We start from the raw sequence: 72,089 nt of genomic DNA, 5'->3' as shown, positions 1-72,089 counted from the left end.
GTGTAAACAAAAGAGAAGAGGGATGATCTACCTTGCTGGTAGAGGTAACATCCTTCATGGGAGCCGCTCTTGAAAGTCTGGTTGACAAGGTAGTTAGATTACCCACTATCATTCGTTGACAACAACAAACACTTCTCAAAACAATTTTACTTCTGTTTTAAAAGTGAAAAGCTCTAGCACATGTTAATCCCTGCTTCCCTCCGCGAAGGGTCAATCTTTTACTTTTATGTTGAGTCACCATCCTTTCTTTGAGCACCTTGTTGAGAGCATAATTGTCATTCTTAGTGTAATATGTTTGTCCCAGAATATGGTTAACTGTGGTATAACTTTGATGCTTTTATCTTTGATAATCTTTACTTCTAGTCTTCCCATGAACTTCAGAGGTGCCTGGGTATTTATGTTTTGCTGTACAAATACGGGCAAGCGAGATACCACTTTATCATATCTTTTTATGAGCATTACAATCCTGTTGATAGATATGTTTCATGATGCTTACTATTAGTTTGTTGGTATCTTTTTCATGATTGACACAACTATTAGATGACTTTATTTGCATTTATCTTATCATGAATTGCTTAAGTATTCGTCCATATAATGAGAATATTTACATCATATGAGCAAATGTGTTCATGAAAGTTCTTTTATCGCACTCAGTTGTTAGCTGAATTGCTTGAGGACAAGCAATAAGCTAAGCTTGGGGGGAGTTGATACGTCCAAAACGTATCTACTTTCCCGTACACTTTTGCTATTGTTTTGCCTCTAATTTGTGTATTTTGGATACAACTAACGCGGACTAACGCTGTTTTCAGTAGAATTGCCCTGGTATCTTATTTTTGTGCAGAAAATCAACTTTCAGGATAATCCCCGGAAATAATTGCAATGGGCCTATTTTTTACAGAAGACCCACGGAGCCAGAAGGTGTGACGGAGGGGGCAACGAGGCGCGCACACCACGTGGCGGCGCGGTGGGCCCATGGCCGCGCCGCCATATGGTGAGGCCGCCTCGGCCAGCCCCCGACGCTCCCCTCTGGACTACTTAAAGCCCTTGACCTAAAAACGCACAGGGGGGTCGACCAATTTTCCAGAAGACATCCAGAACTCCGCCGCCATCGCGAAACCCAATCTCGGGATCAGAAACTCCGTTCTGGCACCCTGCCGGGACGGGGAATTGGAGGAGATCATCGCCATCATCACCACCGACGCCTCTCCATCGACCATCCATGCTTTCCCCATCCATGTGTGAGTAAATCCCCCGCTGTAGGCTGAAGGGGATGGTAGGGATTGGATGAGATTGTTCATGTAATAGCCATAAGATTGTTAGGGCATAGTGCCTAGTATCCGTTGTTGGTACTTTTATGATATTGTTGCAACTTGTTATGCTTAATGCTTGTCACTAGGGACCGAGTGCCATGATTTCAGATCTGAACATGTTATTGATTCATGATGATATTCATTGTTTTATGATCTTACCTGCAAGTTGTATGCACATATTGCTATCCGGAACCCGAGGCCCCGAAGTGACAGAAATTGGGACAACCGGAGGGGAAGGATGTGATATGAGGATCACATGTGTTCACGGAGTGTTAATGCTTTGCTCCGGTACTCTATTAAAAGGAGTACCTGAATTACCAGTAGTTTCCCTAGAGGCCCGGCTGCCACCGGCTGGTAGGACAAAAGATGTTGTGCAAGTTTCTCATTGCAAGCACGTACGACTATATACGGAACACATGCCTATGGTTATTTAGTACTTGGATACTGTTTTATTATTATCTGCAAATGCCTAGTCTTGATTATTACATGAGTTATCTTATCCATGCAGCGCCCGTTCATCCATCCCTATGCCTACAGTATTTTAATCCTGTTGTTTACTATAATCACTCTATTTGTCTTTATTACACTGCTGCTTATATTTCACTACTGCTACTGCTATAAAACTGTTGCTACTGATAAACTATTGCGAGCAAGTCTGTTTCCAGGTGCAGCTGAATTGACAACTCCGCTGTTAAGGCTTACAAATATTCTTTGGCTCCCCTTGTGTCGAATCAATAAATTGGGTTTTACTTCCCTCGAAGACTGTTGCGATCCCCTATACTTGTGGATCATCAATCATAAACCCTAAGAATCTAGACGAATGTGATGAGAGGAATAATAAAGAGAGATTAGTGAGGAATAAGTTGATCATGTCTAATGCATGACCATGCCTTGTAGATTTAGATGATAAGATAAACCTATGTGATAATCAGATATCCTCCATCACATGAAATGATAAGTAGATCATTAGTAGTCAACCCTAGATCATTTCTCATATCTTGAGTGGAGGAGTAATGGCATTACACTTAAAACCTTGCTTATCCAAATACTTGAGACAACCATAGTATTGTATTAATACAAGAATCCTATCAAGGTGAGGAAGAGTAACCTAGTCAATAAAACATAACCATACCTATGCCCATATCCCAATCCTAGTTTGTGCATCACTTGGGTGATCAAAACTAAAACCCTAGACCACATTTGAATTCCAATGCATGTATCACTTGGGATCATAAGTAGAACCCTACCACACCTAATGCCCACTTATGTGTCAATTATTGAAACTTATGCAAAACCCTAAACCATTTCACATGAGATCCACTCCACATAAAATAATATTTCCTAACTTGTGTATCATGGATCACAAGTATAAACCTAAGCTAGAAATACCTTAAGCTTATATACCATTTAGGTGATTAGAGTTAAACCAATATCCAATTCTACTTTGCCTTCCAAGTACATTGCTTAGTTGACCAAATGGAACACTACGTTATATTTTGGACCATCATCTTAGCAAGTGCATTAACCATGATGAGCATAGGATCTATCCTAAATAATTCAAGCTAAAGTTTGCTAAATAAGATTAGTAATTGTAGAGTTTATCTCACCATTTTTTCTAAACTTTTAGAAATAACTTTACACATGAAATCATGACCCTAACACCATCTTCATGAACACCTTATTTTAAATTCTAGCCATATTTAAAATACATATGGACAACCAATATTGTTAAGCACATTAACAAAAACTAATAATATGTTTACCATGAAAATGTCATAAATTTTAAATCACTTAAACAGATTTGGTTCCTAAATAAAAAGGAACTAAAATGAACACATAAATTCATATCTATTTTAAATTTGGAATGGCCCTCACAAAAAATACTAATTTAATCAAACATTAAATATTTGTTTGAACAAAAACATTATGCAGTAATCATTGTTATCAAGTTCTATTGAGATTCAAATATTTAGAAACCTGCAAAAATAAAAGAGAATTCAAATTGGAAATTCAAACATAAAATAAAAAGAAAACAAGAAACAGAAATTGAAAAGGAGAGGAGGCTTACCTGTCCACCACAGCAGGCCTCAGCAGCCCAAGAGCGTAGCCCAGCCCACGAACTAAACCAACCCAACCCACTTACCGTTTTAGTGTCAAAACACAGAGGAGAAGCGTCTTCTTCTTCCTCTGTGAGGTCGACACCGCGGCGAGCCTCGTCACTGCCATCCTCGTCAACGATAAGCATGCCCCAGATGCCGCAGACAAACTCAGAACCTCGTACAAACATCTCCGCGTCCGTCTTATCCTGTTCGCATCAAGATTCGCGCCCAAATGCATTTCATTGTCGCCATTGCATCCTGGCCAGTCGACGCCGTCGTGCCGACGCTCCAAGCCTCGCCTTGAGCTATGAATTGGAGATAAAGGGCCACCATGATCTCCTTGATCTTCCCTGTCAACTCTCGGTCTCTATCGTGTCCTTAATCGCTCAAAATCAATCGATGAGCCTCGCCGGAGTTCATCACGAATCCGACGATAGAGGCCACCCCAGGCCAACTGAGCAGTCCAGGTGACGCGCACCATCACTAGGAACATCTAGGAGGAATCACGCATCGAGGGACGCTCTGAATCAGGCTAATTTCCTCGTTCCCTTTCTCCGGTCATCGTCGGGAAAGGCGAAATAGAGCTCGCCCTCGTCCACAATCAGCGACATCGAGCATCCCATTAGCACCAGGGTAACCTTGCGCATCTTTAGCACCTCTTTTTGTATCTTAGGATCAATCGTAGGCAATTTTGAGGATTTGGCCGGAGTTGCTGCCGCCATAGCCCTCGCCGGAGCTAGCTCCGGTGACCTTTTCGTAGCAGCGCCACCACCATCGTTCTCAGCATGTTGTGGCCGTTCGAATGGTATCATCCGCGCACCCGTGGGATGGCCAGAACGTCATCGCCGTCATTCACCGGCGTGTCCTCCGGCAAGATGACGTGGCTGGTGGGACCCGTTGACCACATTGACTCGGTCAACTTCCAACAGGGCAGCTGACCTGGATCAGACCCCACGAGTCAGTAGCAGTGGCTAGGGTTAGCCCGGTACGTTTAGTATTTACACTTAAATTCAAATTCCAGAAAATTGCCGAGACTGCCAAAAATATATAAAATTCGTTTCAACTCAAAAAAATACAAATAAGATATCAAAATGCTCACACAAATAAACTCTACTTAATAAAAATATAATGTGAAAATGTTTGTCAAAATAAAATTCAATTATTTTAACCTTCATTAATTATGTCTTTTCTTTTATCCAAAATACAATTTGAATTCAATAATTAGTTATGTTTCAAAAATAAATAATAGTTAATTAGTAAGTAAAGTAAATATTAAGATTAATTTTATTTATTATGTTTTCATTAACTTAAATATTAGTGGTATTTAAAAAAACCTAATTTGCAAATTACCATTTACCATTTTCTTTAAATAATAATAAAGCAAGAAAATGTTAAAAACTAATATTATTTTTGGTTGTCAAAAGTTATTTATTTACTTAAACCTATTGAGTCAACAATTTATCATTTTAAGATTTAATAACAACCATAGAATCCTAATTCTTGAAATTAAACCCTAACTAGTATTTATCTTAATTAGTAAATCTTTTAAAATTAGTAAAATGTTAAATACATTATTAATTTTATTTCAAAGTAGTTAATAACTTCAACTTCAACTCCATTACCAATTATTATTTTAAGAGTTGTATCACAATTTAGAAACCCTAGTTCTAATATGAGTGGGAACCTTGATCTTATTATTTTATGTGAAAATCCTAAAATTATTTTCAACTCGAAAACCCTAGGGGTTTATGAAATTTGATCATATTGACTTCACCTTTCCCTATAGATCCTTATCATGCAACCTATAAATGCAAGCTCATGATCTACTAAAAATAAAACAAAACCAATTCACATGAAGTCATCATTTCATGTCTTCATTTTTTGAATAAACCTTATATGACCAACTAGTACCACCTATGTGTAAACCCTAACTTGTTACCCTCATGGTAGCACCATTGAGCATCATTACTTAATACCACACCATTAGCATCAACATTAAGTAGAAAAACTTATGTAGTACTTCACTTTAGATGCTAATGCTACACTAAATCATGTGACTCCTAGATAATTAATGAACCACCTAATTTAGGAACACATTATTGATTACTTAGTGAAACAAATAGGAAGGCATAGTAAAGGTTAACTCATGGAACCACCTTCATAACCATCCTTTGATATGATACCTTATGGTCAACCATAGTAGTAACCATGCATAGTAATTTACTTTGTTATTCATGTTTAGCTAAAACATGCCAATTCTTGCTGCATATGGGCCCATTCTACTTAGTAACCAACTAGTCCTTAATTGGCGAATTAAATGAACCTAATAGCGAATTCTATTAAACCCTAGAAGCACATAGCTCCTATTTGTAGTAATTCGTGTTCTTATTTAAACATGTTTTTTAAAAGTTGTTCTTTTAAAGTAAATATCAAGCAAACCATCGAAACAAATAATTCTTACTTGAAATACTGATTATTTCTTAATTAATATGTTCTTCAAAAGTTATTCTTTTGAAATATAATAAGTAATCATCAACCATGCACTGTAGGACTTAAAATTGACAACTGATATTTACATGTTATGCAACCACTATTCCTTTGTGTGTATGATTGTATGATGCCTTATATCACTTGTTTATGATATTAGTATAACCAAACCCTAATAAGAACCTTGTTTGAGAAACCACTCTAAAAGTGCAACACACCTTAAAGAAATCTTTACAACTCACCAATCCTAAATCATCGGGGTTAGGTTACGCTTGGGGCGATTGCAGCACATACTATGCATTATAGCATTTTTGCCATTTCTTTAAACATTGTCCTTACCGGACAATGATGGTATTTGAGAATTTGGAGTTATCACGTATCGAAGCTTTTGCCTGCATAATCTTGCAGTCAAGAAAGGCAAGTTCATCGCTTGCTCATGTTATTTGATTATTTTTATCAAACTATATGCAAAGTACTATACTTATCACTCTTGCATTTAGAAGCAAAATATTATTTTACAAGTATGAATATAACTATGTGATGAGCAATGGAACCATGGTATGTGTTGATGGTGGAGATTCCATTGCAAGGGTACTACTCATCTAGGACTAATCACAAATACCGTCTAGTGATTCTAGCGCCGTACATATCGCGTTAACCATGAGATCTATAATGGCTCTAGGGAAGTCAGTTGCATATTTTTCCTCTCGCATATCAACGGATCAGTAACAAGGGTTGCCTAGATCAGTCTATCTATTTGTTAGGTGAGGACATCGGTCCGTAATAGTTTACCAATAGATACATGAGAGGGCAGACTTGTTAAATGTCTATGATGGATTGTAAGGGTTGTCTGGATTAGTCTATCTATAGTGTACATGACAGGGCATGTAAATTATTCGGAAAAGTCTAGCTTAATGGTAAAGGTGAGAACAAATGCCTTGGTCAGTCTACCTATAGATAAAGGACATGACAGACTTACAAAAGGATGGGTATGTGAGGTCACAGAGAAGGCAGTGATTGACTTGGTTCTTATACTGGGCCTCACACCAAGGAAGTGTGGACGAGAAAGTACGTACGGTTGGAAACAAGGATAAGTTATCTTATGGGAAAAGTAATGCGCCTCTGTAGAGTGTATTGAATTGTGACTGTCACTCCCTGTTCCGGAAAGGGAACTACGAACGCGGCAGGAAATGAACTCCATGAAGTTTTGATCAACCTGTGAAGACTAACGAGCAAAGTTTTCAGAATAAAATCAACCTTTTTAAGAAATGATTACGAAAACTTGCATTCGCCTATGATTTTCTGGTCTGTGGCTGTAGCTAGTGCATGATACACCTATTTCCTATAATGAACTTGCTGAGTACGCTCGTACTCATCCCTCTTTGAATCCCCTGCTTAGTTAAGGAGTCACCGAAGGAGAAACTACTGTGGAATTCGAAGACAAAGGAGAAAAACTACAACAAGATGGAGAACCCAATCAATGAAGTCAATGGAGTCAACTTCTGCATCAGCTAGGGTGAAAACTTAGACTAGTAATAGAAGGGAAGGGAAATGCACTTTGGCTCATAGGAGCATATACTCTCATTACGTGAATCCACATTTTAAAGTGTTAAAAAATTCTAAACTAAATTTTTACATGTACATCTAGACATTTTATGTTGGTACACAAGTTTTCAAAAGAAAAAACATTTTTCTGTGGCTCATGTAAAAAAGACAAATTTTGATGCTGTAACACGATTACGTACAAGGCATTTTTTTGTCTTTTTTGTACACACCACACAAAATGTTGTTTTTTCACGAAAACTTGTGAACGAACATAGGATGTCACGATGTATACCAAAAAATTTATGTCAGATTTTTTTGACATTTTTAAAATTATTTTTTTATTATTTTCTATAATGGGTGCATATGCACGCGTGTGCCAAAATGCCACCTCCTAGAAGGGAACCATTTCCCTAATCCAGTACCTAAATAGTTAGAGTTTTATAGCAAGCCTATTAAATCTAGAGCCAGAGTTAGCAATAAGATAGACTACGAGTTATTCTTTTGGAGCTTTATTTGTGTTTTACCTCACTGTAAACAGTTCGTGTATCCTTCTATAGACATACCTTGGACTCGCATATGTTTCTGTTGTACCACTCTGAGGGATGTAATACGAGTGGAATGATGTTTCACTTGTGTTATGTCAACGACTTGCGTACTATACCATGCAGTGGTATGCTGGATCACCGCATCCGTATAGGTCTCCGAAAGTGGAAAATACAGAAAACAAGGTTTTCCTGTTCTGCAGTGTTATAACCTAAATAAAGAGGATCATTAGTAAATCCTCATAAATCAATGTAAAACATGGTATTTCATCATATATGTCGCAAATATGTCGGAATTTATTATGATAAAAGACAGAGTTTATGTATGCATTTTACATGCATTAGTAATACTATGCATTTAGTTTGTGTTATATTTAGTTGCATGTTTTTATGTGTTTTGAATTTTAAATGGATTTTTTCCATTAGTGGGATTATTGGTGGATTATGAAAACTAAATTCATTGAATAATTGTGATAACTATTTTAAATGAAATATTTACTTATTAAAAAACCAAAAATATTTCGGATGTGTTTTAGATTATCCAAATAATCTAGGAAAAATATCTTGAGAAACTGATATGAAAAAATAATTTAGATTTTAAGCATTATTTACTTTTATAAAAATCCCCAAAATATTATTTTGGATTTGTTTTAGATTATCCTAATATTTTCATAATTTAGGGGAAAACATTGAAAAGTGGTATTCCAAAATAATTTGGATTTTAAGTAATAATACTTAAAATATATCAAAAATCACAATCTTCTCTTTTATAACTTTATTCTTATAGAAAATAATGTTTGGTTATTTTTTCTCTATTTATTCTAGGGTTTTTGGTATTTGTGGATTAAAAGGAATTTAAGAAATAATAGAAATACCCCTAGCCCCACCGGTTGGACCAACCCCTAATGGGTTAGGTTGAACTGACCGACTACAGGGTACATCGACAGTCTCCCTTCTCCACACCTTCTCTGTCACGACACACACGACCCTCGCATCATCGTTGTCGTCGCGCGCTGATTCCGATCATATTTGGCCTCCTCCGCCACCGCCATGAGTAGCAATCGATCGATGCGCTTTGCTTCAGTCATTCTTCCTATCCAATTCGTTTTACTTCTCCCTATGTGTCGCACGACCATATGTAACCCTCTCTGAAACCCTAAGGACCAATGTGCAGATAAACGGCAACTTCATTTACAACAGGTAGGTTTGCTCTAATGAAAATCTGGTGGCTGAAACAATTTAGAAGGCTGTTTCAGATGACAGGGTTTCCATCGGTCTCTTCACATAAAAGTAAGGCAAAGGCTGCCTAAAAATTTCTTTTTCAGATCACACGATGTGGGGAGCTTTTGACACTAGATGTTTTAATGATCCGATATATATAGCTACCCACACTGATCAACTGGTTAAAATATGTCCTGCTACCTGTCTGAAATTTATTTACTTGTGTACACGGAAGACTTGTAATATCTTGTCTACAGAATAGCCATAAAAGACTATGAAAAATGACAGTCTAACAATTAAAGGTGAAATAAGCAATTTGAGTTGGACAGATGGGACTATCACCTGCTCAAAGAGCCAAAAGAAAATTTCTGGTGATTTTGTACTAGTACGAAATGACGGTGGTGAGACTACTTTGATTTGTTGCACAAAGAAAGAGACGCCTTGCTATGGGGCCCACTTGCCCTTCCACGTATCTTCGTCCCCGCAACATTTTGCCACTTTGGCCAGCGCAATCTAAGTACTCCCTCCATCCATGAAATGACGCCGAAGATTTGTCTAAAAAGTATCTAGATACATCTAAATTTAGATAAACTTGTGAGATTCTTTTATGAACAGAGGTATTGCTAGGTCAGGTGGTGCCCTTCCCATCCACATACTACACAGCCCCGTCGATGGCCACGATCGAAGAGATCGACCGATCAGGGCCCCAAATTGTAGGGCCCCCCGATTTTTTGCAGCCTATATATTTCCCCTTTGCTGTTTACGAGCGGTCCAGGCCCATTAGGCCACGATCGATCAATTGGCTGAAAGAAACCAGTCCCGATCAGTTCCGTTCCCGATCGAGAGATCGTTTAGTTGTTCTATCGTCTTTCGCATCGCGACTCGCGTGGGCGTGCCCGCTCCGTCCTCCGCAGCAGCGCTGCTGAGAGCTGATCCGATCCTTGCCGGTCGGGCCTTGATTTACAGTCCATTGTCCAATCCTTGCCGGTGTGCGCGTGTCCCCCCGAGAAGGTAAAATCTAGTGTTAACTGTTAAGATCGCTGCATGTATACTGTAGCAACAAGTAGTGATGATGCCTACATCAGACGACCCTGGACGTCTCTCCTCTCCCGCCACTGTAGCTGAGAGGGGCGATTTTTAGATCTCCCAGCCGATCCACCGCCTCGCCATCGATCCGTTGGATCCCTTGCCCTCCGGCGGCCGCTCCGGCGGCGGGAGGGTGGGGGATCCCCGTTTCACAGCTGTAGATAAGTTAGGTTCTGTAGGGGCTTCAGCCGGCGGCGCCGCGGAGGAGGTGAGGTCGCCGGTGTTGGTTTTGCTGCAGGTGTGCGTCTTCTCCGACGACGGCACTCGGTGGGGCTCCGTGGTGGCGCGCCTGCCTATCCCGCACCCACGGATCGGTGGATCTGTGCTGTGCTCTGCTCCCTGGCCAGATCCCGTGCGGCGGCGGATCTGGATCGAACCTGAAGTAGTTGATGATGAAGGATGGCGGTGTTGCGGCCGGAGTAGGGTGGAGGCTCTCCGGAGTTCGAGGTCCGACGACTTCCCGTCCACTAGGGGACATCTTCCGATCCAAGGCTCTAGGGAAGATGCAGTGGCGGCGCGCCATCGGCACGTTCTGTTCCTCGCCGGCGACATCGAGTTGCAGAGGGTCTTCGCTGTAATTTCAATCTTGTTTGGGTGCCTTTCTGTAATTTCTGTCCTTTAATATCATCAGTGGTTTCCCGCAAAAAAAAGTAGTGACGATGCCTTATGTTGTTAATTTATTAGTTTGTTAAAAAAGACAAATTATGAGAAGGACAAAGCAGAAAACCAAAACTGATCATGGGTGCATATGCACCCTATATGTATAACACATATTTCAAAAAGTAAAAAATTAGGAACAAAAATTTAGCATGTAGAGGGACACGTTCTATGAGTACACGTAAAGTTTCACGTAAAACCGACAATTTTTGTACCCTATGTAAAAAAGACAAATAATGTCTCGAGAAATAGACTATTTTAACACCAAAAATTTGTCTTTTTAGTACAAGACACAAAACATATCGGTTTTTTCTGAAACAACTTTGTGAATATGTAACATGTTGATACGTCCAATTTGCATCACTATTTTGTATCATAATTTGCTGCTATTCATTGATATATTTCATATTTGGACACAATACTTATGTTATTTCATCTATTTTGCATGTTTCATCATTATTGGAGGATCGAGCACCGGAGCCAGGATTCTGCTGGAAAAAGCACCGTCAGAACGCAATATTTCGGAAGATCAACTGTGGAAGGAAATTATACCAAAAATCCTATTTTTCCAGACGACGAAGGAAGCCAGAAGGGGGAGCTGAGAAGGCCCAAGGTGGGGCCAGACCATAGGCCGGCGCGGCCCATGGCCTGGCCGCGCCACCTTGTGGTGTGGGGGCCCCACAGCCCCTTTCGCCTCCTTTTCTTCGCGAAACCCTTCATCCCGAAAACCTAAGCCACAGAGGGTACCTCACGAAGAGTTACAGCCGCCTCTGCGGGGCGGAGAACACCAGAGAGAAAAGAGCTCTCCGGCGGCAGAATCCGGGGAAATTCCCTCCCGGAGGGGGAAATCGACGCCATCGTCACCGCCATCGAGCTGGACATCATCTCCATCGCCATCACCATCATCTTCATCATCATCACCGCCGTCTCCACCGCTGGACATCGTCACCGCCGTTGCAATTTGGGTTTGATCTTGATTGTTTGATAGGGGAAACTCTCCCGGTATCGATTTCTACTTGTTGTTGATGCTATTGAGTGAAACCATTGAACCAAGGTTTATGTTCAGATTGTTATTCATCATCATATCACCTCTGATCATGTTCCATATGATGTCTCGTGAGTAGTTCGTTTAGTTCTTGAGGACATGGGTGAAGTCTAACTGTTAGTAGTGAACTATGGTTGAGTAATATTCAATGGTATGATATTTAAGTTGTGGTGTTATTCTTCTAGTGGTGTCATGTGAACGTCGACTACATGACACTTCACCTTTATGGGCCTAGGGGAATGCATCTTGTACTCGTTTGCCAATTGCGGGGTTGCCGGAGTGACAGAAACCTAAACCCCCGTTGGTATATCGATGCAGGAGGGATAGCAGGATCTCAGAGTTTAAGGCTGTGGTTAGATTTATTCTTAATTACTTTCTTGTAGTTGCGGATGCTTGCAAGGGATATAATCACAAGTATGTATTAGTCCTAGGAAGGGCGGTACATTAGCATAGGTTCACCCACACAACACTTATCATAACAATGAAGATTATTTAGCTGTATGTAGCGAAAGCACTAGACTAAAATCCCGTGTGTCCTCAAGAACGTTTGGTCATTATAAGTAAACAACCAGGCTTGTCCTTTGTGCTAAAAAGGATTGGGCCACTCGCTGCGATTGTTACTCTCGCACTTTACTTACTCGTACTTTATTCACCTGTTACATCAAAAACCCCTGAATACTTGTCTGTGAGCATTTACAGTGAATCCTTCATCGAAACTGCTTGTCAACACCTTCTGCTCCTCGTTGGGATCGACATTCTTACTTATCGAAAATACTACGATACACCCCCTATACTTGTGGGTCACCAAGACTATTTTCTGGCGCCGTTGCCGGGGAGTGAAGCGCTATTGGTAAGTGGAATTGGTAAGGAAAACCTTTACTGTTTGTGCTGATTTTATTTCTGCCTGCTGCTATAAGTCATTATGGAGAGATCTTCTCTTCACTTTCTATTTGGTAAATCTACTACTACTGCAACGGTAGTGGATGAGGCGCCAGGTGAGGAAGTGATACCATATAAAATACCTATGAAAATTATTGAACGTGTTATGGATAACCGCTATGAAGGGGATGGAACTGTCCATCCTGGTGATCATTCTTGTTTTTGCATGAATTATGCGGGTTATTCAAATGTGCGGTATTGCTATGAATGAAGTTAGAAAGAAACTATTCTCTATATCGCTATGCAGTAAAGCGGCGCATTGGTATAAATTCTTTGAAGAATGGTGATTCTCTTGATTGGGAGGACATTGTGCCTTTATTTTATTCCAAATTCTATCCTCCAAGTGAAATTCACAAAGATCGTAACCGCATATATAATTTCTGGCCTCATGATGGAGAAAGTATTGCCCAAGCTTGGGGGAGATTGAAGTCTTTAATGCTCAAATGCCCCATTCATGAGCTTCCTGGTAATGTTATTATTGATAATTTCTATGCAAGACTTTCTTTTCAAGACAAGACCTTCTTTGGATACTTCTTGTTCTGGATCATTTACACGCAACAAAGAAGAGTTTAAAAGGGACCTTCTTGATCGGATCCAAGAAAATACTGAAGGTTGGGAGAACGACAAGGATAGAGAATCAGGTATAATTTATGATTATAAATGCATTGAAGCTTTTATGGATACTGATAAATTTCGTAATATGAGTGCTACATATGGTCTTGATTCTCAAGTTGCTGCAAATCTTTATAAAGCTTTTGCCTCTCATTATGAATTGCCTAAGAAGAATTTTGATAAGTATCATGAACCGTATAAGGATAAAATTGATTCATCTATTAATAAATGCGTTGTAGTTGAAACTAGCGATCATGTTATTCCTGAAGCTTATATTGAAAAAACTCCTTTCCTGCTAAAATGAAGGAGTACTCTGTTATAAATAGTGCGGTTCATAAAAGTGAAAAAAAACTCGTAGAACTGAAGAACAAATAAAAGTTGAACCTTTGTTGCAATAATTAAAGATCTTGTGACTGAAAATGTGGAGGATGGTCATATTATTTTCTGTGAAGATGCTTCTAATATTGTTTCACATCCTAATAAACCCAAACAAGTTAGTGTTCCTATGCTATCGTTAGAATTGGTGATCATTGCTATTATGGTTTATGTGATATTGGTGCAAGTGTTAATGCTATTCCTTATGAGCTTTACACGGAGATTATGCATGAAATTGATTCTTGTGAACTTGAAGATATTGATGTGGTTATTCAGCTGGCTAATAGAGAAACTATTTCTCCAATTGGTATTGTTCGAGATGTGGAAGTTCTATGTGGTAAGATTAAATATCCTGCTGACTTTTTGGTACTTGGTTCTGCTGCTAGTGATTATTGTCCTATCATTTTTGGTAGACCTTTTCTAAATACTTGTGGAGCTATTATAGATTGCAAGAAAGAGAAAATTTTGACTAAATTTGCGGGTGAATCTTATGAGTTTAACTTCTCTAAATTTACCAAAACTCCTTATAAAGCTGATTTGCCTAGTGATGATTTTAAAATGGAGCAGTGTGCATCTATTGTTCTTGTTCCTAATAATCCTTTGCAGCAACATTTAGAGAATAGCGAGAGTGAAGTTTTTAGGAAAGAAAGAGATGAGCTTGAGGAAATTTTTCTTCGCCAACCTATTCTCAAGCATGATTTACCGGTGGAAGATTTGGGTACAACACCGCCACCAAAGGAAGATCCTGTTTTTGATTTAAAGCCTTTGCCTGATAATCTTAAATACGCTCATATTGATGATAAGAAAATATATCCTGTTATTATTAGTTCTAAGCTTTCAGAGATTGAGGAAGAAAGGTTATTGGAAATATTGAAGAAACACCGAGGAGCTATTGGCTACACTCTTGATGATTTGAAGGGGATTTCTCCTTCTATTTGCCAACATGCTATTAATATGGAAGATGATGCAAAGCCTGTTGTTGAACATCAGCGTCGTCTAATTCCGAAGATGAAGGAGGTGGTAAGGAATGAGGTATTAAAACTTCTTGAAGCTGGTATTATATATCCTATTGCTGATAGTAGATGGGTTAGTCATGTGCATTGCGTTCCTAAGAAAGGAGGAATGACTGTTGTGCATAATGATAATGATGAGCTCATCCCTCAAAGAGTAGTTGTAGGGTATAGAATGTGCATTGATTTTCGAAAAGTTAATAAAGTTACCAAGAAAGATCATTACCCTTTACCATTTATTGATCAAATGCTAGAAAGATTGTCTAAAAATACTCATTTTTGCTTTCTTGATGGTTATTCTGGGTTTTCACAAATTGCTGTTAAAACTAAAGATCAAGAGAAAACCACTTTTACTTGTCCCTATGGAACTTATGCTTATAGGCGTATGCCTTTTGGATTATGTAATGCTCCTGCTACTTTTCAAAGATGCATGTCTGCTATTTTTCATGGCTTTTGTGAGAGTATTGTGGAAGTATTCATGGATGATTTTTCTATCTATGGGAATTCTTTTGATAGTTGCTTGCGAAACCTTGATAAAGTTTTGCAGAGATGTGAAGAAACTAACCTTGTTCTTAATTGGGAGAAATGCCACTTTATGGTTAATGAAGGAATTGTATTGGGACATAAAATTTCTGAGAGAGGTATTGAAGTTGATAGAGCTAAAGTTGAAGCAATTGAGAAGATGCCCTATCCGAGGGATGTAAAAGGTATTCGTAGTGTTCTTGGTCATGCTGGGTTTTATAGGAGATTTATTAAAGATTTCTCCAAGATTTCAAAGCCTCTTACTAATCTTCTTCAAAAAGACGTACCTTTTGTTTTTGATGATGATTGTAAGGAAGCTTTTGAAACTCTAAAGAAAGCCTTAACAACTGCTCCTGTAGTTGAACCTCCTGATTGGAATTTGCCTTTTGAAATTATGTGTGATGCTAGTGATTTTCTTTGTAGGTATTTGTTCTTGGACAGCAAGTAGATAAAAAATTGAATGTTATTCATTATGCTAGTAAAACTCTTGATGCTGCTCAAAGAAATTATGCTACAACTGAAAAAGAATTATTAGTTGTAGTCTTTGCTTGTGATAAATTTAGATCTTATATTGTTGATTCAAAAGTTACGATTCATACTGATCATGCTGCAATTAGATACCTTATGACAAAGAAAGATGCTAAGCCGAGGCTTATTAGATGGGTACTTCTTTTGCAAGAATTTGATTTACATATTGTAGATAGGAAAGGTCTTGATAATCCTGTTCTTTGATAATTTGTCTAGATTGGAAAATATTGCTTATGATCCCTGCTCTGTTAATGATAGTTTTCCAAATGAACAATTGGCTGTAATAAAGGTGAGCTCGCGAGACAGTCCTTGGTATGCTGATTATGCTAACTTTATTGTTTCCAAGTACTTGCCTCCAACCTTTTCAGCTCGGAAAGGAGGAAATTCTTTTATGACTTGAGGCATTATTTCGGGATGACCCACACTTATATAAAGAAGGAGTGGATGGCATTCTGCGATGGTGTGTTCCCGAATATGAACAACAAGAGATATTGAGTAAATGTCATGGTAGTGCTTATGGAGGACATCACGCCGGAGAAAGAACCGCGCAAAAGGTTCTACAATCAGGTTTTTATTGGCCAACTCTCTTCAAGAATGCGAGAAAGTTTATTTTATCTTGTGATGAATGCCAAAGGGTTGGTAATATCTCCAGACGTAATGAAATGCCTATGAATTATACTCTTGTTATTGAACCATTTGATTGTTGGGGATTTGACTTCATGGGACCTTTTCCATCTTCAGAAGGTAACACTCATATACTTGTTGCTGTTGATTATGTTACTAAATGGGTGGAAGCCATACCTACAAAAAGTGCTGATGGTGAGACCTCTTTAAGAATGCTTTTAGACATTATTTTTCCTAGATTTGGAGTGCCTAGATATATTATGACTGATGGAGGTTCTCATTTTATTCATGGAGGTTTTAGAAAAACTCTTGCTAGGTATGGTATTAATCATAGAATTGCTTCCGCTTATCACCCTCAAACTAGTGGTCAAGTAGAATTATCAAATAGAGAGATTAAATCTATTTTGGGAAAGACCGTTAATAAATCTAGAAAGAATTGGGCTAGTAAATTGAAAGAAGCACTATGGGCTTATAGAACTGCTTATAAAAACCCCATGGGAATGTCACCTTATAAAATGGTTTACGGAAAAGCTTGTCATTTACCTTTAGAACTAGAGCACAAAGCTTATTGGGCTGTTAGAGAACTAAATAAAGATCCTAAACTAGCTGGTAATAAGAGGTTGCTGCAATTAAGTTCTCTAGATGAATGGAGAAGTGAAGCTTATGAAAATGCTAAACTCTTTAAAGAGAAAGTTAAGAAATGGCATGATAGAAGGATCATCAAAAGAGAGTTTAATGTTGGGGATAAAGTCCTATTGTATCGGTCTCGTCTCAGATTCTTTGCAGGGAAATTACTCTCGAAATGGGAAGGACCATATGTTGTTGAGGAGTTGTATCATTCAGGAGCAATTAAAATTAGCTCTCTCCAAGGCAATGCTACGCAAGTGGTGAATGGACAAAGACTCAAGCATTATATCTCGGGTGATTCTTATAATGTTGATGTTGATATTATTCAAGTGGAAACACCGGAGGCTTTCATCAAAGGACAAATTGACAGTCCGCCAGAACTCGACTTTGAATAGGTAACAGTACAGGTAATGAAAAGTTCGCAATTTACTTTCCGAACAATATTTTTGCTGTTTTTGGAAAATATGAAAAATTACGAGATCGAAACGGAGTGGAGTAGACGCACGAGGGCGTGCCCCCATAGGCCGGCGCGGGCCCCAGCCTGGCCGCGCCGCCCTATGAGGACACCGCCTCGTCGCCTCTTTCCGACTCTGGTTCGACCTGGTACTTTCCGTTCGTTGTAAAAATTTATTCTATATAATCCCCCGGACCCCTGGAGGTCCGTATATCGTTTTCTCGACGTGTTTTGTTTTGAGCTGTTTCTGCCAGGTTCTGTTCCGGATCTAGATCCATCATGTCTTCGTCGGAAACTCCAAAGGACAGCTCCTGCAAGGATGTCGGCAACTTGTACATGGAGGAGTTGAGGATGCACCCCAAGGAGTTGCTGCTCGTTGAGGGAGAACTGCAGATCAAGGATGTCCAGGGTCCTAAAGGAAAAGGAAGCTTGGAAGACAGGATGGAGAAGCTAGAACAAGAGGTCTTCAAATACAAGAAGATGGCTGAGCGTGAAGTGGATATCTTCCACAAGATTGTGTCTGAACTCATTGCTGTACACGAGAAGGAAACTGCAAAGCTTTGGGGCGACATCCTCTCACTTCACGACACCACCAACAAAATCCAAGCACAACTCTATGATGTTCAGAATCAGAACTGTGAGTATGAAAACAGGTTTAAATACATAAGCCGTGCTGCTAGTTTCAGGATCCCCGAGACCAAGATGTCGTTTCTTGATGGAGAGCCTCTTCCCTGGAAGATTGATGACGGGAGTTCATCACCACCATCGCCAAAGGAGTAATTCATCATCGGTATTGGCATCCCCTTGGTTTGTTCCAAGCTTGGGGGAGTGCCGCGGTATCACATCATCACTACCTTTTACTTTTTACTATCAAGTAGTGTCATATCATGAGTAGGGAAGTTATCATATAAGATGGGTTGCAGTATGGAAGTATCTCTCCTTTAGTTGGTTGTCTATGTATCCCTTGGTGTGAGTTATCGTTATGAAATATTAATGAGAAGTCTTATCATTTACATATTGCACACCTTATTTTAGTTTGCAATTCTATTATATGATTTACCTTGTTCTTAGTATTGGTATCACTTTGGGAGCATCGAATAAATCTATTTGGTTTTGGCAAACTTAGCATTGGTCAATAGCAACAACACTTTGAGGTTTAAGTAGAAAAGAGAAATACATGTAGTTGTTTCATTGTCTTTCTTTCTTGTTAGCTCATAGCTTATTATTCTGAAGTTAAAATTGTTTGTGCTTACAAGGAAGATGCATGATTGTTTCTATCACATGTATATTTGTTTGTTTCCTTCAACTCTTATGCTTGCTAATTAACCTTGCTAGCCAAAGACCTGTACTGAGAGGGAATACTTCTCGTGCATCCAAACCTTAACCCAAACCTATGTCATTTGTGTCCACCATATCTACCTACTGCATGGTATTTTCTGCCATTCCAAGTAAATACTTCATGTGCTACCTTTAAACAATTCAAAACTTAGTATCTCTTATTTGTGTCAATGTTTTATAGCTCATGAGGAAGTATGTGGTGTTTTATCTTTCAATCTTGTTGGGCAACTTTCACCAATGGACTAGTGGCTTCATCCGCTTATCCAATAATTTTGCAAAAAGAGCTGGCAATGGGATTCCCAGTCCCAAACTAATTAACCTAATTAGACACTCCTCCATGGTATGTGATTGATGGATGGCACCCGAAGGATTCGGTTAGCCATGGCTTGTGTAAGCAAAGGTTGGGGGGAGTGTCATCATCATAATAAAACTAAAATAAAAAGGCACTCCTTCATGGTATGAGATTGTTGGCAGGCACCCGAGGATTCGGTTAGCCATGGTTTGTGAAAGAAAGGTTGGATGGAGTGCCACATAAAATGAAAATAATATGGGAGCCGCTCTTTGAAGGTTTGTCTGGCAAGGGGGTTAGAGTACCCGCTACCATTCGTTGACAACAACAAACACCTCTCAAAACTTTACTTTTATTCTCTTTATATGATTTCAAAACTGAAAAAGCTCTAGCACATGATTTAATCCCTGCTTGCCTCTGCGAAGGGCCTGTCTTTTACTTTATGTTGAGTCAGTAAACCTATTTCCCTCCATCTCAAGCAAGCATTTGAGTAGTTGTGATCAAACCATTATATTGTGATTTACTTCATCATGTTTTTACTTTTCCTTGTTTAGTACAAGTTTTATCTGAATGAATATAGCTTTGCAAGTTATCAATGATTATGAGGAGACTATTATGATTGGGTATGCAAGTTGTGCAATATAAACTTTAACATGAGAGCATTGCTCGATAGATAAGTATAACCTGTTAATTGTTCTCTGACCAAGAACGAAGTTTGCCATCACCAATTATGATTTCTTATGCACCTTTATTTGTGATTACTTTATACTTGTTTCAAGTTGAGTTATATGAGGAAGTTGTTTACTATAATGTCTTGTGTGAATGAATATGATGCTTCTTGTCCGTATTTTATTTATCGACTCTTCACTCCATAAACATGTGGTCCTGTTTACCGAGTTCAGTTTCGCTTGGGGACAAGCGAAGTCTAAGCTTGGGGGGAGTTGATACGTCCAATTTGCATCATTATTTTGTATCATAATTTGCTGCTATTCATTGATATATTTCATATTTGGACACAATACTTATGTTATTTCATCTATTTTGCATGTTTCATCATTATTAGAGGATCGAGCACCGGAGCCAGGATTCTGCTGGAAAAAGCACCGTCAGAACGCAATATTTCGGAAGATCAACTGTGGAAGGAAATTATACCAAAAATCCTATTTTTCCAGACGACGAAGGAAGCCAGAAGGGGGAGCTGAGAAGGCCCAAGGTGGGGCCAGACCACAGGCCGGCGCGGCCCATGGCCTGGCCGCGCCACCTTGTGGTGTGGGTGCCCAACATCCCCTTTCGCCTCCTTTTCTTCGCGAAACCCTTCGTCCCGAAAACCTAAGCCACAGAGGGTACCTCACGAAGAGTTACAGCCGCCTCTGCGGGGCGGAGAACACCAGAGAGAAAAGAGCTCTCCGGCGGGCAGGAATCCACCGGGGAAATTCCCTCCCGGAGGGGGAAATCGACGCCATCGTCACCGCCATCGAGCTGGACATCATCTCCATCGCCATCACCATCATCTTCATCATCATCACCGCCGTCTCCACCACTGGACATCGTCACCGCCGTTGCAATTTGGGTTTGATCTTGATTGTTTGATAGGGGAAACTCTCCCGGTATCGATTTCTACTTGTTGTTGATGCTATTGAGTGAAACCATTGAACCAAGGTTTATGTTCAGATTGTTATTCATCATCATATCACCTCTGATCATGTTCCATATGATGTCTCGTGAGTAGTTCGTTTAGTTCTTGAGGACATGGGTGAAGTCTAACTGTTAGTAGTGAACTATGGTTGAGTAATATTCAATGGTATGATATTTAAGTTGTGGTGTTATTCTTCTAGTGGTGTCATGTGAACGTCGACTACATGACACTTCACCTTTATGGGCCTAGGGGAATGCATCTTGTACTCGTTTGCCAATTGCGGGGTTGCCGGAGTGACAGAAACCTAAACCCCCGTTGGTATATCGATGCAGGAGGGATAGCAGGATCTCAGAGTTTAAGGCTGTGGTTAGATTTATTCTTAATTACTTTCTTGTAGTTGCGGATGCTTGCAAGGGGTATAATCACAAGTATGTATTAGTCCTAGGAAGGGCGGTACATTAGCATAGGTTCACCCACACAACACTTATCATAACACTGAAGATTATTTAGCTGTATGTAGCGAAAGCACTAGACTAAAATCCCGTGTGTCCTCGAGAATGTTTGGTCATTATAAGTAAACAACCAGGCTTGTCCTTTGTGCTAAAAAGGATTGGGCCACTCGCTGCGATTGTTACTCTCGCACTTTACTTACTCGTACTTTATTCACCCGTTACATCAAAACCCCCTGAATACTTGTCTGTGAGCATTTACAGTGAATCCTTCATCGAAACTGCTTGTCAACACCTTCTGCTTCTCGTTGGGATCGACATTCTTACTTATCGAAAATACTACGATACACCCCCTATACTTGTGGGTCATCACATGTCAAGATATACACGAGGCATTTTTGTTTGTATTTTTTTGACATTTAGAAATATATTTAATATGCATTTCAAATAAAGGGTGCATATGCACCCAGGTGTAGAAACACCTTCTCCAGGACAAAGTGCAAACACCGGTGCTGAAAAGAAGAAAAAAAACAGAGATTAAATGCAGCAACTCTGTCTCAAAAGGGTGCTCTAGATAGATTTGTCGTGAAAAAGTCTCAACAAAATTCTAAAAATCAAATTACAGTTAGTAACATTGATGATGGTCATGGTGATAATACGGGGGTGGTTGAGGCTCATACTGCAGAGTTTTATGAACGTGATGATGGTAATAGTGGCGATGAAAATTAGCCCTATGTTGTAAATCGAACTGGGCCCCACAAATCCTGGAGACGGGGCTGATACTACATAAGTGTCCCGTCCGGCCGCTCGTAGTTCGGCGGCAATATTCTTGCCGCGTGGAGTCCGGAGATATCTCTAGCGGTGGCCGAACCCAAATGAACTCAGGAAAACGGGCGGCGCGGCCTAATGGCGTGATTTAAATAGACAGAGTGCCGACATCTCCCATGTCCTTTCCAGGCCCGCTCGCTAATGGCGTACATGCTATACCACACCCGAATCGACCTCTTCCCTCTCTGTCGCAACACCCCGTGATGTTGCCGCCTGCGCTGTTCATTGTCGATGTCGTCCGCTTCGGCCACTGCTTGCTAGAATCCCATGCATGTTACTAGCATCGCTGCACGCATTTTCTGCAGCCGGAAGAGCTTGAGCCTTGAATCTGACCCCTCCATCGTCTCTTGTCTTCGTCCCTCTCGCCACCGCAACCTCAGTCCATGACGTCGCCGAGGTTGGTTGGCTTTTTGCGTCTGTGTGCTATGATCCATCCAGGATAGGTCCATTTTGATCGGTCGTCTCCATGAACCCGCTAAGGAGCCGCGTCGCCGAAGACATGTTCATTTGTCGCAGATGAATTTGAGGTACAAATGTGGCCTACAATTTGTACATGTTGTCTTGCGGTGGCGCAAACGCTAGCATAGTGACCATTGAACTATATTTGAACATAGATGGACAACAGATGGATCAAGTTTTTCTATGATAATGTCATAAATACATCATCAGATGATGTCTCTGATGGAGATACAAACTTTTGATGGTCGTGACGACCCTCATCCACAAAGTTTTCAGAGTCGTGATTCCGAATCGGAACGAAACCTCTATGATAGGATCTCAAAACTTAGCATCTTAACTTTCAAAATCTTGAAATCTTAGATTATACTTAGTAAAATCGTAGAATCGTTCCACTTCATTTGGGTCGTAAATTTATAGAACTGCATAGTAGAATCATGAATCTGACAACTATGCTCACCGTGAGCAGAACGAGAGGCGGATGCCAAAGTTCAGGGGCTCTACGAGACCACATAGGGGTTGAAGCGTAATCCAGAAGTTGACCACCATCGTACAGATCCACTCTTCCCAGAGCACATATTGCGGCGATGCTTTAAGATGTCAAGAAAGTTGTTCTCGACTATTATGATGGTGTGAAGGATCGAGACTCGTTCTTCAAATGCAAGACAGATGCCTCGAGTAAGATTGGCTTATCTTCTTACCAAAATGTTTGACATCTATTCACATGCTTGCATATGGAGTTATCGTAATCTTTTTCATCAATACATGTGCATGAACGAGACCACATGTCTTGACTCAGTGTACAAGTTCTGCATAACAGTGATTGTGGTCTTCGGGGAAGTTTACATGAGAAAGCCAAATGTTGCTAACACCGAGCGACTATTGTTGATCAATGAATCAAAGGTATTTGATGAATGCTCGAAAGTATAAATTGCATGCATTGAAAGTGAAAAATATGTCCTTTTGCTTGACAGTGGCAATATAGTAGGCACATGATGGGTGCACTACCATTCTTGAGGTTGTTGTTTCACAAAATCTTTGGATTGGACACTCTTTCTTTGGCATGGCAATTTTACACATGACATCAATGTGCTACAATGCTATACGGTATTCTCTTGGCTCGCGGAAGACAATGCTGCCAAATTTCACTATGGGATCAATCGCCATGCATACAACAAGGGTTATTATCTACCTGGTGGCCTTTATCATGACCAGGCTACAATTGTGAAGACAATCCATGCTCATGAAGAAGATAAAAACACATAGGTTTGCCAAAGAACAAGATGCTTGTAGGAAGGATGTGGAGCGGGCATTTGATATGAGACCTTATTCGAATCTTGATGGGCTATTGTTCGACACCCTGCTAATGGAGCCATGAGACCATGTGGGAGGTGATGACTTTTTGTGTGATCATGCAAAACAACTCTGTTGAGGATAAGTGTGATGATATCATCTATGCGGATGAAGCCTGGTGATCAGGGGGATACGTGAGCACCCCTTCTCTGCTCGACATGTGTCTAACGAAGTTAGTACTGTACACGCATCGACGCGGTCCAGCGCGTCGAGTGGAAATGCGGAGAGACGCGGGAAAGGTGCACGACGACACGCTTGACCGGGGAGACACTAGCGCGATCTCAGATGCGCGAGGTGGAGGCCGGCTTGGTGGAAGTGGAGGTCGGCGAGGTAGTGGCCGTTAGTGATTGGCCGTTAGTGACCGTTAGTGAGTAGCAGAATCCAACGGTGGTGGACCAAATCCAACGGTGATAACCGGGTGCTCACGTATCCCCCTGATCACCAAATCTACTCTCATCATCTATGATGACAAGTGACCATTTCAAGGTTTATCGATTGAGCCGTAGATTGATGCATCATCGTTTGAGCAGTGCCGCCATATGCATCATGAGATATGTGATCACGACACTCACTATCAACTTCATGCGGATTTAATTGAGCATACATGTGCTCACATCGAAAATCAATACTCAGCTCCTCTAATTTTATGTGCTATTTTTTGCTTGTGAGGTATGTCTATGTTGTTTATTTGCTTGCAAATTATTTAAATATATTTCGTGGTAAACTATATCATTGTTTCATATTTAAATTGGTCAAATTATTGTCCAAAATAGATCTGGCCACTAGGTTTGTCCTCGACTCAAACGAACGAACCAACAGAAGGAACAAGGCCCCTAGCTTGTTCAAAGGCCAACCTAAACAAATAGAATATACATTTTTAAATCTAAAATAGATCGACTGGCTAGAAATACATGGGGCCGCCACGGCTGCACTAGTGCCGTACGATGGCTAGTGAAAGGTAATGGCCAGGTCCACCACCATATTCCTCATATGGAAACTAGAACAAGGTTTCGCTGGACCAGGAGGTTGTGCGCAGCCTCAGTCAGTGGCAAATGGTCTTCCTTTTTACTGAAAAAGTTAGAGAGGAATGCAGTGTCCTGGATTCTTTTATAAGACGATCAGGAACACTAATCGCATATTCGTGCCTTTTTCTTATGGTATTTCGACAACTCGTAGGCTCCTAATATTCGTTTGTCACGTGACACTGAGAGGAAAAAATAAATACTCCAGATGGCAGAGCAGATTGCGTGCGCGTAGCTAAAGCGCCGAGGGGAAACCGACCAACCAAACAGGAGTATTTGATTCGTGCATCTATCTGGTGGCCAATCCGTTCACGTTGCTGTCTGTAAAATGTGCTTAAAGTAATAAAATTTCTGTTGTTCAAAAAAAAAAAATATCTGGTGGCCAAGATAAAGGCGCCGCGTCTGAGGAGGTGTACGTCACCTGTGGGGCCCAACGTCAACCCCCAGTCCATCTCCTTGCTCCCCCTCTCCCTCTCCCAGAGCCCTCTCGGTGCCCCCACCTCCTTCCTCCCTGCCTCAGTTCCTCACCACCCACGAGGCCACGAGAGAGAGAGAGATAGAGGGACGAGCGGCGACCGGCGGAGGGATGGCGCGTCGGGGGCGTGTGGAGCTGCGGCGGATCGAGGACCGGACGAGCCGGCAGGTGCGCTTCTCCAAGCGCCGCTCGGGGCTCTTCAAGAAGGCCTTCGAGCTCTCCCTCCTCTGCGACGCCGAGGTCGCTCTGCTCGTCTTCTCCCCAGCGGGCAAGCTCTACGAGTACTCCTCCTCCAGGTACGTGCTCGCCAGTCCCCTCGCATTTCGCCTCCGTTGGTTGTTGGGCACGAATTCGCATTTGTTTTCCTCCGGTTGTTGCCTCGAATTGCTCTTCTCCAATCGGACTGATTCCGCTTGATTCGATCCCGTCTCGTTCCTCAATTCTGTCTGCTCCTCTTACCGCCCCCCTAGTCGTAGACTGCTGCCGCTGCGCGTGCACGCTGTGTGCTCGAGACAATCTCCCTGAGCCATAACATGCCGCGCAGCGCTATCAAGGGTCCTAGTTTTTTGGTCTGCGCACAACACAGGACGCTGCTAGTGCTTGCTGATGATCGGCATGCAGCTTATGTGAACGGCTAGCTACTTTTCGTAGCTTTTGTGTTTCTTTCGTGCACTGTGAGTGTCACTGTTAGTTTTTTTAGTGGGCGCGTGGGTGTGTGCGAGACCGCTTTGAGATAGACGAATTTTGCTGTTCCAGCTGCCAAGCGGAAGCATCCACTATTTTTTCAGATAGGAAAGCATGAAAATTAACGATAGATCTGTATGTGTAAGACGTAAAGTGGCTCAACCCTCGATGGGCTATCACATATATATATTGATATACAAGGTACAATACACACTTAGGCTACAATATAAAGTCTAACAACCTCCCTCAATCTTAGCCACTTCGTAAAGAATCTAGAAGAGTAAGATTCCGCCTACAAGCCTCAAACTGTGGTAGAGGTAGCGGCTTGGTGAAGATATCTGCAAGTTGATCCTTTAAAGAGATGAACTTGATTTGTAATAGCTTCTGGGCAACACGTTCCCGTACAAAGTGATAGTCAATTTCGATGTGTTTCGTTCGGGTATGAAATACCGGATTAGCTGAGAGGTTTGTAGCGCCGATGTTATCACACCAAAGAACTAGAGGCTGTGGTTGAGGAATACCCAACTCACCCAGCAACGACTGTACCCAAATAAGCTCTGCAGTGGCATTGGCAACAGCCTTGTATTTGCTTCAGTACTGCTGCGAGACACTATGGCCTGTTTTCGAGCACTCCAGGCGATCAAGTTAGAGCCAAAGAATACTGCATAGCTACCCGTAGATCGCCTGTCATCAGGACTGCCAGCCCAGTCCGCATGAGAGTAGGCCGAAAGAACTCCAGAAGGACTCGGCCTAAGATATAACCCGTAGGACACTGCGAGTCGTACATAACGCAAGATACGTTTGACAGCAGACCAGTGAGTGTCGTGAGACATATGAAGATACTGACAAACTCTTTTGATGGCAAAAGAAATATCAGGTCGCGTGATCGTCAGATACTGTAGACCCCCAACAATACTCCTGTACTCTGTAGCATCCTCAGAGGATAAAAGCTTACCATCAAGAGCAGTGATCTTGTCCGTGGGAGACATAGAAGTGGTAGTCTCCTTGCACTTAAGCATCCCGACCCGCTGCAACAAATGCAAAGAATACTTCTTTTGTGTCATGATTAAACCATCAGCAGAAGGAGCAACTTCGATTCCCAAGAAGAAGTGAAGTTTGCCAAGATCTTTGATAGCAAAATCAGCACCAAGAGCATGAACAAGGGCATCCGCAGCAGACGAAGAGGAGCTAATAAGAATAATATCATCTACATAGACCAACAGGTACATAGTAACCTCGGGCTTCTGTAGAAGAAACAATGAAGAATCAGCAGTAGAGTGTGCAAAACCATGAGCACGAAGGGCTGCTACAAGACGAGCATGCCAGGCACGGGGAGCTTGCTTCAGACCATAGAGTGCTTTGGTAAGATGACATATGTAATCTGGACGATCAGCATCAACAAAACCAGGAGGCTGCCGCATATAAACCTCTTCCTCCAATAAGCCATGAAGGAAAGCGTTATGCACATCAAGCTGTCGAAGAGACCAACCTCGAGTAACTACAAGGGATAGAAGAAGTCTGATGGTTGTAGGCCTGACCACAGGACTGAAAGTGTCTTCATAATCAAGACCATAAGGCTGCAGAAAACCTCTAGCAACCAGACGCTCTTTATAGCGCTTATAGCGCTCAACAGATCCATCAGAATGCTTCTTCACTTTGAACACCCATTTAGAATCAATAACATTGACGCGAGAAGGGGGCGGAACGGGGGTCCATGTCTTGTTGCGAATAAGAGCATGATACTCCTGCTCCATAGTCTCGCGCCAGTGAGGTATACTCAGAGCAACTTGATACGTGCGCAGCTCAACAGACGGATCCGCAATGGCAGCTGACATACATGCGGCATACCAGGAAACAGTGCCATCAATGCGCTCCTTAGGGCGAACAATACCACTACGGCTGCGCGTATGAGGACGCGAGACAACAGGGGCAGTCAAGGTCGATGGAGCAGCCGATAAAGAGCTGGAAGGCCCAGCCGGCGATGGACCGGGACTAAACGCCGGCAGTAGGCGATGGCGGCGGAGTGGGCAGCAGAGGGCCAACCGACACAGGCGACGGGCTGGCGGTGCTCTGCATGAGCGTCGGTGAAGGCAAGACGGGAGACGCGGGCGACGCGCAGTCTCCCGACCGCACAGGCGATGACAACGGAGGTGTCATGGGCTGTGAGGAGCAGGCCGGCGAGGCGTGGGCTGGCGATGCGGGCGCAGCCGAGGAGGCCTCATCCTGTCCAGAGGCGACATCGATCGGTGCTGCATGCACAACACATAGATCGAGGCTATGCAGAGGAGCAACGTGATCGACGTGCTGATCGACGACGTGCTTCGATGAGGGTGATGAAGACGAAGGCTCGTCAAGCAGCTCCAAGCGGGCACCACGGCCAGTTCCTGCGCCATGGTTAGGTAGCAACACAGGAGAGTATGCAATATCATTAAATTGGTCAGCGACAATAGGGGATGAATGCATAGGTGGAGACTCCGTATTGGACCCAGGAAGTTTAGCAAAGGGAAACACATGCTCATTGAACACAACATCCCGAGATATGTAGACACGATTAGTGGGAACATGAAGACATTTATAGCCTTTGTGAAGCGAACTATAGCCAAGAAAGACACACTTTTTGGACCGAAATTCGAGCTTACGTTTATTGTAGGGACGTAAATGCGGCCAGCAAGCGCACCCAAACACTTTAAAGAAAGTATAATCAGGCAGTTCATTAAGAAGGAGCTCAATAGGTGTCTTCATGTTGAGAACACGAGTGGGTGTACGGTTAATGAGGAAAGAGGCAGTGGTGAAGGCATCACTCCAGAATCTAAAGGGAACAGATGCATGAGCCAAAAGAGTGAGACCAGTTTCAACAATATGACGATGCTTACATTCGATGTAGCCATTCTGCTGATGTGTATGTGGACATGCTAAACGATGTGAAATCCCAAGCTGCTGAAAGAAGCAGTTGAGGTTGCGATACTCGCCGCCCCAATCAGACTGGACATGAACAACTTTATGCTTGAGAAGATGTTCAACATGTTTTTGAAACTGTATAAAAATATCAAACACATCAGATTTGCGCTTAATGAGATAAAGCCAGGTAAAGCGACTATAAGCATCAATACATCTGAAAACACTAGTTCAAGAGGATGTTTAACTTCACGACTAGACTCCGAAAAAGGAAGTTGATGACTCTTCCCCTGCTGACAAGCATCACACACGACTACATCTTTATTACTAGGCATGCTAGGAAGTTCAGGACGACGCAAAACATGACGAATGATAGGAGTGGCTGGATGACCAAGACGAGCATGCCACTGTGACGACGACACCCGAATGCCGCTGAAGACGCGAGAGATCGTAGGCGACTCCAAGCGGTAGAGACCATGACATAGGCGCCCACTAAGAAGCACGTCCCGCGTATCCTGATCCTTCACAAAAAGATCAAAAGGGTGAAATTCACAAAGCACATTATTATCATAAGTGAGCTTAGGAACAAAAAGAAGATTGTGTGTCACAGAGGGAACTCGAAGAATATTGCGAAGTTTAAGAGTCCTAGCAGCATGACTAGTGATGAGAGATGCTTGAACAGTATGAGATATTTGCATACCTGATCCATTAGCGGTGTGCACCTTGTCGGAACCGTGATACGGCTCGCGGGTGTCGAGGTTGCCGAGCTCATTCGTCAGGTGATCTGACGGAGTAGGACTGTGTATGTCCGTGCTGATCATTGTGCTTCGACGTCGGGCGATCAGCCATAGCGACTTGACGCTCATTGTTCCGCGTGTCCTTGCCATCATTGCCGAGACCAAGAAAGGTCCGCTGAAAACGGCGGTGGCACTTGGAGGCCCAATGGCCCTCATGGCCACATAGTTGGCACACCTTCTTGGGGCGACCATCCGCGCCGGTCGACGATGGTGGCTGGGGCGGGCCAGCGGAGACCTTTCCCGAGGCAGGTTGCGGAGCGGAAGGGCGGCTACCCTTTTAGGCAGCATGCGTGGAGGGGCCAGCGTGGCCACGCTGAGCACGACGCGCCTCGACGCTGCTCGGTGAGAAGGAGGCGCGAGTAGAGCTCATGATCCATCATCGGAGTGGTGCGGTCATTGACAACCTCAACGAGACCATCATACTCCTCGTCGAGACCATTGGCGATGTAGGAGGTGAACTCGGTGTTGGTGAGAGGCTGGCCAATAGATGCCATCGTGTCAGCGAGAGACTTGACCTTGTTGTAGTAGATCGTGGCCGACTCATCGAGCTTTTGACAATCACCAAGCGCACGATGAAGAGCACTGGCGCATGCCTGGGATTGCGACGCAAAGGAGCGCGCCAGGATGGTCCATGCCTCGTGAGAAGTCTTGGCGAAGACGATCAGCCCGGACACCGCCGGGGTAAGCGACCCCTGGATGGCCGAGAGGTTGGCCTGATCCTGACCCGTCGAAACACGATGCGCCGGGTTATAGGCCGGGCCATTGACGTTGTCCACGAGCGCGGGTGGACAAGGGAGTGTGCCGTCAACATAGCCGAGTAGGTGATGACTCCCAAGGAGCGGATGAACCTGCGCACGCCAGAAGATATAGTTATCCGGTGAGAGTTTGACGGTGATGAGGTGGCCGAAGTGAAACGGCGACGGGAGCGAGCCGGTGGTGAAGACCGCCGAAGGCGTGTATGCCGGGAGAGCAGGGGCTGCTGGTGGCGCGTAGGCCGCGTAGGATGGAGCGGCCGACGCAGGTGCGGGCGGCACCATGGTCGTCAGGGGCGCAAACGCCGCAGGGGCAGAGGCCGCGGACGGGGACTGCAGCACCGTGGTCGCGGATGCATGGGCCGCTGGCAGGATAGCCAGAGGCGAGCAGTCGTGGGTGAGGAGGCAACAACGAACGACGGTGACGACGAGGAAGCCGACGACGGAGCGGAGAACAACGATCCCAGGGACAGCGTGCCGAGCTGGAGCGTCTTCATGGCGCCATGGTCGACCGACATCTTGAAGAGAGCAGCGAGGGAGGCCGGGAGAAGATCGGCGTTGGCGAGGCTGGAGGAGGCGGCACTCGTCACGAAGGCGGAAGCGGTGAGGATCGGAGAGGGCGGCGGCGGCCAGGAGAACCCTAGGCGACGACAGTAAACCCTAACCTAGTCTGATACCATGTAAGACGTAATGTTTGGGAACTGGCTCAACCCTCTATGGGTTGGCCTATCACATATATATTGATATAAAAGGTACAATACACAGTTAGGCTACAATACAAAGAATAACAGTATGCACGCCACAGTTAGGGCGTGATACGGGCATGAAGGTCGAGGTGAAGCCCAATTTCAGGACTCCACCAAGCTAGTTATCTTATTTATCGTATTTTATATTTATGGTCATATGTGGGCCAAATAGGGTTTTTAATAAGTTTGATTCGGTATGGTTTGGGCCTGTCCAAACTAAGGTAGAGAGGCCCACTAGGGGCTGGCCGGCCACCCCCTTAAGGGTGTGTGCGGCTAGGTTTTAGGGTTAGGTAGAGTTTAGGTTAAAACCATTACGTGTGATCACATGTATCATCCCTCCGGGGGTACGACGCTATCGTTTATCTTGTTCGTAATATGTCCGCTGCGAAGGTTCTTGTGTTCATCAAGGATTGTCTAGCTCAGGTTTGAGGCGTATCGTTCATCGATCCGTTGCTTGCTGGATTCGTCCTTCTTCTCTAGGCTGCGTTCATCGCGTTGTTGGGAGTATATACTATCCCGGGTTCTCGCTGTGAAAGGTCGGGCAACACCTAAAAGGATCTGTTGGGATCTCCCTTATCATGTGGTATCAGAGCTCAGGTTTGCTCACGGCGAGGTTGTGTTGATCGATCTCATCGGATCGGTTTGCATCGGAGGAGATTGGCTCTAGGTTGAAGGAGGTTGGTTGGAGGAAGATTGGTGTTGTTGTGGTGCTGTTTGCCTATCATCCATGGCTGTTCCAGGTGTCAAAATCGCGAAATTTGGTGTTTGGGATCGGGAAGAATGCAATTCACGACCAGATCCGGTGCCAGGACCGGCCGACCGGCCCCAAGACCGGTCGGCCCGGTGCCAGACCCGGTCAGACCGGCTCCAGGACCGGCCGGGTCGGTGCCACTCCCGGTCAGACCGGACACCAGGCCGGCCAGACCGGCCGGAACCGGCTTCCAGGCCGGTGCCATCCGGGCCGATTCCAGGCTTGTGCCGCGGTCGGTGCCCGGGCCGGCACGATCGGACCTGAGCCAGCCAGGCGGTGCCAGCCACCAATCGCCCCCGACCGGCCTGTCGCTGCTGTTTCACCTGCGCCTGGTGTTTTGACTGCTGATGATGTTGATGTTTCTTCACGTTTTCGTGCTGAGTTTCGGAAGGAAGATATATACCACGACTACCTTCAGATTGTGACGGGTTCGCACTTCGATGCATCTACCGTCAAGTGGAGGTTGGCTAGTTCAGCGACAAGGTCAGAATTTCAGCTTTGGGAGTCACACATTGACGGTGGTTTTGCGATATGCAAGGCGTTTGATAGTTCATTCGGTGGCCAAAATGAATTTGATATTGCATACCGGCGTGTTGATGGTGTTCTGGCTGATTGGTACCATGATTTTCTGATAGTCGAGGGTATCATTGGTATTAGGTCTTGTTGGGCAGATTTCAAGAAGTTTCTGCGTACTAGATTTCGGGTCAAGTCCACGGAGTTGGACAAGGAGGCAGTCACTGAGGAGAGGAAACCTGGCTCTGATACCAAGGGCACTACTGTGACTGTTGAGGGGGATGTACCATTGAGCGGGCTGAATATGCAACTTAAGAAGGTACAAGATGATGCTTGCAAGACAGTTGACAAGGGTCAGCGGTGGAGTTTGTTTCAGACTCAGTGCATTATCAAGGGCAACGCTTGCAAGTTGATGATTGATGGTGGTAGTTGTACTAATGGCATAAGCAGGGAGATGGTGGCAGCTTTGGGGTTGTTTACATGGCATCGTCCTGAACCTAAGCATCTTGAGTGGTTGAATAGCTGTGGTATGCTGAAGATTACTCATAAGGTGCGTGTGCCATTTACAGTTGATGATTATGTTGATGAGATAGAGTGCGATGTGTTGCCATTGGAGGTGTGTGGATTGCTACTTGTGCGTCCATGGCAGTATGATCGTAATGTGACACATGCTGGGAGAGCAAATACATATTCTTTTATGCATGGTGGCAAACAACGGACTTTGAAGCCTATGGGTGATGATCATATCAAGTTCGATGTGGAGTTGGTGGTACGTAAGGAGAAGTTGCACAAGCCTAAAGTGCAGCATGAGGTGCATGATGTTCCGAGCGTCGATGTTGGTGAAGTTTCAGCCATGTCTGTAGATGACAAGCCAGTTCTTGTTGGTGACAAGCCGGATGAAGCTAATCCTATTGTTGATGAAGATGTGGCAGCATGTGCTACAGTTCCAGTTTGTGTTGATGCCAGTGTAGAGACTGATGATGTTTGTGCTGATGGTGTTTCAGTACATATGGCGCATATGCGCGTGGGAGGAGTGGGAGGTGAGCGCGTCAGTGGAGACAGTGGGCAGCGGCACTACCGTGCTAGGAGTACTGCAGTCCAGTTTTCCGCGACACCGCGGATGCATCGAGGCAGGGTTGGACGTGTGAGGCATTTATGTGGCCCAGGCATTACACATCTTGTGCAGGGTCATGTTCAGCGACACATGGTTCCATCAAGACCTCAGAAGAAGAAGGTATTGGCGCCGAAGTCCAAGCTCATGTGGAGAAGAAAGGAGGCGCCAAGTGCTGTATCAAGTCAAGCAAGCCGCGAGAGAGGATGTGGTGTGGAAGGCAGGCAAGACTTGAGGACGGCGCGGACGTGTGATGTTCATATCACGTCACCTTTTCCAGAAGACCCTCACGCGTTGGGGACAACGCTTCTTGAAGGGGGGATGATACGTGCATGAAGGCCGAGGTGAAGCCCAATTTCAGGACTCCACCAAGCTAGTTATCTTATTTATCATATTTTATATTTATGGTCATATGTGGGCCAAATAGAGTTTTTAATAAGTTTGAGTCAGTTTGGTTTGGGCCTGTCCAAACCAAGGTAGAGAGGCCCACTAGGGGCTGGCCGGCCACCCCCTCGTATAAGGGTGGGTGCGGCTAGGTTTTAGGGTTAGACAAAGTTTAGGTTAAAACCATTACGTGTGATCACGTGTATCATCCCTCCGGGGGTACGGCGCTGCCGTTTATCTAGTTCGTAATATATCTGCTGCGAAGGTTCTTGTGTTCATCAAGGATTGTCTAGCTCAAGTTTGAGGTGTATCGTTCATCGATCCGTTGCTTGCTAGATTCGTCCCTCTTCTCGAGGCTGCGTTCATCGCGTTGTTGGGAGTATCTACTATCACGGGTTCTCGCTGTGAAAGATCGGGCAACACCTAGAAGGATCTGCTGGGATCTCCCTTATCAGGGCGCGTTTGGTAAGCTATGTGGGCCTTATTTTTGCATGGGTGGATAAATAAAACGGTTTGTTTGGTTGCATGGGCTCACTCGCGTTCTTGCATGAACTGGCTCTCAAAGCAACTCTCGAGCACGTCCTGGAGGAACGCTTGAATTGGCAGTTCCTAGCGGGCCTGTCCTATTCTCGCGCCTCCTTGGCTCCACTGATGCAACGGCTGCACGTGCTCTTGCTTAAGCTCACTCTCCCGTACACTACTCCACACACATTCTCTTCAAATCAACATAAATATACTTTGAATCAAAACAAGCTGTTCACGAAAAAGATGTGTGTCGATGATATGAATCAATTCCCACAATCCGTTTCGAGTTTCGTCAGTCGTAAATCGACAATTTTGTGTATGAAATTTTAAGCGAATTTTGCCAAATTCGTCGCACATGCTCAACCGTTTGAAATTTTCTTTGAGTAGGTTCACCTCACCATTCTACATGACTTACATGTTGACAGGTTTTTGTTTCGGTGTACATACACAGATAGATAAATGACTCGCTAGTATACTGTAATGTGTATGATGTGTGAGTATAGTTTGGAGTACTCTTTCTCAACTTCTCGCTTGCCATCTTCATGAACGGTGACGTGGGGATGTTGTGTGAGAAGTGAGAGGTGATAATCCATGTGGTGGCGGCTTGGTGGTGTTCGTCTTCGTGGTCGGTGACGTGGTGATGCTTTGTGACCGGCGTGACCGACGGTGTCATGGTGCTATTCAGCTTCGTCATCGGCGACGTGGTTATGCTTGAGACGAGCGTGAACGACAGTGTCATGGTGGTGTTTGTCTTCGTGGTCGGCAACATGGTGATGCTTGTGACCGGCGTGACCGGCGGTGTCCTGGTGGTCTTCGTCTTCGTGGTCGATGACATGGTGATGCTTGTGACGGACGTGAACAACAGTGTTATGGTGGTGTTCGTCTTCGTGGTCGGCGACGTGGTGATGCTTGTGACCGGCGTGAACGACGGTGCCATGGTGGTCTTCATCTTCGCAACACATGCCATCAAACACTTGCCGCATGAGAAACTGTATGTAGTTGAATAAGTGATATGATAGGTTATGGTGGGAGTAAGTTAGTTAGCTCAGGATTAGGAGCTTTATATCACATTGTACACGCTTCTCATGCAACTAGTCATCATATTGACACCATCCGTGGATGCAATTGGATCATGATTCCTGCAAGTGATAACCACCATTCCTCATGTTTTAATTGATTGTTCCACTTTTATCTCAACCAACTTCCATTTGTCCTACCTTCGAACGAAGCAAGATATCCTAATATGTAATGTGTACGTGCCCCATGTCAACTCGTATACAATCATATCAACACATATGGTCCCGCAATTAGAACATCTAGACAACCCCATTCCATCCAACTAATAAAATATTAATTTGCTACTCCTCATATGATTAAGAAAGGACGAGGCTCCCTGACTCGCACACACGTCTCTAAACTCAACACCACTTGCTATTTGTTTCACCATGCCACCATGAAAAACTTCCAACGTATTTTTTTAAACACAATAAAAATTTACGAAAATTCCAGCTGCCATTCATCGAATATGGCACAATTTTGTTGTGGTGCCATTGTCTTTCTCATGTTTGAGAGCCACCACCAACTTCAACCAAACATCACATGACCTTATTTCATAGATATAACTCTCTTCCAACAACTTAAAACTACAAAGGTGTCATCTCCTAGCATGATGAGACAATACAAAATGATATTGCATTGACGTTTTCAAGCTGCACAAAACTCAACCTTTGAGCGAACCATTTATGCCCCACACGCAAATTCAAAACATATATTACAAATTGCAACATTGGTTGCAAATTGGATAGCGAGGAGCTCCTCAAATACAACTCCTGAAACATCCTATGCACAAACTCTACAAACATGACAACTTGTCCCAAAAGTAAACTAGTCTATCCATCTAAAAATAATTCATTATATACAAGAAATCAATATAAAATACAGTATTGGCATGAATATAGTTTACAACAATTATGGAATCTTCGTTCACTTCATCATATGCTAACACAAAAACATATCATATGGTTCCCTTACCAGCATATAGCGTCTCATTAACTAAAAGAGTAGACATGTGTAATTTCATATGGTTTTAAAAAAGTTCCTTTGATTCTATATTGTGGCAGTGTAAAACTTTTTTATCGCGATGTCATATGAAATATATCATTGGTGCTCATTAGTGGCCCATTATGGATTCATATTTCATGATCTTTATATGTATTTGTTTTCTGTAGTTTTATGGTTGGTAATAGTATCATGTCCATTCTCAATCTAACTTTGTCTTAAGAGATGTGCATAGGAAATTCATCTTCCAAAAAATTCTCTCAAGTGGGAATTGGTGCAACAAGTGGATTTACAACAATTTCATGGTGACATTGCCTATAGTGGCAATTAAAATAATTGTGTTTCACTAGTATCATTTGTTCATATGATCGTTTGATATATAGATTTGATTCAACCTATGCTCTTTTTGTAAATTTTTGTATATCACTTCAATATTGTTCTTTTGCTACTTAAGTGTGAAACTCCTCCTGCGGAATGTTTATTTGTAAGATTTAGTTTGATTTTACATGGTTTGAGATATCATTTGTGACAAAAATATTGTCACATATTCTTTATCATATATTGACTTGTCATTACATAACTTTTTCTTATTATTGGTCATAAAGTATTTTGATTATTTTGAAGAAAAAATGTTTATGAGAAATGGAACATATGTATTACACTAATATGCACCCATTTAGAAATTTTCTTTTCTCTAACCTGCTGAAATGTGTGTTTGTGGCCAAACAAGTTGTAGAGAGAAAAAATATAGATTCGTAAATAATTCTTGTGTATTTTACGTACAAGCAAAATAGTTGAATTCTTTATCTTTTCCATCTATACTAACACTTATAAACCAATGCCTTGGTAATTATATGAACAAATTTTACTTTAGCATTGTCATAATGGCTTCTTCTCCTTCACCTTATCAGCTCCAAGAATTGTTTGTATGAACAATATGCATCTAGACTTCCATTCCAAGTTGATAACTTGACATGTTTTTGATGCTCGAAAAGGTGTATTTTCAGCCACAACACTCAAGTCATGATTTGGTTCATATCCTAAAAAACATGTAGTTTGGACCACATCATATAATAACTTCAATCTTGCAACCACCCCACCATAGTTTTGATCTTTAGAGTGTTTCACTATATGGAAAATACAAGAAAATGCGTAGGACCATAGAGAGAAGAATAACAAAGCTACGCACAATACATGGGTCTAGTGGAATTCCGACATGTGGCAAAGACGCCTTAAGGCCTAAGGCAACAGCACAAATCCAAAGCTTTACTTTTTTCCTTGATATATCCAAGAAGCATGGCAGCCTGTAGGCCGGTCTTTAGGCGTGCAACTTGGCTTAGGACCACCAACCAACCATGGGTTATCCCAGGTCGACGGGCCGGTAGCAGAACCTGGCCTAGGAAAGCACCTCTCATGTTGTCGTGAGGTGATCATGGCAGGTGTTACAGGGTGCAACACTTGAGAGATGTGGAGCAAGGGTGACGTAGCCATCTACGGATCTGCACACCCAGGTTCAACCCCTCCGATGAGTAAAAGGCCTACGTCCTGCTAATATGATTGATGAGAGTGTTTACAATGGGGGTGCTCGGCGAGTCGGCTAACGTAGACTGCGAGCAGGGGTGTAACGGTATGGCGAGATTGGAGGTTCGAGGGTTGTTCTAGGGTCCCACGCCGGGGGTTTATATGAGCACCCCCGGTCTAGGGTTTACATAATTATGCGCTTAATTCGGTTACAAGGGCGTAGGCATAATGGGCCTTGGTCCACTCTCCATGGGAGACTCCGCTTCGTGGGCCACTCTCCATGAGCCACTCTCCTTGGGTGACACTCCGCTTCGTGGGCCACTCTCCATGGGCGACTCCGTTTCGTAGGCCACTCTCCATGGGAGACTCCACTTCGTGGGTATGCCCCGTTTGGCATTCCGCTATCACATGAGACATGCCCACATGTCCTATAGTCAGCCTAGGAGGTGATCCGTAGTCCCGGGCCACTATTTGCAAAGCAAACACGATAGGAGGTGAGCCATAGTCTTGGGAGGGGCGATCCATCCAATCGGTAGTCCAAGAATGATCAAGGCTAACGAGTGAGAAGAAGACCTTCACTTTGAAGGAGCCTGAGAGGGCTAGGTGATCCTCCAAGCTTGGCATGTGGTGGAAACTTCAAAAGAGGTGTTGTAGAATGAACACACCAATAACCATCTTCGGTCCATCCGTAAATGCGGCGGTCTAGGCGGTTGCGGAGCTATACCTGGGCAATGTCATGCAAGAACAACAAGAATTGTGCAAGAGCAAGAAGATCAAGGGTGTCATAGATGTCGAGGGTTCTGGCATGGTCCTGCAAGGGCACTGCTGCAAATCTCAACCTCTAAAGGTATTTAGGCACGAACCCCACCATCAAATGATTTTTCCTAGAAGTGTGAACCATAATCACCTGTAATATGTTGTCACTCGTTTCCTGTAGACTACTCTTAGTCTTCTATGACGCCTAAACTTCCTCTATCAACAATTTTTTTGACATCCAAAAGATCTTATAAGAGCTATATCATAGGTCTCCCAAGTGGCAATCACCCTCCCCCTCAACACATTGTTGTCCTTCTCTTATCATTGTAACAATGCCATTGTGCACATCCTTTCCTTCAGAGCTCAAGGAAGCCACGACTACACTCTTCCCTAGGAGCTACAACTAGAATACTTGAATTTATATAATGGTAACTATTATGACGACGCTGTGATGTGGTGGCCTTGTAATTAGCCTCGTTCGCCCACATGGCTAGCTCCTCACGTTCACTGTGGTAAATGACACAATGAATGGGCGATGGTTATTGGGCCCTGGGTAAAGGTTTTTCAGAGATGAGGGAGAAAAAAATGAGAAATGGAAGGATACAAGATGTAAGGTGCCACTCATACATAGGATATTACTAATATTAGGTCTAAGGTTTGCTAAATCGAGTGTTTTGTTTCTCAAATGCCATGTAGTCCAAAACTAACAATTTTGGTAAGTAGGAAAGGTATGTAGTGTTACATCAAAGGAAAATCATGTATCTCATGTTGCTACTTACTTATAGGATTGTAATTATGTCGCCCTTGTTATAAGGTTTTGCGTCATGTATCTGCTGTTGTTGCTTACTTATAGGATTGTAATTATGCTGCCCTTGTTAGGTTGCGCATCATGCACCCCTTGAAGTTCTTTTTTTGACAACTTTACCGTAGGGGGGTCCTGTATGGTTTAATGCACCTCTTGAAGCCATAACACTCTTTCAAGAGTCGCATTGTGGTAGGAAAAGTCCGCACGCGGTAATAACAAGTTGGATCCTGGCTAGTTATCAAGTACTAGGTTCATAACTGGGCCATCGTGGAGGTTGTTAAATGGGACACTTCAATAGGATAAAACCATCTCCAGAAGTCACTCCAATCAGACAAGCACTTGCAGAAAAAGGTAGGATGTGTCCATGGTGCCATCTCTTAAGCAATGGAGGGTCCAAATGTCTTATGGTAGGATTTCTATGGAAACCCAAGCATTCTTATTCCTAGAATACATATCTACTTTGTATTCTCTGAGTCGAGGTATGCTAACATGAGCATGAGATTTCTAGACCCTTATCATCCTCTCGCGTTGGAGAGTCATGTAAGGTATGGCTCATTGTTTCTTAAATGCTCGTTTGTTTAACCGGTGCCCGATTAGATAGAATAGCGGGAACATCTTGATACGTGTTCAATATTGGAAAAGGAAGAGTTAAAGATCTGGCCTTTGTACCAGTTGAAAGGATGGTGGCCATGCTTCTGTTTCATGTCAATAATGGTAAGCTAAGATGAAGGCTAAGGTTGGATTAAGAAGACAATTTTTAAAGGATAATCCCTTCAACTTGGAGTGTTCCATCCAACGCACGAGGATAAGAAGAGAAAGAGTGGGAAGAGAACCTTTATTTGGACGAGAATTGATTTAGCATGGAGAACCACCGCAGATCATCACATACCCGTAAACAACAAAATAAACCCAACTTGGTCGCTTCCCATTTCTCGCATATGTCCTTCAGATTCTCACAAGAATCGGGCAATCGCAACATCTACCATTGAGAGTCTTTGCCTTCGGGTCTTCATAGTTAGCACATTTTAAGATTTTTAGTATGTTTATCTTTTAGCTAGGAACTTCTATGTACAATGACATACATTTTCTTAGGTGCTTGGGAAAATGTGCAACATGTATTTTTTGGAATAATTTGAAATTATGTTTTAGACCCTTCATCATATCTTGACCACACTTTGAAAATCCAACATTAAGCCTCTAAAGATGTTTCCCTCACCCTCACAACAGAATAGATGTTTTCATAAGGATTTTGGCATGTAAGGCAATCATCCGTAGAGCAATGCCTACGGGATCTTAGGCCAAGGTTGTGATGTCAAGGTATTTTTTGTAGGCTTTGGGTGTGCAAGTGATGTTCCAAATTCGAGATTGAATACCGAGGGGATCATCCCATTTACTGGTGCCAAAGGACATGTTAACATTTTAAAACGAACCACAAGTATGAAGGCTTGCTAAGAAGGGGTTCAATATTTAGTGCCTAAGTGAGTTGAACACAACACTTCATGATTATCCTACTAGGTTGTGGTCCAATATCGTATATCCATCGCCCTTGGGGTCACATAGTTTAATGGATGTTGCCTTACCACATGTAGTGGGGGCTCATCCATAAAATATCCTTACATTTTGTAAGCCTTTATCCACTTTGTCATCAAGTATACTCTCCTCATTTCCATTCAAGGTTTTTATTACACTTGAGTTGAAGAAATTCTCTAGATGCTCTACCAAGGCATGCGACATTACCATTGAGTTGTTCTACAATTACCTTTTTGGTAGAGAACTTAACACACGTAAGGTTGATGGATATTAAATTGCGGCCTAACTACCCTAGGGTGCATGCTTTAATAGCTGCCTCAACATCACAACAGCATTCAAACATGAGCTTGATGGTTGCTTTGATAAGAAGATTCACCCATGCCCATTAGATATATTTCTCTATGAGTCTTAGGATGCCTTTTATGGTTAACCGCTTCAAGTTATTTGTTATGCCATGACCTGAATCACAACAAGCCTAGTGCTTATGCGCTATCAAATTTTAAGGTCCTAGAGCACAGTTGAATTCTCAACAATATGCTTTGGAGTTGGCAACTTCCCTTGTGGGTAGGAACTCAAACCAAATAAATGTGTGACGTTCTTACTTTTATGTTTTTGAAGATGGGGCATGCACTAGCCAAGGCGGGGCTTCACAGTTTTTGGTATGCATGATCGATTTAGACTTGTTCGACTCCATGAACCTCCACTATATTATTAAGCATACTTAACTACGGGGAATTTGGAAAAACATCAACTTGCTCGATATATGATTTGTTCGACTCCATGAAGCTCCACTATATTATTAAGCATACTTAACTACGGGGAATTTGGAAATACATCAACTTGCTCGATATATGATTTGTTCGACTCCATGAACCTCCACTATATTATTAAGCATACTTAACTATGGGTATTTTGGAAATACATCAACTTGCTTGCTATAATATTTGATTTGAAGCATATTGAAGTAGTACCATCTATCTCAACATGCCATCATCATCGGAAAAGTTTGCTACTTAAGAAGCGAATGGGTTTCTTGGAGGCCTAAGCTGATTTTGGACCCAAAGTAGTCTTGCATTATGGAATTCCATCTCACTATGGGGATAGATGCCTCCGTTTTCCTTGATTTACCTACTACATCTTATCCTTACTACTATGCTATGGGTTCTTGTGACAAGTGGAGTTGTATGAAGAACATGTTGTTTCGCCATGATGGCTTCGTGGCTTCCATCGCACCTCATGATGCTCAAAGCTCTTCAATTTCTATGTTGTTGCTTGTTGGTCAATTGGCTTTTCCTAGGATCATGTTTGTATAATTGTTGGTAACTTCCATTGGTTTGGGGATAATGGTCCTCATGTTAGTGGCAACCTCTCTATATTGAACTACCTCTTAGGCGACTAAGAGATTGATCTTGTCGAGGCTCTTGGTCTTTTACCTCTCGTGAATTGTTGTAGAAACATAACAAAACATCAATTCTTATGGGCCTGTTCATCCTACTCCTACCTCCACAAAGATATCTAGATACCAACTCACTACTAGTTTGCTATGATCCCTTGATACTAACTCAAAAGTAGTTGGAGGTGGTGAATGCATAATTGGTGGATATTGTACACTTGGTCCACCTTCCCCTAGGTCCAAATCGACATCCTATTGTGTCATGTATTCATGAGTTGCCTATCTGGCAATCCTAGATACACATGTGATTTTAGGTGTCTGACAAAACATCCCTACGTTGCTAAAGACTCCCAATAAATATATTTACCCACCTTTAGGCCCAAGCTTAGGTGATAGCACATTTTTCCATTTCCTTTGTTATCTCGAGAAAAATAACAACGGGAATGTAGCTAAACTAGATGCAACCTATCCCACTTAGATGGCGATCTCCATGGCTTGGTTCCTCAAATGTGTTGCTTGTTTGATCTCCATGGCTTGGTTCCTCAAATGTGTTGCTTGTTGCGATCCACGTTCAATTGTCCTCCACAAAGGGCTTTCAGGTCCTTTATGTGTCTTGTGTTGATGGAGAAGGTTGATTCTCTCCAAGTTGGGCTCGTAGAATGACACCGTACTAAGGGACATATCTCCTTAGGGTGTTTGAACATTGGGTCACGCCAAGTACTTGCCATATCCGTTCTAACTCCTTCCCCAATATGGTATAGTATGGGTGTCTAGAAGGTCCCCAGGCCTAGTGTTTGATTATGCCATCACATACGTAGGCACAATATCTTAGTTATCCACTGCTTGTTGTCACCCTCTGATGGAATCTTAGAGAACCCTAATTGTGGCTTGTTTAAAAGAGGTTTCATGTACTTGTAAGATGTGTTGTCTAAGAGGCATTGTCTTATAAGAGGCAATGATCCCTCAAACCCAAGTAGTGGGACTTTATTTATAGGGATCAATACTTCGTCCATGTCTTTTTGTGATACAACTTTCACTTTACTGGGCTGGAAAAGTGACACTATCACGTCTCAGGGTCATATGCCTAGAACAAGAAGGGTCGTCGTACAATTTCAGCGATGCTACTCAAAATGCCATAGGCTTTCTGATGTCCCTCTAGAGAACTCACATGCCAATTCAATGGGTCGAATAAAACCCCAATGAAAAATGAAAAACCTAATCAAAGTTGTTGAGATGTTATTTTATAGCTTCTCTTATGGCATAAACAAGATTTATTTAAACAAAACTACATGTGTTTTTCATATAACTCAAAAGATATACAATTAAGAATGTGTTTTTCTATAATATGTTTTTCAATAATCTCGATAGACACTACAAAGTGAATGTTGGTTGGCAAATATTTCTTTATCAAAGTTTGCTTCAAGTCATTTGAATGATCACTACCATCCTACTCTTCTTCAAAAAAGAGGATGTCAATTGTCAAAAGTAACTTCATGAATGAGGTTTTAATCTTATTTTCTATGTAGCTTCATTGGATTTAACAAGCCTAACCTCCACACATTTCAAATTCTTCAACTCAGTGGTCCATATTTCTTTATCTCCTATTCATATCTATTTCTCAATTCTCATACCAGATGATGACATGTGGTGGTAGTATTGTACGAACATGTATAACACGCGGTCCCAGAATCTGAAATAGAAAAGGCTCGTTGACTAATTTATGTCTTCATTGCGATATGTATAACAAAATATGGTTAAGATAAGTATTTTTTAAAATCTTCGAGCTTTTATCTTCTTATCAAGTATGTGCTCCCCTTGCATAGGAGGATACTTAACACTAGAAGATAGTTTAAGCTTAGTAAAGCTTGTAGACAAATAGTTATCTCATGCATAGAACATGTATGACTTGGATAATATCTTGCTTCTGTTTTCATTCTTGTTCTCATAGAAGATATACGTTGGCCTAACACTGAAAGAAAATTGTCAGTTTTAACAAATAGGATTTACAAAAAAAATTGGTACTTGTAAAGGAGTTATTTTACAATAGGTAGACTAGATAAATCCAATGTCCATTGGTATTACCGAATCATAACTAGACTCCGAATGACTACTTACGAAGATTCACCATTCAAACCCAACTTGATTTTCCTGACATGTAAATTTTGGAGATTTAGCTTGCTTTGTGCTAATAATAAATTTACTATGTACACTATCTTTTGGATCACGTTCTTTATTAAAAGAGAGCTGCACAAGCAATAAAGTGAGGCTTGTAATTTCAAACTCAATAATCCCAAATTTATAGATTCAGATTTCATGGCACGAAACTTATAACACGGGTCTGCACTTACCTCATGCTGATATTCCTATCATGAAATACTATCCTCGCTTCTGCTCCATTCAAATGTTGTCATTGTAAGTTCCCAGTTTATTCAAACTCCTCAGCACAGTTACAGCATCACCTCATTAATACAGGGGAGTACTTGCCATATATCCATAATTACCTCCATTCTCATCCTTGCATGCACAGTTGAGAAAAAAAGGTAACCAAAACTAATCTTGTATGGAATATTATTCTAAAAACATGACATATTCTTTTTTCATCTGCATATAGGTATAGGGATAATCCAATAGTACTATATTTCTCTTGATACGGAGGCTTTTAAATATTTTATCACGCTTGTGGTTTTAATATCTTGATCTGTATGGTAGACTGCTTATGCAACCATCCGGCAGGATTATTTTGATCATGAAGAATATTATAGAACACTGACCTAAGTAATCATGATTTTCAAGTTGGGACCCATCAATATTTTAAACAAAAAGATTCTGCATGGTGCTCTCAGTCTGACAATATTCCTCTTTAAAATGTTGCAAATGGTCTCAAGTGTAACAGGATATCTGAAACAGGGACAAGAGAAATAAACAGTATAAGAAATAGGCTTACAGCTATATTAACACTAGTATAAGCTTCTAGTTCCTAAGTGTCACAAAGCACCTGGTATTAGAAGAGAAAAGGTGATACAGAAGCATCCAAAATTACACAAGGTAGATATTGTTTGTATCGATAGAAATACTATAAAGCTATATACAGGTCTTTCACCAAAATGTATGAGAAGGCACGAGCTATTCTAAGTTTTCATTGCTTAAAATTTTGATTGAAATTGCAAGAAAAAGCGTTAAAGCTTTAAAAGTACAGCGTTCAAATCGTATTTGTTCTCCTCAAGAAAATGAATTAATAATTCAACATCAAGAACCTATCAGTGATTCACCAGCCACTAGATCGATGAAGAATCTCTCAAAAATCCGTTGTTTGATCAGTGTTCTTCCAAATGCTAATGCCACACCTATATTTTCAGCATAGAAGACACATATGACCGCTATCAGCAATTTTCGGGAGCTGGAAGGAACCTCAATGAAGGGGATGCTGGTAGCAACAATGTAAGTTAGTCTCTGTAGCTTTCTTGTTTAGGTGTGGAACATTTACTACTGATGCTCCCACGGAGATGCACTATGCATGTTGAAGTGTTTGTTTTCAAGTACTGGTGTGCCCTATGCACACGATATATAAATGAATGAACAATGATATTTTAGCTAATTTGCTACTAACTTATCTGAATGAGGCATCTATAGTCAAAGACTAGGTTGTAGGGTCACCATTTTGTATGCAGGATGGACAAACTGCACGACTGTATATATGCTCATATGTCTCTGACAAGGTATTTTGGTTCTGAACCAGAATGAAGATCCTTCAAGTATACAGTCAAGGCTTAGAGATATATTTTCCTGGTAGCCATCAGACTTTTCAAATTTCTTCTAGTATGCTATTTGCATTGTTTACCGCTAATCTGAGTATGTACAAAACTGCAGGTCTATTCAAAACAATGCTGATGAGTCAGATGCTAATAAGCTAGAGAAACTGGAGAAACTCCTGACTGCTGCCTTGAGGAATACGAAATCCAAGAAGGTGCACTTTACTGGCTTTGTTGACACTTGTGATGAACTTCTCAGTCAATAAATCAAGTCTATAGGTCCTGTTGGACCCTTGTGCCATCCGAAAAATGGCTCTGTTTTTAGCAAATTCTCTGTTAAGTTGTGAAACGAAACCTAGCAGGAGATCTGCCAATTTTCGTTAAAGAGGAGTTGAAGCAAATACAAAGAGTATTTGCAAGGCTGTCAGTATTTAAATGAAAACAGGATATTACTGCATTCTCTGAATCCATCTGCACAATTAGATAAACAGAGTTTTCAGCACAACAGGCGGAGGACATCTCACTTTAAGATTTGCTTTGTTGTTGGTGGAGTGCAGATGTTGGCGAAACAAAGTAGCGATGCGAGCTCAAGCAGCCAGAACTCCAAAAGGCCTAGCGGACTGGATGAAGGAAGAGCTTGAGCAGTCGAAACTGTGTGCATCTGGTACAAGGAAAAACTAATAGCGTGTAAGACAGCTGCCTGTAGGGTGCCAGGGAGGATGGGCAAATTCAATAAAGGGGTGGTTGAGTACTAATAGCGTATGTGTCCATGCTAAGTCAGCGAGATGTGGTGCATGGCATGCCGTTCTACCTGGTGCCTTCGTATGACTCTGATGTTTATGTGAACCTATCAAGTCTGTAGTGTCACTCCTGTCATATGCAACTGAAAGCAATACAGTTTATGTGGATTTCAGTATATAATCTATTGCAGATTCTACCTCTCAAGTTGGTGCGGGTCTCTGCTTTGAGCAGAGGACTGCTCAGTAGTGTCCAGTTGTTTTCTGATTACATATTGCTCAATGTGGGGTTTTCTGTGTCTGCCAGAATGTATGTCTTCCGGCATTTCTTTAGTTTTGGGTTGCTGGATGATATATGTGGCCATATGGGCCTACCTGGTTTGCACCCAGTCACCCAGACTTCGCCAAGCCCAGGCAAGTAGGCCCTTATTTTCTGGTACCAAATATGGTAGCAAGCGAAGCAGCCCATAGGTTCATCTCTCCTTGAGTCTTTTAGCATATATACTCCGTTAAGGATTATAAGAGCATCTCCACCTCTTTTAGCATATACTCCGTTGTTAAGACTTATAAGGACAAATACAATGCGAGCGCTTAACCACCGATGCTAGGATTAATTTCCCTGTGATCCAGCAGTTGTGCTATGTAATCCTGGCGTCCACTCCGACGTCGACGCAAACATACGCGTCGGGCGCTTGGCCATTTTGCTTCACAGCGAAGGGCAGGGAAAGCCATCAGCAATACGGTCCTAATAAGCGCCCAGCATTAGAAGCTACGACGCTGACCTGCTAATTCGATTTTTAATAAATCTTTATACAACCTAAGCGTCTATGTAAGCGCCTTGGATTGTACATGCCCTAAGAGCACCTCCACCCCCCAAAATGTGTCTAGATACACCTATATTAGTATCAAGTAATATGAATCAGAGGAACTATCACAAAAACTTATGGGCAGCGGCTTCTCACTCTATCGGCCGCACGCCCAACCATCGTGACAAGTGCACGATGTGGCACCAGTTTGCCGGTGACGGCACCACACCTCGCCGAAGCTCGCTGCGCATCTCAGTATTTTCGTCTGCCAACAAAAGGCTGGAGCCAACATCAATGGCAGCTGTGAGGAGGCTCTCGGAGCTACTCTAGGAGGCTACGGCGCGGACGCACCAGCGGCGCTGCTGTTGGCGGAGCTTGCTGCCCCGCAGCCGCGTGCCGGCAGCTGCTCAGGCTGTGCAACCACGGTTTCAAGAAGAAGGGCGTCAGCATAGCCGGCATACAGTCTGAGATGAGCAAGGTGTTTTGCAACAAGGTCATGAGGAGCGTGATGTGCGTCACCGACACCGACGCTCTTCTCCCTCACTGCCCTACAACTCGCGCCACCCACGCGTCGCTCGCATCGCCCGCCGACGCCCGTTACTCAGGGTGGTCTTCACGTCCATGTCCCGGTGGGTGGAGCTCCTTGACGCCGTGTTTGAAGACCTCGTAGGCATCGCCGGCGGGCTGTCCCGGCCGGTGTCGCTGTGCCTCCGCGAGGTGCTCCTGCTGCTGCAGCGGTTCAAGGTCGTCGTGGCTGGCTCTCGCCGCCCGCATCGGCCCCCATGCGCCGCCCATGCCGCATCTCCCGTTGACTGAGATGCCTTGCCGTCATCGCGTTCGGTTGAATGGAACATGAGCGAGAGAAGAGAAAAAGGGTGAAAGGAGTAGGTGGGGGGAGGTGGCACACACTGAGCGACGACAGAGAGTTGTGCCGGCGCCCCTGCTCGGGACGGTCCGGCTTGAGGGGTGGCAAGATTTTTGCCTCCGGCGCTCCCCAAAACGGAAAAAATTGTCGGGGGGGGGCTGGAGATGGTATAAGACACGCGGGCCAATTCACTAATACCAAAAAAGTTCATAACTCTTTTCATTAATTATTGCATTCATCGATAGTTTCACATGCATGAGAAGAGAGGGAAAAAGAAAAAAATGCATGAGAGAGGAGAGCACAATAAATAAGATAGGTCTTATAATGTCCAACAATTTTTAAAGCCGGTGGGCCTTATAATCTCCAATATGGAGAGAGTATATGGTATGTTGATTGGGCCAACAGGTGTTACATGTGATGATCGTAGTACTCCTTCCGTCCAAAATTATAAAACACAATTTTTTTATATGGTCTTTGGTGCACAACTTTGACCACTAATGTATACTAAACTATATGGATTGAGAATATATCAATGATATTGTTGCATTATCTCATAAGTCATAATTCTTTTGCAATTTATATATATTTGTAAAAACTTTGTGGATATAATATAATCACATATCATAGTCAAATTTATAAATCGTTGACAACGAAATTTAAGGGCTTCTTATATTTTGAGACCGAGGGAGTATCAAGTATACACTGCCCAGTTACAATTTATGAGCTTAGCAATTCGGGAACTTGCACTTGGGATGAGGAGAAACCTACCTTGAGAATATTTTTGTTGGATTTTTAATAAAAGGCTGTGTGCGTCGACCGATGTAGAGGCCAGGGTACTCCCTATTTCGAAAAAAAATGTTGGGATCAGGAGAAAGCTAGCTCTGACCTTTCTCCTCATGGATATCGGGGAATCAACAAGATAACGGTCAGCACGGCCCACCATGATGATATTTAGGCTTGGCACCATGAGCTTTTAGGGATCTTTCCTCTGTGGTCTGCATACCTTATGCTTGTTACTACAAAAAAAAGGTGTGAGGAAATTGGCTTGATGGAAGACCAGAAGGTGTGAGGAAATTGGTTTGAAGGAAGACCAGGACCCGATTCTCGATTCGAACAAGATTGAAAAAGAGTGAATTCCATTTTTTACCCCCTAATTTGCCATTTGTGACACCATTTAACCCAATAAGGAAAAATTCCTCCCACTTACCCCATTTAGTAAAGTTTGTGCCACATTTTACCCATTTTAAGAGTTGAAAACGTTCTGTCAGTTCAGGTTTGGTTTACGTAGCATCAGAGATGTAGTTTATCCTGATGTTCACCACTCTCTCCTCGTCCACACCAGAAGGAGTTTCTCCTGGAGCTGACCTGCATGTACATGGCATTTTCCATGGATAGCTTCTTGCCATAAACATGACCGGCATGGATTGTGAGATTATCATTGCCAGTGGCATCGCAGGACCAGTATTTGCTGAACACAATGTTACTGCAGCAGCAGCAGTATCTGGACGAGGTCGATCTGCGCGCTGGTGTTGTGTTGGAAGTAGTTGCCAATATCGAGTATGTTGGTGCCCGCTCATGGAAGAGCTCATGCCGGGTGCAGAGGCACACATGTAACGTGCCACCGCACCTCGCACGCCATCGGTGTTGGTATTCAAACTATCGAAGCTGAAGTTATGTGCCACGTTCACTCAAATACATAAATAAAATCTGAGCTGCTACAAATACCCCTAAACACATTTAGATTAAGGAAGTATCTAGATGTTTCTAGATGTCTGCATTGAGGAAAGGACAAGGAATAAAATACGCCTGGCTACGTCTCACTCGACAAAATGCTCCCAAATCTTAAAAAGGGTAAATTCTGGCACAAACTTCAATAAATGGGGTAGCTAGAACGATTTTTTTTTTTGTTAAATTGGATAATTATTGTCACAAATGAAAAACTAAGGGGTAAAAATGGAATTTACTCATTGAAAAACCATGGAGTTCCCTTTGGAAAAACGAAGTCCCCTAGAAAATTAGGATGTTTGCTTGGAAACTAGCGCATAACTCTATTTTTCTTACAGGGGAGACCTAGAATAAGATAATTAAATTAATGCCATTCAGCGGATGACTCTCGGAGGCACTCGCAAGTTGATTGTACGAATGTACGGAGTACTATATATGTCCCGATGTATATGGGCAAAGAATTACTTCTTCATTAAGTGGAGACCACTATCCACGATTTGCCTGTGACCTTGTGGGCTATATGGATAGCACACGGGAAAGCAATTCATGAAGCTATGTACCAAAACCTAGGTTTGGTGATGGATTTCGTTCACAAGTTCTTCTCTGATCTGAAGATCGTGAAAGAGAAAATTACTCCCATGAGGGATGTGTTGCCTCTGCAACCTACTCCAGATGGATTCCACATCCGGAGGGGTTGATGAAATTGAATGCAGATGCGGCGGTAAGGAACCATCGAGTGAGCTTTCATAGTCATTTGCAGGGATCAACAAGAAGTTTATTAGGGTCTCTCTACATTAATGAGAAATAGAATATTGGACCCAGGAACTTCAAAAGCAATGACTTGTTGTGAAACTTTTTCTCTAGCGGAGGATTTGAGGCTACGTAATTTTCGTGTAGCTTCCGGTGCATCAGCTATCGGTAGGGTACAAATGAAGAAAATCATGTGACACCATATCACAATTTGGAAGGATATTGCGGATTGATGAATTAGGTGTCTTTTGTGTGGAGGTTGCTTACCTTATATATGCTTCTTACCACAGAAAAAAAAAGGTGAGAGCAAATTGGCTTGAAGGAAGACTAGGGCCTGATTCAACTAAGATTGAAAAACAATGGAGTTCACTTCATTAAACCCAAGTCTCCAATTTTTTAGGATCTTTGCTTGGAGACAAGCCTAACTCTATTTTTACCGAGTAAACCTTGAACATAAGAAAATATGGCGACGACAAGTCCTTGTGGTATATGCCATTCAGCGGACGACTCTCATAGACACTTGCGGGTTGATTACTATGTCCCGATGTGCATAAGCAAATAACGAATTTTTTCATCTAGTGAACACCAATAGCAAGAGTCAGTGTATTTCAATAGTTTTATGCTTCTGGGCAATATGAACAACACGCGGGAATCCAATTCATGAAGCTATATACCAAAACATAATTTTGGTGATGGGCGGTTTTCACAAGTTCTTGCCTAGTCTTGAAGATTGTGAAGGAGAAAATGACTCATCTGAGGGTGTATTGGCTCTGCAACATACTCCATCTGGATTTCCAGAGGGGTTGTAACTGAATGTAGATGTGGCGATAGCAAAGGGAAGCATCGAGAGAGTTGTCGCAATCATTTGCAGGATTGACAAGGAGCTTATCATGGGGTTCATCTACATTAATGATCAACTGACTATCGGACCCGACAATGGGTATGTTGTGAAGCTTTTGTCTCTTGGCAGCGGATTTGAACCTACCGATTTTCGTGTTGCTTACAGTGCATCGGTGGTCCTAAAGGGTATAAATGAAGGAAGAATGTGCCACTATAGCACAATTTGGAAGGAGGTTGGAGATGATGAAACTACTTTCTAAATTCCAGTTTTGTATAGAGGGAATGACATACAAAAGTCCGTAATCACGCTAAATGTGCCCGTTCCCTCGAGGGATGCCGACATGTAGGGCTGTTAGAGCCATTGTAAACTTTTCTCGTGCCTTTTATTATTTATCAATAAATAAAGCCAGCTTATAAATCAACAAAAAAATTAAAAACTCTATAATATTATTTTGTTGGTGGAGAAAATTTATCTGGTAATAAAGCCCGTGATTTTTTTCTTTTATTCTATCGTTACTCCAAGTGAGAGAAAAATGTTATTTTATGGTCGAAGTGAAAAATCTGATAATAATCATTAGTGGATCCGTCGAATGGTACAATCAAGAACTTTGGTATCACAATCAAGAAAAAAAAATATTGAATGGTTCTTAGGGTAGGAAAACAGTAATCAGTAGTAAGGAAAACAATGTCATGTGCTATTTATAATCGGAAAACAACATCCAATTGGATAAATCCCTGCGGAGAAAAAAGCATGACGGATTAAGAAAATCCCATGAGTGGTGCATGGAGCTGCCGTACCTTGGAATGCATACGATCCTTTTTTTTTTGCGGGTAAGAATGCATACGATCCTAGCAGAATGCGTGCGCAGATCCTCCCTGCGATGGGAAACATGAGTCCGTCAAAGGCAGCAGAAAGGATTGGATGATGAACGAACGATTATTTAACGGCGGCATCAGCAGCAAGCAATTCAAGGCAGCAGGAGGCAATTTCAAGCAGCGCGCATGCAGCGGCACCGCCAGGCGCGAGCGCCCATTGGAAGCGCCGGGCGGCGATGGCCCTCCATCTGGGCATATATCTTCGCACGCGGTGGACGACGGAGGCGGCCGCGCGCGCACGAAGCGATGGACTGCCTCCCCGGCGGGGGAGACCGGATTAAAGCTCGCCGGTGCGCCGTGTTCCTCTCTTACCTGTGAATCGAATTGACCACGCATTGAATCACTCAGCCAGCCTATGATGCCTAGTTAAATCTAGAACGGACGAGAGGGAGAAGAAACAGGAAGGAGGGTTGTGAGCAAGGACTCAAGGAGGCAGTGACCAGTGAGCCAGTGACACATGAGTAGGTTGGTTGGAGCAGGCCGGCCGGTGCACTCCTCCTTCCCCTTGGCGTCGGCTCGGCAGGGCCCGCCGTGCGTTCGCGGTGTTCCGTCGGCTTCCATTCCACCCACGTCCCCGCGCGCTAGCTCGATCTACACCGCTCGAACACCCATCGAGATGAGGCGCTCTGCCTGCGATGGCGCCCATGGCTAGGTAGCTAGTCTAGAACTGAGACCACGGAAGCAGAAGGGAAGAACCAATGGGGAAGAAGCCAAGCAATGAAGCGAGTGAAGTGGGAAAAGAAAGAGGCAACACAAAGTTTGCAGGCACAGTAGTAGAACTGTAGAGGTTTGGACGGACGCGCGCCGGCTGGCGTGCCCTACTCATCAGTCTCCGGTGGTGGTTCGCCGCGGGCTCGGGCCGGGTGGGGCCGCACCCACGCGCTGGTGCACTCGTGTCGTGTCTGAGGCGTCGAAACGTGGGCGGACGGAGCGTGCGTCCCCATGGGCTCTGTCCCCTGCTCCGTCTGACTGCTCTACAGTAGAGTACTACGTCCGGATCGGGCATACCCTGACATCTTTAATTCGCGCCAACGGGCGAGTCAATTTGCTCTGGGAGGAAAAGACAAAAGCGCGGGTAGGCCGCCTACCCTCCGTCGTGGAGGGCGCCCCTTGGCCCGTGCCTGGAGTCACAGGCGGCTGCCCCCGGACCCGGAGAAGGTCGATGCGTGCTCCCCGACAAAATAGTGGATGCGCAACATGGGAATCAAATCTTGGCTTGCATATATACTTTAGGCTAGTGCCAATGCATAGCCTCACTCTCATCCGCCACGTCAGTTTTTTTTCTCACTCTCACCCCACTCTCACCCCACTCTCATCCCACGGTGCCAATGCACAGGCTATAGTGCCAGCTTTACTTCTCTTTCCTCCACGTCAGCTTTTCTCTCTCCTCGACATCAACTTTTCATTTTCAGATTACAACAATATAAATAATGCAAGGAAATTATTTTATTGAACTAAAATTGTTACCGATTACATCATAAAAAAAATTACATAAAAATTTGAAAAGATTACATAAAAATATGAAAAAAATTACATAATCTAGGAATTAGCCCACACATGCTCCATCAAATCATGCTGGAGCTGTGTATACATCGGTGACTCCCTCATTTCGGTGTCCAACTGAATCCTGGCTGCTAGGCTTGGTGGTGCATGGTGGTGTATTGCAGGGCCGACATTTGAAGCAACTGTCTCATAGATGTTGTCCAAATTTGTACCACGCTCATCGTCGATGATCATGTTGTGCAGAATGACACATGCACGCATGATCAATCCAAGAGTACGCCTCGAGTAGGAGCGTCCCGGAACTGCTAGAATGTTGAACCTAGCCTTCAACACTCCAAAGGCACACTCGACATCTTTGCGATGCGCTGATTGAGCAGCAGTGAACACTCGCTGCTTTTCACTTTGTGGAAGAGTAACACCTTTCATGAACACCGGCCAGGAAGCTTCGTGGAAAAATAGGACCCTGGGCGTTGATTTCGTCCAATTCCGAGAATATTTCCTTACTAGGATTTCTGAAACCAAAAACAGAAACAAAGAATCGGCTCTTCGGCATCTCTTTAATAGGTTAGTGCCGGAAAATGCATAATAATGACATATAATGTGTATAAAACATGTGAGTATCATCATAAAAGTATCATGGAACATAAGAAATTATAGATACGTTTGAGACGTATCAATGAGCCCCAAGCTTAGTTCCTACTCGTCCCGAGTAGGTAAACGATAACAAAGATAATTTCTTAAGTGACATGCTATCATAATCTTGATCAATACTATTGTAAGCACATGTAATGAATGCAGCGATCCGAAGCAATGGTAAATGTAATGAGTAAACAACTGAATCATATGGCAAAGACTTTTCATGAATAGTACTTTCAAGACAAGCATCAATAAGTCTTGCATAAGAGTTAACTCATAAAGCAATAGTTTTATAGTAAATACATTGAAGCAACACAAAGGAAGATTACGTTTCAGCGGTTGCTTTCAACTTATAACATGTATATCTCATGGATATTGTCAACATAAAGTAATATAATAAGTGCAATAAGCAAGTATGTAGGAATCAATGCACAGTTAACACAAGTATTTGCTTCTTGAGATAGAAGGAAATGGGTAAACTGACTCAACAATAAAAGTAGAAGAAAGGCCCTTCGCAGAGGGAAGCATGGATTGCTATATTTTTGCTAGAGCTTTTATTTTGAAAACAAGAAACAATTTTGTCAACGGTAGTAATAAAGCATATGTATTATGTAAATTATATCCTACAAGTTGCAAGCCTCATGCATAGTATACCAATAGTGCTCGCACCTTGTCCTAATTAGCTCGGATTACCTGGATTATCATCGCAATACATATGTTTTAACCAAGTGTCACAATGGGGTACCTCTATGCCGCCTGTACAAAGGTCTAAGGAGAAATTTCGCATTGGATTTCTCGCTTTTGATTATTCTCAACTTAGACATCCATACCGGGACAACATAGACAACAGATAATGAACTCCTCTTTAATGCATAAGCATTTAGCAACAAATAATGTTCTCATAAGAGATTGAGGATATTTGTCCAAAACTGAAACTTCCACCATGAATCATGGCTTTAGTTAGCGACCCAATGCTCTTCTCTAACAATATGCATACTCAAACCATTCAACTTATGGTAATCGCCCTTACTTCAGACAAGACGAACATGCATAGCAACTCACATGATATTCAACAAAGAAATAGTTGATGGCGTCCCCAGAAGCATGGTTATCGCACAACAAGCAACTTATAAGAGATAAGGTGCATAAGTACATATTCAATACCACAATAGTTTTTAAGCTATTTGTCCCATGAGCTATATATTGCAAAGATAAAGAATGGAAATTTTAAAGGTAGCACTCAAGCAATTTACTTTGGAATGGCGGAGAAATACCATGTAGTAGGTAGGTATGGTGGACACAAGTGGCATAGTGTTTGGCTCAAGGATTTTGGATGCATGAGAAGTATTCCCTCTCAATACAAGGCTTAGACTAGCAAGGTTGTTTAAAGCAAACACAAGTATGAACTGGTACAGCAAAACTCACATAGAAGACATATTGTAAGCATTATAAGACTCTATACCGTCTTCCTTGTTGTTCGACCTTTACTAGAAAATATCTAGACCTTAGAGAGACCAATTATGCAAACCAAATTTTAGCAAGCTCTATGTATTTCTTCATTAATAGGTGCAAAGTATATGATGCAAGAGCTTAAACATGAGCACAACAATTGCCAAGTATCACATTATTCAAGATATTATACCAATTACCACATGTAGCATTTCCCGTTTCCAACCATATAACAAATTAACGAAGCAGTTCAACCTTCGCCATGAATATTATGAGTAAAGCCTAAGGACATATGTGTCCATATGCAACAGCGGAGCGTGTCTCTCTCCCACACAATGAATGCTAGGATCCAACTTTATTCAAACAAAACAAAACAAAAACAAACAGACGCTCCAAGTAAAGCATATAAGATGTGATGGAATAAAAATATAGTTTCACTAGAGGAACCTGATAGTGTTGTCGATGAAGAAGGGGATGCCTTGGGCATCCCCAAGCTTAGACGCTTGAGTCTTCTTGAAATATGCAGGGGTGAACCACCGGGGCATCCCCAAGCTTAGAGCTTTCACTCTCCTTGATCATATTGTATCATCCTCCTCTCTTGACCCTTGAAAACTTCCTCCACACCAAACTCGAAACAAACTCATTAGAGGGTTAGTGCATAACCAAAAATTTCACATGTTCAGAGGTGACACAATCATTCTTAACACTTCTGGACATTGCACAAAGCTACTGAAATTTAATGGAACAAAGAAATCCATCTAACATAGCAAAACAGGCAATGCGAAATAAAAGGCAGAATCTGTCAAAACAGAACAGTCCGTAAAGACGTATTTTTCTGGGGCACCAGACTTGCTCAAATGAGAAAACTCAAAACTAATGAAAGTTGCATACATATCTGAGGATCACGCACGTAAATTGGCATAATTTTCGGAGTTACTTACAGAGACTACTGTACAAATTCGTGACAGCAAGAAATCTGTTTCTGCGCAGTAATCCAAATCTAGTATCAACTTTATCATTAAAGATTTTACTTGGCACAACAATGCAATAAAACTAAGATAAGGATAGGTTGCTACAGTAGTAACAACTTCCAAGACTCAAATATAAAATAAAAGGTACTGTAATAAAATAATGGGTTGTCTCCCATAAGCGCTTTTCTTTAACGCCTTTCAGCTAGGCGCAGAAAGTGTGTATCAAGTGTTATCAAGAGATGAAGCATTAGCATCATAATTTGTTCTAATGATAGAATCAAAAGGTGACTTCATTCTCTTTCTAGGGAAGTGTTCCATACCTTTCTTGAGAGGAAATTGATATTTAATATTACCTTCCTTCATATCAATGGTAGCACCAACAGTTCGAAGAAAAGGTCTTCTTACCTTGTGGAGCTCTTTCCGTGTGCCATTCAGAGTAATTCATCATCATTTCATCAAGAAGCTTTGTTGCTGCCCCCAAAGTGATGGACATAAAGGTACCTCCAGCAGCTGAATCCAATAGGTTCCGTGAAGAAAAATTCAATCCTGCATAAAAGGTTTGGATGATCATCCAAGTAGTCAGTCCATGGGTTGGGCAATTTTTAACCAAAGATTTCATTCTTTCCCATGCTTGTGCAACATGCTCAGTATCTAATTGCTTAAAATTCATTATGCTACTTCTCAAAGAGATGATTTTAGCAGGAGGATAATATCTACCAATGAAAGCATCCTTACATTTAGTCCATGAATCAATACTATTTTTAGGCAGAGATAGCAACCAATCTTTAGCTCTTTCTCTTAATGAGAAAAGAAACAATTTTAACTTTATAATGTCACCATCTACATCCTTATACTTTTGCATTTCACATAGTTCAACAAAATTATTAAGATGGGCAGCAAGATCATCAGAACTAACACCAGAAAATTGTTCTCTCATAACAAGATTTAGTAAAGCAGGTTTAATTTCAAAGAATTCTGCTGTAGTAGCAGGTGGAGCAATAGGTGTGCATAAGAAATCATTATTATTTGTGTTTGTGAAGTCACACAACTTAGTATTTTCAGGAGTATTCATTTTAGCAATAGGAAATAAAGTAAACTAGATAAAGTAAATGCAAGTAACTAATTTTTTTGTGTTTTTAATATGGCAAACAAGATAGTAAATAAAGTAAAACTAGCAACTAATTTTTTTGTGTTTTGTTTTAGTGCAGCAAACAAAGTAATAAATAAAAGTAAAGCAAGACAAAAAACAAAGTAAAGAGATTGGAGGTGGAGACTCCCCTTGCAGCGTGTCTTGATCTCCCCTGCAACGGCGCCAGAAATTGCACTTGCTACGCGTAGATGACATATGTCTTTCCGTTCAACACGCGACCGTTGGGAACCCCAAGAGGAAGGTGTGATGCGTACAGCAGTAATTTCCCTCAGTAAGAAACCAAGGTTTATCGAACCAGTAGGAGCCAAGAAGCACGTTGAAGGTTGATGGCGGCGAAGTGTAGTGCGGCGCAACACCAGGGATTCCGGCGCCAACGTGGAACCTGCACAACACAACCAAATTACTTTGCCCCAACGTGACAGTGAGGTTGTCAATCTCACCGGCTTGCTGTAACAAAGGATTAGATGTATAGTGTGGAAAATGATTGTTTGCAGAAAACAGTAGAACAAGTATTGCAGTAGATTGTATTCGATGTAAAAGAATGGACCGGGGTCCACAGTTCACTAGAGGTGTCTCTCCCATAAGAAATAGCATATTGGGTAAACAAATTACAGTTGGGCAATTGATAAATAAAGAGAGCATAACAATGCACATACATGTTATGATGAGTAGTGTGAGATTTAATTGGGCATTACGACAAAGTACATAGACCGCTATCCAGCATGCATCTATGCCTAAAAAGTCCACCTTCAGGTTATCATCCGAACCCCCTCCAGTATTAAGTTGCAAACAACAGAAATTGCATTAAGTATGGTGCGTAATGTAATCAACAAATACATCCTTAGATATAGAATTGATGTTTTATCCCTAGTGGCAACAGCACATCCACAACCTTAGAGGTTGCTGTCACTCCCCCAGATTTAATGGAGGCATGAACCCACTATCGAGCATAAATACTCCCTCTTGGAGTTACAAGCAATGACTTGGCCAGAGCCTCTACTAGCAACGGAGAGCATGCAAGATCATAAACAACACATAGATAGATTGATAATCAACATAGCATAGTATTCATTATTCATCGGATCCCAACAAACGCACATGTAGCATTACAGATAGATGATCTTGATCATGTTAGGCAGCTCACAAGATCTAACAATGATAGCACAATGAGGAGAAGACGACCATCTAGCTACTGCTATGGACCCATAGTCCAGGGGTGAACTACTCACACATCAATTCGGAGGCGACCATGGCGGTGTAGAGTCCTCCGGGAGATGATTCCCCTCTCCGGCAGGGTGCCGGAGGCGATCTCCTGAATCCCCCGAGATGGGATTGGCGGCGGCGGCGTCTCTGGAAGGTTTTCTGTATCGTGGCTCTCGGTACTGGGGCTATTATCGACGAAGGCTTAAGTAGGCGAAAGGGTAGGTCAAGAGGCGCCATGGGGGGCCCACACCATAGGCCGGCGCGGCCAGAGCCTGGGCCGCGCCGCCCTGGTGTCTGGCCACCTCGTGGCCCCACTTCGTCTCTCCCTCGGTCTTCTGGAAGCTTCGTGGAAAAATAGGACCCTGGGCGTTGATTTCGTCCAATTCCGAGAATATTTCCTTACTAGGATTTCTGAAACCAAAAACAGCAGAAAACAGCAAGAATCGGCTCTTCGGCATCTCGTTAATAGGTTAGTGCCGGAAAATGCATAATAATGACATATAATGTGTATAAAACATGTGAGTATCATCATAAAAGTAGCATGGAACATAAGAAATTATAGATACGTTTGAGACGTATCAATGAGCCACTGGGCAGTTCCTCCACTGCCAATGCATGCAATCGATGCTCCCTAACATGCCCGGAAAGCCACGCTCCTCGGCTTTCGCTAACAGACGCTGAGTATCCTCGACATTTGGTCGACGGCAAAAGTGTTCCCCGTAACAGGCAATGATGCCTTCACAGAATCTATCTAGACAATCTGATGAAGTTTGTCTTGCTAACTTAAGCTACTCATCTATCGTATCTGCAGCGGCTCTATAAGCTAACAGACGCAAAGCCGCAGTACACTTTTGTAGGGGAGAAAAACCAGCACGGTTGAGAGCATCAACTCTTTGGGTGAAATACAGAGAGTATTCACCCAATCTATCCACAATGCTCAGAAAAAGGGATCGCCTCATCCGATACCTTCGCCGAAAGTAGCTCGGAGGATAGTTGCAGTCGTCGGTGAAGTAGTCCTCGAAGAGCCGATCGTGGGCACCCAGACGATCACGCCTGATGAACTCTCGGCGGCGTCGACGTCTTGGCACCACCTCCTCGTTGAGCATCTCCTCCTCATACTCCGCCTGGAATGCAGCGATCATATCACCCTCCATTCCGTCGCTCGAACTGCTGCTGGACGAAGACATGGCGTTGAGTGGAGTGGAAATAGAGAGTGGAGGAGATGAAGTGAGGTGTGGAATGACTGAAACCATATGGGGGTATTTATAGGGGGGTGGGGATGAATTTTTGGGGTTTTTTCGGATTTTTTGAATCAGCAACGGCTACCCCAACGGCTACCCCAACGACCAATCACAACGCGCCACCTCAGCCCTTCCCTCTCGCCCCGCCTCTCGCCCCCCTCTGCCAGCGCGCCGCCCCGCCTCTCGCCCCGCTCTCGCCCCCCTATCGCCCCCAGCGCGGGCGGTAGCGGGCGATAGCGCCCGGCGCCAGCGCCACCGCCCCGCGCTGCCCTCCCGCCCCTCTCCCGCCCGCCTACCGCCCCAAGCCGGGCGATACCGCCTCCACTCCCGCCCCCATTGGCACCAGCCTTAGGAGATATCAAGTGTTGTGTAGTAGTTTAGAGCCATCTCCAGTCACTTATCTTAAAGTGGCATCCCTAAACTTTTTTTTACATTAATTTTTTTTTGTTTTTGTTGTATTTTCATTTAAATAGATAGGAGGAACATTACACAAGCTAATACATAGTTTGGAACATAGTTGAAGTATTGCAAAATTAGGAAACCTAAGTAGTGTAGGTACGTCGGTTTTGGCTTCTTCGTTGTAAAGACAGAACACTCTTAGGCACTCTCGATCACCCAAACTGGAAAACCCAGCTGGAGAGTGCCATGTTGTTTCGATGTGAAGGAGGAACATACGGAAACCTGCAGTGGTGGCTTCAATTGGTCGGCGGCCATCTTCATTGTAAATAAAGAATACTTGCCATGTTCAATCATTGTTCTCTTCGTCGTTGGTGTGGTAGTGCCGGCGACAGGACGTGTCGTGGACACCTTCACGCTCATCTCATTGTCGCCTTCGTAGCAGAAGGTGAGTACGCAGCCGGCTTGGAGGTCGTGGGAGCGCGCAAACTTCTCTCAGCCGGTGTGGAGGTACATCTTGTCGCGCCCGTCGAAGAGCACATCCACCGGCCACCGGCAAAAGCCGCAGCGAGCCTCCCGCATCTGCGGCGCGGCCGGCTCGTTGCGGGCGATGAACTCACCGAACTTTTCCGACAACCTCTGGATGTCGAGTGGGTCTCCATTGAGGACGATGATGAATGATGGTGCTTATCGTAACGCGGACTTCACACTGTTGGGGAACCCCAAGAGGAAGGTATGATGAGCACAGCAAGAAATTTCCCTCAGTAAGAAACCAAGGTTTAATCGACCAGTAGGAGAAAGGCGTGACTTCTGAAGGTGTTGCTAGCTGACTATTGGCATGGCGCACTACCGGTGTCAGCAACAATGTGGAACCTGCACACAACACAACCAAAGTACTTTGCCCCAACTTACAGTGAGGTTGTCAACCTCACCGGTTTTGCTGAACACAAAGAATTAGACGTATCGAGTAGAAAGAGATGTTTGCAGTAATTAAAGAGAATAGTGCTTGCAGTAAGTAAACAGAGCAGGATTGCAGTGGATGAATTTATCAGTGTAAAGGAAAGGGCCGGGATCCACAGTTCACTAGAGGTATCTCTCCATAAAGATAAATAAAATATTGAGTGAAGAAATTACAGCTGGGCAATTGACAGAATACCGACCATACATAACAAGATGATTACTATGAGATTCGTTTGGGCACAACATAACATAATACATACCGTAATCCAACTGCGTCTATGACTAATAATCCACCTTCCGGTTATCGTCTGAACCACTTTCAGTATTAAGTTGCAAGCAACAGATTATCGCATTAAGCAATGTGTGTAAAGTAAATAATAGAATTACCCTCAGATAAAACATTGTTGTTTTCTCCCTAGTAGCAACAACACATCTACGATCTTAGAAGCTATTGTCACTCTTCCGGGAAACTAGAGGCACAAACCTACTATCGAGCATAAATACTCCCTCTTGTAGTGACAAACATTTACTTGACCAGAGCAACTACTAGCAACGGAGAGCATGCAATATCACAAATAACATATAACAAGAGTATATAATTGATCTCAACATAGTATTCTATATTCATCGGATCCCAACAAACACAACATGTAGCATTACATAAGGATGATCTTGATCATGTTAGGCAGCTCACAAGATCTAAACATGAGGCACAAATTGGAGAAGACAACCATCTAGCTACTGCTATGGACCCATAGTCTAGGGATGCACTACTCACTCATCATCTTTGTGCACTCCAAAAATAAAAAAAGCAATTTGAATGAGCACAAATAGAAGTGTGTGACGATAAAATGATCAAGGATGCAAGCCTCATATGACAGTATGATTGAACGGGACCAATGTTGTCAGAATCGTGATTCTGGATCAGATTGAAACATCTATGGTAGGATCGCAAACTGTAGAATCTTAACTTTTAGAATTGTAGAATCTTAGAATCTACTTAGCAGAATTGTTGAATCGTTCCACTCAAAATGGGTTGCAAAGTCTTAAAATCGCATAGTAGAATCATGATTCTAACAACGGGACAAAGAAGGCCTCATATCAATGAACACCCAAGGCAAAGGGACTGTCTGCAAACTAAGTCTAGTGTACAAGCTAATCTTGATGCACATATGACTAGGTTTACGGACAGCGCCTTGCCTTGCATTGTGCCACATAACAAATCATTGGCCATTAGAGAAGCTTGATGCAAGAAAAACTATAAGGGCTCAAATCATTGAACACCACAATTGATGCTATTCAACCAAGTATAATGCGCAAGGAGCAGTGTGTGGTTTTCTACAATGTTGGATTCTGGGATGGCAATGGGTATCCGTCACCCATTAACCTAGCGGGTACCCGCATCAAATGGAGGAGGGTATGGTGAAAAAACCTGGGCCTCTTAATGGTAAATTATTTGACCCAACGGGTCTGGCGGAGGTGGGTATGGAGGTATGAAACCCATACCCTTTGACCACCTGTCTCAGACATGTACATCCCACTTTTCATTGACTAAAAGAAACCCTAAGGCACCTATAACCCCACTAACCCCAAGTCCCTAGACCCCAACCCCATGCATTTTCCCATCCCACCCCGCACGTGCGCGTCCGATCGAACACCAAGTCCCCAACCCTTTCCTCTCCCTCATGCGGTAATTGATGCATGGAGTTGCCGTACCTTGGAATGCATACGATCCTAGCAAAATGCGTGCGTAGATCAGAGTGTCTTGCTTACTATCACTACATTGGTTCTTCGGGATAAAATATGAGATGGCTTGTCTGTGATCATCTTATAATGGAGCTCTTCCCATACATGCACATGAAAGACGATATAGACTCATCTTCGATCATAAATAGTACCAATGCTAGTGTGGGATCCTACACTCCCCGAGAAGGATTTAGACAACTTGCAGTTTTATTATCTTTTACATAACGATTATCTCTTTGTTTGCATTCTTTAGTTTTAATAATTAATCTTTCGCACCTAGACATAATTCTGGCAAAACACTCTTACTTGGAATGAGAGGCAACTTTGGAGTATCCTTTGGTAAACGGTAACGAGAGGCATAAAGACCTCTACCAATAGCTCTCCGTGGTTCGATACTATTACTTTGAAACTAGCTATATACAAACTATGCACTTGTAGTCATCAAGATATTTTCTAGCATCGTTGCCATGGAATTACGCGCTTTTGGTCTTTGTCTTTAGTTTCATATTTATTTATAATTGTTATGCTAAAAGTTGTTTACGAGTTTTAGGTAAACACCATGGGCGAATATCAACATATAATGCAGCTTGCAGCTGTCAAAATTGTGGCCCACCCATGAACGCTTATTTAAAAACAACCTACCACAGCAACCCCGATTGGTATGATATTAATCGTATGATGCCGGATCGGCTCCATGCTAAAAGGTTTTCAAGAGGCAATACAGAATATCCGTATGAGCATATGGATTTTTTAAAGAAATTTGTGAGACTTTCTAGTTTAATATCTTTACTCAAGATGAGGTCAAATTTAGACTATTCGGTCAAATTCTTATTAACAAGGCCCGTTATTGGTATGCTTATTTGAATGTAGTAATTACTAACACCTAGGGGGATTATCATCTGCGTTCTTCACTGATTTCTTTCCAGCAATTAGGTCTTCACCTAGGGGGAATTGTGCTTTGCGTTCTTCACTTCAAGAGCCATCCATGAGAGAGCCTCTATGAAGGCTACTCAAGGTTTAAGGAAATTCTTAATCATTGTCCTCATCATGAATTTCCACCATGGTTAATTGTTCACACCTTTTATGCTGGTCTTATTGAAAATAATAGAAATGAATTAAATATTATGTGCAAAGGAGCCTTCACTGAATTTAGTATTAATAGAACATGGGACTTCCTAGAAAATATTTATAAAAATAAGGAGGCCTTCAATAGTATCTAACTAAATGAGGAAGAAATCGCCATAGAATATGATTGCATTGGAAAGTTCCTACTCTCTCGTAAAATAAAAGAACTACTTGGTAGTTTTAAAATTGATCCTAATATGATTTCGCAAATTGTCAAAACATATGTTTAGCATTTGTAGCTACCTTGAATTGGGGTCATTATAAACCACCAAGTGTCAAAGAACATATGATGATGGTTCCCAAGGCCAAGCCAATACAAAAGGAAAAGAATCAACTAGCTGAAGAAGTATCAATTCTTCCCAATGGTAAGCATGATTGTGAAAATAAAAGAAGGACTAAGAAGCAGGAAAGGCATTTAGGAGCCATCAAATCCAACATTGATGTAGTAAAAGAGCTCCTAGAACAAGAATTCGTTGGAAGTGAAGTGGTAATGGTTGATACAGAATCATCTCGACTGACTGAAGGTAAAACTAACGGGAAGGATGAACGTAAGCCAAGAATTCCATTCCGCTTAGGTGAAACTGATTATCTAGGGCTATGTGATTTAAGTTCTACAGTAAATATTGTACGATGTTATGTTTATGAGATACTTCATCATAACCTTAATGATCTAGATCATGAACCTACAAATACGACTATAATGTTTTCAAATAGAACTTAGCAAGATTCCTATGGAATCCTTTGTGATTCTTATATTTTAGTTTGACCATTTGCTTATCACATTGATTTTCATATTATTGATATGTATTTAGATACTTGTTGTCCAGTTATCTTAGGCTTGCCTTTCTATGTTGCCCCCAAGGTTAACATTGACAACAAGAAAGAAACCATGTATTTACAGTTTGTAGAGGAAGAAGTGAAATTTGAATTCAGCCAATTCAAGAAGCTACCTTATGAGAAGAAAACTGAGACAAAAGAGGAAAGGACTATTTTATAATTGGCTGCAATTTACTTTAGTACTCCTAAAGATGAATTGGAGAGAAGTTCAACCAATCGTGATTCAATTCCCAATGATGAATGGAAAGACGGACTAGATGATATTCTAGACACAACCCCCCTGAGGTGGAGAGTTTCTTTAATAATGATTTTGAGGAATAGGAAAAGAAGGGAGATGAAGAACCACCACCACGAGAACTAAAACCCCTTCCAAATGGTCTAAGGTATGAGGTTTTAGACGAAAACGTAAGTGTCCAATTATTATTAATGATAAAATTTCCGAGCTAGAGAATAGGAAATTATTAATGTGCTTGTCGAACAACATGAAGCTTTTGGTCATACTCTTTGTGATATTAAGGGAATAGATCCCTCTACAGCGACACATAAAATACCTTCGGACGAGAAGCTAAACCTTTTGTTGATACTCAAAAGAGGTTTAATTCAAGAATGAAACAAGTAGTGATAAAACAAGTAATATGTTTGTTAAACACATGCATTATTTATTCTATTTATTATGGTAAATCGGTAAGTCCAGCTCATTGCATACCTAAGGAAGGATGCATTACTGTTATTAATAATGATGATATGATGACCTTATTCCTACTAGGAAAATTTATGGACACAAAATGTGCATTTATTTTAGAAAACTAAACAAAGAAACAATGAAGAATCATAAACCTTTTCCTTTCATGGAGCAAATCTTAGAAAGACTAACCGATAAATCTTAGTAATGTTTTCTTGATGGTTATTCTGGTTATTCTCAAATTGCTATTCAAACTGAAGATCAAGAGAAACTACTTTCACTTGCCCTGATGGTACTTATGCTTATAGATTAATGTCTTTTGGTTCGTGTAATGCTGCTGCTTCTTTCAAGGATGTGTCTTAAATATTTTTGAAAATCTTGTTGAAAATACCATGGAGGTCCACATGGATGACTTTGCTGTATATGGGACATAATTTGAGAATTGTATTTACAATCTCAATAAATTTTTGCAGCGCTGTAAGTAAACAAATTTGGTCCTCAACTGGGAGCATTACCGCTTCATGGTAAGAGAAGATATAGTTTTCAGACACAAAGTTTCTGAAAAATGTATTGAAGTTGATGATTATGTAATTGTTTCTTTATAAAGATTACCTGGATTACAAGATGTTAAGGAAGTAAAGAGTTTTCTTGAGCATGCAGGGTTTTATAGATGTTTTGTTAAATATTTTGCTAAGCTAGTTGCACCCATGACAGATCTATTACAGACATATACTCATTTTTCTTTCGATAATGAATATGTTACGTCTTTCGAACAACTTAAACAAGCTTTGGTATCAGCACCTATCATTCAACCACCTAAATGGGGTGAATAGTTTGAAATAATGTGTGTGTTGGTGATTATGATGTAGAAGCTGTGCTTGGACAACATGACTGAATAAACTTAAATGTTATTCAATATGCTAGTCGTGTTTTTTATGAAGATCAAAATAACTATGCCACCATGATACGTCGAATTTGCATCACTATTTTATATTATAATCTACTGCTATGTATTAATATATTTCATATTTAGACATGATATTTATGTTATTTTATCTAATTTTGCATGTTTGATGATTTTCACGGGATTTGCTGCCGGAGCTGGAATTCTGCTGGAAAAGTGGTCATCAGGGTACCATACTTTGGAAGATCAGAAAATTCCATAAACTTTCACGAAGATCTTATTTTCCCGTATGATGGAGATAGCCAAAAGGAGGACCTGAAGGGGGCCACCATTGGGCAATACAATGCCCAGGCGCGGGCCCTACCCTGGCCGCGCCTGGGGCATGTATGGCCGCCCTGGCCCACATCTGACGCCGCCCTTTCGCGTATATCATCACCACGAAAACCTAAGATCGGGGGGCAGCTCGCAGAAATATTCTGCCGCTGCTATGAGGCGGAAAACGCCAGAGAGAGAAAAGCTCTCCGCTAGATAGGAATCTGCCGGGGGAAATTCCCTCCCGGAGGGGGAAATCGTCGCCACCGCCATCGAGCTGGACTTCATCGTGATCATCATCCTCATCATCTCCACCATCAGCACCATCATCACCACCGTCTCCACCTCGTCCCGCTGTAACTATTTGGGTTGTACCTTGCATATTTCGAAGGGGAAACTCTCCCGGTATTGATTACTTGTTGTATTTGATGCTATTGAGTGAAACCATTGGATTAAGGTTTATGTCCAGATTGTTATTCATCATTATATACCCACTGATCATGTTCCATATGTTGTCCCGTGAGTAGTTCCTTTAGTTCTTGAGGACGTGGGAGAAGTCTTGTGTTAGTAGTGGAGTTATGTGAGTAATATGTATTGATATGATATTTAAGTTGTGGTGTTATTATTCTAGTGGTATCATGTGAACGTCGACTACATGATACTTCTCCTTTATGGACCTAGGGAAATGCATCGTGTATTTGGCTACTAATTGCGGGGTCGCCGGAGCGACAGAAACCTGAACCCCCGTTAGGTAACCATTGCATGAGGGAGCGTAGGATCTCAGAGTTTAAGGCTGTGGTTAGATTTTATCTTAATTACCTTCTTGTAGTTGCGGATGCTTGCAAGGGGTTTAATCACAAGTATGTATTATCCTAGTAAGGGTAGTGCATTAGCATAGGTTCACCCACACAACACTTACCATACCAATAGAGATTATTCACGGATGCGACGCGAAAGCACTTGACATAAAACCTCCTGTGTGTCCTCAGGAACGTTTGGTCTATATAAGTAGAACAGCCGGCTTGTCCTTTGTGCTAAAAAGGATTGGGACACTTGCTACAATTATTATTGCCGCCTTTTATTTACTCGCATTTTATTTATTTGCAATATCAAATACCCCTAAAAACCCGTTTGCTAGTGTTTACAGAGAATATTTCATTGAAACTGCTCATCGACACCATCTGCTCCTCGTTGGGTTCGACACTCTTATTTATTGAAAGTACTACGATACACCCCCTATACTTTTGGGTCATCAAGACTATTTTCTGGCGCCGTTGCCGGGGAGTAAAGCGCCATTGAAGAGCGGAATTGGTAAAGGTAATTTTACTGTAAGTGTTGTTTTTCTGCTTGATGATTTATTTCAGCGATGGAGTCTTCTTCTTTGGACTCCTTATTTGGGTTTGTTCCTACCGCTGCTATGGTAGTGGACAAATCGCCTCAAGCTCAAGTTGATCCTATTAAAACACCTATGAAAATTGTGGAACGTGTTATGAATAACTGCTATTCAGGAGATGGAACTGTCCATCCGGGCGATCATTTGCTTTTTATACATGAATTATGCGAGTTGTTCAAGTGTGCAGGTATTACTATGGACAAAGTGAAGAGTAAATTATTCTCATTATCGCTTTGTGGAAGAGCTGCAGAGTGGTATAAGCTGTTGCGGAATGGCCGATCTATTGGATGAGAGGAAATTGTCCCTCTCTTTTACTCCAAGTTTTATCCTCCAAGTGAGATACATAAAGATCGGAATCAAATATATAATTTCTGGCCTCAAGATGGAGAAAGTATTGCCCAAGCGTGGGGGAGATTGAAGTCACTAATGCTCAAATGCCCCATTCATGAGCTCCCAAGTAAAATTATTACTAATAACTTCTATACGAGGCTTTCTCTACATGATAAAGATTTATTGGATGCTTTTGTTCGGGATCATTTACCAAGATGAAGGAAGAAGCTAAATGGGATATTCTCGACCGTATTCAAGAAAATACCGAAGGATAGGAAAATGATAATGGAAGAAAGTCATGTATTAATTATGATTATGAATGCATTAAAACTCTTATGAAAACTGATTACTTCCATGATGCTACTGCTGTTTATGGAGTTGATTCCCAAACTGTTGCAAATCTATATAAGGTGTTTGCTTCTTATTATGATATTCCAAAAGGGGAACGGAGTAATTATCATGCGCCTTATAAAGATATTGTTAGCAGTGTTCCTTCTAATGTTGTCGAGGTCACTGATGGCGTTCTACCTGAACCTTATATTGAAAAGATGACTTTCCCTGCTAAGGTAAAGGAGCATTCTATTTTGTCTACTGTGGTTAGTAAAAATGAAAAGAAAGTTTCAGAACCTGATGAGCAAATTAATGTTGAACCTGGAGTGGCAATAGTAAAAGAACTTGTTACTAAAAATGTAGAAGATGAACATATTATTTTTTGTGAAGATGCTTCTAATATTGTTTCGCATCCTAATAAGCCTCGAAAGGCTAGTGTTCCTATGCTTTCTGTCAAAATAGGTGATCATTGCTATTATGGATTATGTGATATTGGAGCGAGCTCCAGTGCTATCCCTTATGATCTTTACAAGGAGATTATGCATGAAATTGGACCATGTGAACTGGAAGATATTGATGTGGCTATTCAGCTCGCTAACAGGGAAATTATTTATCCAATTGGTATTGTGATAGATGTGGAAGTCTTATGTGGTAAGGTTAAATATACCGCTGATTGCCTTGTGCTTGGGAAGGCTTCTAGTAAGTATTGCCCTATTATATTTGGTAGACCTTTCTTGAACACTTGCGGTGCTATTATAGACTGCGGGAAAGAGAAATTTCATACTAAATTTAATGGAGAGTCTTATGAGTTTAATTTTTCCAAGTTTACTAAAGTTCATTTGGAAGTCGATTTACCTAATGAAGATTTTAAAGTTGAACAGCTTGCTTCTATTGATCTTGCTCCTAACAATGCCTTGCAGCAATATATGGAGGAGCACGTGGGTGATGTTTTTATGCAGGAAAGAAATGAGATCGATGATATATTTCTTCGTCAACCGGAGACACTTAAACATAATCTACCTGTGGAGGATTTGGGTACCACTATGCCTCCTAAAGAGGATCCATTTTTTGATTTAAAGCCTTTACCTGAGGATCTTAAATATGCTTATATAGATGATAAGAAAATATATCTTGTTATTATTAGCTCTAAACTTTCAGGATATGAAGAAGAAAGATTATTGAAAGTATTAAGGAAGCATCGTGCAACTATGGGATATACTCTTGATGACTTGAAGGGAATTTCTCCAACTATATGTCAGCATGCTATTAATTTAGAGCCCGATGCAAAGCCAGTAGTGGAACATCAACGTCGTTTAATTCCTAAGATGAAGGAAGTGGTAAGAAATGAGGTATTAAAACTCATTGAAGCTGGCATCATTTATCCTATTGCTGATAGTAGATGGGTTAGTCATGTGCATTGTGTTCCTAAGAAAGGAGGCGTTACTGTCGTTCCGAATGATAATGATGAGCTTATTCCTCAACGAATTATTGTTGGTTATAGAATGTGCATTGATTTTAGAAAAATCAACAAGGTTACTAAGAAGGATCATTATCCTTTGCCTTTTATTGATCAAATGCTAGAAAGGTTGTCTAAAAAAGACTCAATTTTGTTTTCTTGATGGTTATTCTGGGTTTTCTTAAATTGCGGTTAATTAAAGCGCAAGATCAGGAGAAAACCACTTTTACTTGGCCTTATGGAACTTATGCTTATAGACGTATGCCTTTTGGTTTGTGCAATGCTCCTGCTACATTTCAAAGATGCATGTCTGCTATTTTCATGGTTTTTGTGAAGAAATTGTGGAGGTATTCATGGACGATTTCTC

General features: G+C 42.2%; 1 protein-coding gene across 1 annotated transcript; it reads left to right on the top strand.

Moving 5' to 3' along the window:
- Window positions 1-25,465: 25,465 nt before the first annotated feature.
- On the top strand, window positions 25,466-47,444 carry LOC127345421 (MADS-box transcription factor 51). The gene is made up of 5 exons (XM_051371896.2): window positions 25,466-25,825; window positions 46,107-46,188; window positions 46,487-46,536; window positions 46,618-46,714; window positions 47,057-47,444. The coding sequence occupies exons 1-5, from the start codon at window positions 25,641-25,643 to the stop codon at window positions 47,138-47,140; spliced, it is 498 nt and encodes a 165-aa protein (XP_051227856.1). The 5' UTR covers window positions 25,466-25,640; the 3' UTR covers window positions 47,141-47,444.
- The last annotated feature ends 24,645 nt before the right edge of the window (window positions 47,445-72,089 follow it).

Source organism: Lolium perenne, chromosome 3 (genome assembly GCF_019359855.2).
Source record: "Lolium perenne isolate Kyuss_39 chromosome 3, Kyuss_2.0, whole genome shotgun sequence".
Taxonomy (NCBI): domain Eukaryota; kingdom Viridiplantae; phylum Streptophyta; class Magnoliopsida; order Poales; family Poaceae; genus Lolium; species Lolium perenne.
Note: the sequence above shows the minus strand (reverse complement) of the source record. Positions and strands in the feature narration are given on the sequence as shown.

What these genes read in the sequence shown, in the direction of transcription:
- LOC127345421 (XM_051371896.2), top strand. Translation starts at nt 25,641, where the DNA reads ATGGCGCGTCGGGGGCGTGTGGAGCTGCGGCGGATCGAGGACCGGACG. An exon ending in GGGATGCTGGTAGCAACAAT is followed by an intron (nt 46,189 to 46,486) that starts GTAAGTTAGTCT and finishes GTTCTGAACCAG; the next exon opens with AATGAAGATCCTTCAAGTAT. An exon ending in CTTAGAGATATATTTTCCTG is followed by an intron (nt 46,537 to 46,617) that starts GTAGCCATCAGA and finishes ACAAAACTGCAG; the next exon opens with GTCTATTCAAAACAATGCTG.